Below are 72089 nucleotides of genomic sequence, written 5' to 3'. Positions count from 1 at the left end.
GCCCCAGCGATGCCTGCCTCTTTGTGGGTTATGTGGAACAGTCTATGCTCCAAATCTATACTGGCACCACTCCCCAACTTTTCCTCCACTACATCGACGACTACATTGGTGCTGCTTCCTGCACCCATGCTGAGCTCGTCAATTTCATCAGTTTTGCTTGTAACTTTAACCTAGCCCTTAAATTCACTTGGTCCATCTCAGACACTTCTCTCCCCTTTCTTGATCTCTCGGTCTCCATCTCTGGAGACAGACTATCCACTGACATCTTCTACTAACTCACTGACTCCCATAACTATCTTGACTATACCTCTTCCCACCCTGCCCAATGCAAAAATGCCATTCCCTATTCCCAGTTCCTCCGTCTCTGCCGCATCTGCTCCCAGGCTGAGGCTTTCCGTTCCAGGACTTCTCAAATGTCCTCTTTCTTTCAGGATCGTGGTTTCCCTTCTGGTGTCATCAAAGATGCCCTCACCCGCATCTCCTCCACTTCCCGCACTTCAGCCCTTAACCCACAACAGGGACAGGGTTCCCCTTGTTCTCACCTACCACCCCACCAGCCTCCAGATCCAACACATTATCCTCCGCAACTTCTGCCACCTTCAACAGGACCCCACCATTAAACACATCTTTCCCTCCCTACCCCCTCTCAGCTTTTCACAGGGATCATTCCCTCCATGACTACCTGGTCCACACGTCCCTCCCCACTGAACTCCCACCTGGCACTTATCCCTGCAAGCGCAAATGCTACACCTGTCCCCACACCTCACCCCTTACCATCATTCCGGGGCCCCAGACAGTCTTTCCAGGTGAGGCAACACTTCACCTGCGAGTCTGCTGGAGTCATCTATTGCATCCGGTGCTCCCGGTGCAGCCTCCTCTACATCGGCGAGACCCGACGTAGATTGGGGGACCGCTTCATCGAGCACCTACACTCCATCTGTCACAATAGACAGGACCTCCCGGTTGCCACCCATTTCAACTCTGCCCCTCATTCCCATCTAGATATGTCCATACATGGCTTCCTTCACTACCATGATGAGGCCAAACTCAGGTTGGAGGAGCAACACCTCATCTACCATCTGGGTAGCCTCCAGCCTGGTGGTATGAACATTGAATTCTCCAACTTCCGGTAATTCCCTCCCCCTCCCCCTTCCCCTATCCCAGGTCCTTCTCTGCCTCTCTCGCCTTTCAACTTTCTGCTTCTTTATCTCTACAGTTCTTTCATGCTTATCCCCTTCCCCTCCCCCTTTATCTTTTCTCTGATTGGTTTTCCACCCGGCACCTCTAAGACCTACCCCCTCCCCTATCTCTATTACTAGCCTTCGGTCAGTTCTTCCCCCCCATTCCTGATGAAGGGTCCCGGCCCGAAACGTTGGCTACTCTTTTCTCACGGATGCTGCCTGGCCTGTTGAGTTCCTCCAGCATTGTGTACATATTCTATGGGTTGATTATTAACCCTGCCAAATGCTAGTTTGGGTTGTCAAGCATTGATTTTCGCAGCCATCGCATCTCTGCATAAGGCGCAAAACTCCTTCCTTCAAAGGTAGCCACTATTATGGATTTCCTACCGCTCCAGCCTACCAAAAAACGACAGGAGTTTTTAGGTATGGTGAATTTCTATTACCAGTTCATTCCACAAGCTGCATGGCAACCGACCAAGTTACTGACCCAGAGATCCAGCAGTCACGGGCCTGCAGTTGGCTGACATTAAGTTCGGGGAAGCTGGAGTTCTTCTCCTGTATGATGTCTCAACCGGTCACCCCTTCCTCACCGAGCCTGCAAACTGCAGATAGATTGTTTTTAACTCCACACATGGCCTCTTGTATCTGGGCCGGAAAGCCTCACAGAAACTGGTTGCACTGAAGTTGGTTTTAGCATGGCCTCAGAAAGGATGTGCATGATTTGGACTGCAGCCTGTGAGGTGTGGCAGCGGGCAAAGATTAGCTGTCATATTCAGGTGATATTGGCACCTTTTGAGGTCCCTGAGCAACAGTTTGGCCATATCAATGTAGACCTCGTTCATCCTCTTCTACCCTCCCGTGGTTTCATGCACCTTCTTGCGATTTCCTTAGGCCTGCTTACGATGGTCTGTTTCACATTTTGGAATGGGGAGAAATGACTAAACTAATGAGAAAGGTAAACCTGAACGTATTTCAGTAGATTGCCTTAAACCGGCCCACCAAGATTTGGAGTATTCCCCTGCCTTGTCCCTGGTGTCACAACATGACCACGAGCAGGTCAATGCACCTCTGGATGAGCCAGAGGCACCTGCGGTACCTCCACACATGGAACACAGGATCCGAGCCAGGTGGCTTGTCCGAGCTCCAGACAGGCTCACATTGCTGGTTTCAGTGACCTGTGTAGGGTAACATAATTGGGAGAAATGTACATAATTCACAACCACCAACATTGAGTTGGGATTTCACATTAGGAGGCTGGTCTGATGTGATGACATTGTTACATAAGGATTTTTAGTGTGCTTTTGTATTCAGGTTTTGGAGTACAATACATTCTGATATGGGTTTTATTAAACATAAAATACCTCACATTATTTCACTTGTGAAAACTTACAGTCATACCCAGAGAACAGGCTTCAGATTATAGTTGGGTGATCACTAGGAAAAGTAAGGGGACTAAGCTGTCAGTACAGGGTTCCCCTGTGGCTATTCTCCTCAGCAAAAAATACATTTCTTTGGATACTGTTGGGTGAGGTCTTTCCTACCCTCAACCGTCATACTCTCGAACCAGAGGGAATAACTTCAATAAACCTTACTTGCCCCATCGATGATATGTTCCCAATACTTACGGCTTTACTTTCAAGGACTCTTCATCTCAGGTTCTCAATATTTATGATTTATTTATTTATTATTGTTAATTTTCTTTTGTACTTACATATAGTGTTGGCTTTTGCTTAAAGGTTGTTTGTCCGTCTTGTTGGGTGCGATCTTTCATTCATTCTATCATGTTTCTTAGGTTTGCTGTGTATGCCCACAAGAAAATGAATTTCATGGTTACGTATGGTGACATATATGTACGTTGAGAACCCATTTATTTTGAACTTTGAAAAGCAGGACTTCCAAGGTGGTAATCTCAGGGAAGAAGTAGGATAATAGCACAGATGAAGGAGTGGCTGAGGAACTGGCGCAGGAGGCAGGGTTTCAGATTTCTAGATCATTTGGATTTATTCTGGGGAAGGTATGACCTGTACAAAAAGGATGGGTTATACCTGAACCGGTGCAGGACTAATATCCTTGCGGGCAGGTTTGTACAGCTGTTGGAAAGGGTTTAATGCAATATACCAATGGCATGGGAACCAGGCTAATGGAGCTGAGGATCGGGCAGTTGGTATACAAATCGATGCATTGTGTAGTGAGACTACAATGCATAGGGCAAATTTCAGACAGTGGGATAAGTTGGAGTGTAATACATGGGGAAAAATCAAAAAGGGCAAAGAATACAGGACTGAAGGTGTTATATTTTAATGCACACAATTTATGGAGATAGGTGATCTTCTATCACAGTTAGAGGTTGGCAGGTATGATGTTGTGGTCAACACTGAATTATGGCTAAAAGAACATTGAAGTTGGGAGCTTAACCTCCAAAGATACACATTGTATCAAAAGGACAGGCAGGTAGACAAAGAGGATAAGATGGCTGTGTTGGTAAAAAATGAAATCAAATCCTTAGGAAAAGGTGACATGGGATCGGAGTATGTAGAATCCTGTGGGTAGAGTTAAGAAACTGCAAGTGTAAAGGGACACTGATCAGAGTTATTTACAGGTCTCCAAACAGTAACCATGATGTGAGATGTAAATTAAAATAGGAAATACAGTAGAAAAGACATGTAATAAAGGTAATGTTATGATAGTCATGGGGGAAATTCAATATACAGATAGATTGATGTTGGATCTCAAGAGAGGACATTTTTAGAGTGCCTACAAGATGTCTTTTTAGAGCAGTTTGTGGCTGAGCCCATGAGGGGAAAGGCAATTCGGGATTTGATGTTGTCTAATGATCCAGATTTGATTAGGGAGCTTAAGATAAAGGAAAGTTAGGGGACAGTGATCATGATATGATAGAATTCACCCTGCAGTTTGAGAGAAGGAGATAAAGTCAGATGTACCAGTATTCCAGTGGAATAAAGGTAATTAAAGAGGCATGAGAGGGTGTTGGCCAAAGATGATTGGAAGGGAACACTAGCAGGTTTGACGGCAGAAGAGCTTTGCTTGGAATTTCTGGGGGCAATTCAGTAGGCGCAGGATAAATACATCCCAAAGATGAAAATACATTTTAAAGGGAGGATGATGCAACCATGGCTGACAAGGGAAGTCAAAGAGGGCTTAAAAGAGAGGGCATATAATATACCAAAAATAGTGGGAAGTTAGAGGATTGTAAAGCCTTTAAAAACCAACAGAAGGCAACTAAAAACACCCATAAGGAGAGAAAAGATTAAATATGAAGGCAAGCCAGCCAATAATATAAAACAGAATACCAAACAATTCTCAGATATATAAGTGTAAAAGAGAGACGAGAGTAGATATTGGACCACTGGAAAATGATGTTGCACATCATTTGAGGAACAAAGAAATGTCAAGTAAACTTAACAGTTTTTTGCACCAGTCTTCACTGTGGAAAACATAAGCAGAATGTCAGGAATTCAAGAGTGTCAGGTGGCAGAAAGGAGTGTAATTGCTCATACTAAGGAGAAGGTACTTCGGAAGCTGAAATACAAGCCAGGGTTCTGAACAGGCTGTTGTGAAGGAATTAGTAATGATCTATCAAGAAGCACTTGAATCTGGAATGGTTCCAGAGGACTGGAAAATTACAAATGTCTCTCTACTCTTTAAGAAGGAAGGGAGGCAGAAGAGAGGAATTGTAGGCCAGTCAGCCTGACTTTAGAGGTTGGGAAGCTGTTGGAGTCCATTATTCAGGATGAGTTTTTGTGGTACTTGGAGGCACATGACAAAGTAGGCCAAACTTTACCTTAAGGGGAAATCTTGCCTGGCAAATCTGTTAGAATTCTTTGAGGAAGTAACAGGCAGGATAGTCAAAGAAGAGCCAATAGATGTATTTTCATAAGGCCTTGAACAATGTGCTTCAGATGAGGCTGTTTAATAAAATAAGAGTGCATGGTATTACAGGAAAGTTACTAGCATGGATAGAAGATTGGCTAACTGGCTGAAGGCAAAGCGTTGGAATAAAGAAGGCCTAGTCTGGTTGGCTGCCAGTGATTAGTTCCACAGGGGTCAGTATTCAGATGTCTTCTTTTCATGCTATAGGTCAATGATTCGGATGATGGAATTGATGGCTAAGGCCAAGTTCACAGATGATACAAAGGTAGGTGGAGCAGCAGGTAGTGTTGAGGAAGCAGGGAGTCTGCAGAAGGACTTAGACAGTTTGGGAGAATGGGCAAAAAAGTAGCAGATGGAATATAGTGCAGGGAATTGTTTGGCCATACACCTTGGTAAAAGGAATAAAAGCATGGATTATTTTCTAAATGGGGAGAAAATCAGAGGTGCAAAGGAGTCCTTGGGCAGGATTCCCTGAGTGTTAACTTGCAAATTTGTTTGACGGTAAAGAAGGCAAATGCAATGTTAGCATTCATTTTGAGAGGACTAGTTTATCAGATCAAGGATGTAATCCTGAGGCTTCATAAAGTCAGTCAGCACTTGGAGTATTGTGAGCAGTTTTGGGCCCCCTATCTGAGAAAAACAGAGGTGGCATTGGAGAGGGTCCCAAGCAGTTTCAGGAGCATTATTCCAGGAATGAAAGAGTTAATGTAAGAGAAGTGTTTGATGGTTCTGGGTCTGTACTTGCTGGAATTTAGAAGAGTGAATGGTGGTATCATTGAAAGCTATTGAATATTGAAAGGGCTAGATAAAGTGGATGCGGAGTCTAGGAGGCACAATTTCAGAACCAAAGGATGTCTATTTAAAACTGAGATGAGGATGAGTTTCTTTAGCAGTGGGTGATGAATCTGTGGAATTCTTTGCCACAGGCAGCCATGGAGACCAAGTCAATGAGTATATTTAAAGCAGAGTTTGATAGGTTCTTGATTAGTCAGGCATCAAAGGCAGAGCTTGTCCATTGAATTTACAGGGATAGCACTCAAAAGTAGAATGGAAGTGTACTACAGACCCGCCCAATAGCCTTTGGGACATTGAGGAACAGGTATGTAGGCAAATTAAGGAAAGATGTAAAATCAGAGGGTTGTTGTTATGGAGGACTTCAACATCCCTAATATAAACTGAGACCTTCTTAGTGCAGGAGGTTTAGATGGGTAGAATTTGTTAGGTGATTCCAGCAGGGTTTATAATTCAATATATAGATAGTCCAACAAAGGGAGGGGCTGTACTGGACCTGGTATAGGGTAATATGCCTGGCTAGTTGATCAGCCTTTTATATGTGAGCAGTTAGGGACCGCACCTCCTTAAATTTGAAGATAGTTGTAGAGAAGTTAAGTATGGACCTTGTGGGAGAGTATTAAACTGGAGCAATGCAAATTATAAGAGCATCAGGCAGGAACTAGGGAGAGTTAATTGGGAACAGCTGTTTTGGGCAAGTCCACATCTGACATGTGGAGGGTGTTTAAAGACCAACTGCACAGAGTAGTTGGGTTGTTTTCTCTGGAACGGCAGATGCTGAGGGGAGATCTGATAGATGTTTATAAGATTATAAGAGGGATCTGTAGGGTAGACAGACAGCATCTTTTTCTCAGAGAGGAGGAGTAACTTCAAAGGAGATGTGAGAGGCAAGTTTTCTTTTACACAGAGAGTGGTGGGTGCCTGGAATGTGTTGCCTGGGGTGGCGTTAGAGGCAGACACATCAGGGAGTTTTCAGAGATGTTTAGATAGGTACATGAATGTGAGGAAAATAGAAGCTTATAGACGTTTGATTACTAATTTATCTAGTTCAGCACAACATTGAGGGCCGAAGGGCTTGTTCCTGTGATGTATTATGGTGTATGCTCTATGAATACTAACATGGCATTTGCTTATTCTACTGTTGATTCAACCTGCAAATTAATCTTTAGGGAGTCCCAATTCACTAGGATTCCCAATTCCCTTTGCACTTCTGATTTCTGAATTTGGTTTCCAATTAGAAAACAGTCTATGTCTTTATTCCTTCTACCAATGTGCATGACCCTACACTTCCCTACACTGTATTCCATCTGCCATTTCTTTGCCAATTTTCCTAATCTCTCAAAGTCCACCTGCAGACTCCCTGCTTCCTCAACACTATGTCCCTTCCACCTATCTTTGTATTATCTGCAAACTTAGCCACAAAGCCAGCAATTTGTCATCCAGATCACTAACATATAATGTGTAAAGTTGTGGACCTAACACCGATCCCTGTAGAATACCACTAACAACTGGCAATGAACCAGAAAAGGCCCTTCATTCTCAATCTTTGCCTCTTGCAATCAGACAATCTTCTGTCCATGCTCATATCTTCCCTGTAATACAATGGGCTCTTATCTTGAGCAGCATCAGGTCTGGCATCTTGTCAAAGGCCTTCTGAAAGTCCTGGTAAGCAACATTCACTGACTCTTCTTTGCCTACCTTGCCTGTTAATTCCTCAAAGAATTCCAACAGAATTGTCAGGCAAGATTTCCCCTTAAGGAACTCATGCTGACTTCATCCTATTTTGCTGTGTGCCTCCAAGTACTGCAAAACCTCGTCCTTAATAATCTACTCTAACATAGCACCAACCACTGAAGTCAGGCTAACTGGGTTATAACTTCCAGTCTTTTGCCTCCCACCTTTCTTAAAAAGTGGAGTGACATTTAACATGCTTTTCTGAGCAGGCAGCTCTGAATGAGGTTCTTTTTTAAATATACTGTAAGGGATCTGATGATGTATTTGTGTCAGAGTGCAATTTTAACTCTAGCCTGAATGGGGAAGTCACTTTACCAGTAATGATAGAACAATTAGGAACCAGAAGAGGCTACTTAAAAAAAAGCCTAAAAATTGTCTCTGCTCTCATCCTTCCTCTGAAACTCTCCTCTTGAACTCCTTACATCTTTTGCTGACAACCAGTATCTAGTGACCTCATGTTTGCCCTGAAGATCTGCTCAGAATCTTTTAAGAAGGCGATAGACAAGTTTGAGTGCACAGTATGAGGAATCATTAGTAGAGCAGAGCAGATACTTCGCATACTTTATATTGCAGCACAAATGTGAAAACATTAAATAAAAAAACATTATTGCTATGAATAAGAAATTACAATATTTAGTAAATGAACTGAAAATTCTCTCCAGGGATCTTTAGTCAAGCCTACCTGTGATTTTATTTCCATTAAATATACACCATGGATGTTTAATGAGTGACATAATTTGATTGATTCTCTATTTTGGAAATGTCATGGCTTGTTTAATGTTGACACCAATTTGCTTGTTATGGGCTTATTGTGGTTTTGGCTAATTCCACACTGAATCAGTTGTCACACTAAGTTGTGGCAAATTGTTGCTTCGTTTCATTTTAGCTTTATTATTCCTGAGCTTTATTGGAACATCTGTCCCTCTTGTTCAGCGGTGACTGACTCCCCAAAACTCCAGCCTGTGGTCCATAATGAAGGTGTTTCCATTCTTTGCTATACTTACTGCAGGAGCAGCACTCCTGAGGATGTCAATAACAGCCTATGGTCCCCTTCATCAAGGTATTCATTAGCTCCTGGAGAGAATTAAGGAAGCTTGCAAAAATGATGTGACTTATCCTTTACACTTTTTTAATGTTTACATTCAAAATAGAAAAAATAAAATTAGGAAAAAAATAATAATAAGAGCAGGAAAACTAAAAAGACTGTTGTTTGTATTTACATAAATTCCATTAGCCAATAGGAAAACAGTTTCCCTGGTAAGTTAACATCAGGACAGGGAGTTTTTGGAGCATCTTGAGAAGGGGAAGAAGCCCTGTACAAGGGATCCCTAATGATTCCTCTCACGGCCTACAATGTCAGTTCAACTTTCCATGCATCCCCAAGGACAATTATAGCTTGCTTTTGAATGATCTCTTCTGGTTCATGATCTTTTTCTACCATATTCAAAATGGAGTTAAAGAGGTCTTTATGGAACCAGACCTCAAGAAGCTCAAGGACAAATTATTGTGGTCTGTTCCAGTAATGCTAGCTGAGAAGATAATGATTAGTTCTCAACTTCAAGGACCAAATGTTCTCTTCACCATCTTGAACAGTAATCTGGCAGAATAGTTGCAGTATTTTTAATTGTACCTCTGCTTGTAAAATTGAAATTGGTTCTGCTCTCTGCAGTTGTGCAATACAATCTACGTGGTTGCCACCTAGGTACTAAAAAACTGCTAAGCTCTTGCAGGTAAAAGATAAAACATGTTCATGGATAGCTGGCCATACTTCAAGACAAATTGTAAATCATTTTTTACTGTTCTCATTCTACCATGTTTTGTGAATAAACATAAATGTGTGTACAGCAAATGTCAGAAAAATGTGTACAATATGGACTTATCAATATCCTATTACTGATGGAGAACTGTAACTTTAAGACAACACTTGAGATAACTGGAATTACTTGCTTCTCAGTAGAGAATATTAAAAGCAGATGTAATAAGAGATTTATTTGTAGATTTTATAGAGTCAGTAACAAATGATATATTTTGCGATTCAGTGATAATTAAAGGCTGAAGTGGTGACATACTTTAAACATGGAGATGATGTAAGACTGTAGAGACTTCAAGCCAAAAGAACTGGTTTTGGATAACTCAGAACGTGAAACGAGGCCGAATTTCCTGTTTATGTGTTGTAATCATCCATTTGGTTCTAACAAAAAATATTCAGTAGCATCTCTAACTCTCGTGTCTGTACTGTGTATAAACATGAACACAATCATGAGCAACTCTGATCATAATTTGTAGATAACCACCAGTAAAAGATGAAATCTTTTTGCACAGTAGGTTACAACTCTGGACCATTTTGTGGCTTGTGTAACCAATGTGATTTATTGTAATATTAGGTATCTCTCTGATAGTTGAATTGTGAGACTGACTGTTATTCAAGTATGTATTGAAAAGCTGTTGGCATTGAATGGCTCAGAACAGGTTTCCAGTTTACAGTAGGTGCTTTATTTAACTTACTGGTATCTCCATTATCTGAGAGATAATGCTAGTATATCATGTCAAAAATACTGGTTGATATATCTACAAATTTATTCACTACTCCTGAGTGCAAATATTGCAAGGGTGGTTCTTTTGTGCTCCGATGAATAAAGTTTTGGCTAAACCAGCTCTCAGACACATTTCTGTCTCTGGACCATGACTTCGACAACCACTAGGCCATTGTCCCCCAGACAGTGTCAGGCCTAATTTCTTTGACTGATCTTCCCTGCGCCCTTTAGTGTCTCAGCTCCACACAGCCCATGACCCACGAGCAGGGTTGTCCAAGCTGGCCCATTATATCTTCCTGTTCTTGCCTACTTCTTACCCCTACTCCTTCCTCCTTGGTTTAACCTTTCCCAAATCCAATTCCCTGGTCTCTGCCAGTTCACCTTTACCTTGGATCTCATACTAGGACAGAGCTGTCTCCTCTTTATACCGAGACCCAACCAGTTTCCTTCCATCAGCACACTTGTTTGTCTGACTGAACTTATTCTCAGATTGAATGACTTCATTTTTAATGCTACACAATTTCTCATTACCCAAGATCAACTCACAGAGCCCAAACTATGCCTCTTTTTGTGAGATACAATACTATGCAAAAGTCTTGGGCACATATACTGTATATAGCTGTGGTACTAAAGACTTTTGCATAGTTGCGTATTTGTCAATATAAAGTGGAGAGCAAGTTTGTAAATCTGGCAGGAGCAAAGGATGTTGGGAATGGTGAGGGTAGAGTGCCGCAGATGGGTGCTGGATTGGTGACAGATGAAGTGGTGTAGGGGCAGAAACACCCATCCCTGAAACATCAGGCAAGGCCATTTGATTCAAAACATTAATGAAGGTCTCTTTGGTATTTCCTACTCCCTGCCTTCTTTCCACTCTGAGTCCATGATAGAGACCCATGTCAGAATCAGGCTATCATCACTCATAAAATGTGTTCTTTTTTCAGCAGCAGCCATACAATGCAAAACATAAAATTACTATAATACTGTGCAAAAGGCTTAGGCACCCTAGCTATATACATATGCCTGAAACTTTTGCACAGTACTGTACACAGGAAAATCATTGTTTCAGTCTTTCTCGGCAACTCCCTCAAATCCTTGTCCAAACAGTAATGCTTGTTCTGGTTTTGCCTCCTGTACTCATACAGAACTTGGAAGTTCCAGCATTTCTGTTGCCCTTTTTCATCTCCGACTTTTGTTTTCTCTTCTTGGATCTCTCTATCTTCATCTTAGGGGTAAGGCTAGAAATAACAAGCCAACAGATTCTCACAGCTTGCTCAACCATAATTCCTCCTACCCCTTCCTCATGTAATATGACACAAAACTGTGTACCAAGAAGTAGTAAGCTGTGTAATTCAAGTGAGATGCTGTGCCACAGAAATTTTTAAAAATCCTTTTCTCCAGGAACCTATCAAAAGAACGGAAACAGTAAAGAGAAATCTTTACTCTGTATCCTGCACAATTGGATCAGAGCACCAGTTCAACACAAACACGAGGGATTCTGAAAAGGCTGTCAATCAGTTCTGATCAAAAAGCTGCAAAACCTGGGCCTCTGTACTTCCCTCTGCAACTGGATCCTTGACTTCCTCACCAAAAGATCACAGTCTGTGCAGATCGGAAATAACATCTCCACCTCACTGATAATCAACACTGGTGCACCTCAAGGATGTGTGCTTAGCCCACTGCTCTGCTCTCTCTACACCCATGACTGTGTGGCTAGGCACAGCTCAAATGCCATCTATAAATTTGCTGACGACACAACTATTATTGACAAAATTTCAGATGGTGAGGAGACGGCATACAGGAGTGAGATAGATCAGCTAGTTGAGTGGTGTTGCAGCAACAGACTTGCATTATAGGTCAGCAGGACAAAAGAATTGATCGCAGACTTCAGAAAGCATAAGAGGAGTGCACGCACACCAGTCCTCATTGAGGGATCAGTTGTGGAAAGGGTGGGCAATTTCAAGTTCCCGGATGTCAGTATCTCTGCAGACCTATACTGGGCCCAGCATATTGAAACAGTTAGAAAGAAGGCACAACAGTAGCTATATTTTATCAGGAGTTTGTGGAGACTTGATGTGTCTCCAAAGACTCTCACAAATTTCTGCAGGGATACCGTGCAGAGCATTCTAATTGGTTGCATCACTGTCTGGTATTGGGGGTGTAGGGCATCAGTTGCAGAAAGTTGTGAACTCAGTCAACTCCATCACAGACATTAGCCTCCCCAGCATCCAGGACATCTTCAAGGAGCGAAGCCTTTAAAGGCAACATCCATCATTAAGGACTTTCATCTCCCAGGGCATGCCCTCGTCTCATTGCTACCAACAGGGAGGAGGTACAGGTGCCAGAATGCACACACTCAATAATTCAGGAATAGCTTCTTCCCCTCTGCCATCCAACCTCTGGATGGATATTGAACCCATGAACATCACCTCACTGTTTATTATTCTCTTTTTGCACTATTTAATTTAAATTTTAAAAATATATATATATTTACTGTAATTTACAGATTTTATTAAATATTCCAATGTCCTGCTGCTGCATAATTTCATGACATATACCGATGATATTAAACCCGATTCTGATTCTGAAATCCAGAGCAACACACACAAGATGCTGGAGGAACTCAGCAGGTCAGGCTGCAGCTATGGAAATTAATAAACAGTCAATGTTTTGGGCTGAGACCCTTCTTCAGGATTGGAAAGGAAGGAGGAAGATATCATCTCCCTCAAGTGCCCTTCTTCCTTCCCTTTCTCCCATGGTCCACTCTCCTCTTCTATCAGATTCCTTCATCTCCAACCCTTTATCTTTCCCGTCCATCTGGCTTCAACTATCACCTTCTATCTAGTCCTCCATCCCTTCCCCCCATCTTTTTATTCTGGCATCTACTCCCTTCTTTTCCAGTTCAGCACAGTGAACTTAGTGCCAGCTAAGGACTAAGGACCACTTTCTAGAGATAGTTATTGCAACGTATTGGTGCAAGGGCAGTCAGTAACATTTCAACTTGTCTCTCGAACAAGGATAATGACTTCCAGAAGAAGGATGTTGACCTCAAGCGAGTGCTGTTAAAACCAAGTTCTAAATCACTCATGTACCAAACTAGACTGAAACCAGGGAAGAGCTATTTCCCGAAAGAGATTAAGAAAAAACATTAAGAAAGTTAAGAGGAGGAGCTCCATGTAATAGAATAAAAAGATATAAAATCATTCTTGGAAGTAGGAGAGGCCAGCAGATGAAATTGATAAAGGACGATCACAACATGATCTAGGCAGCCAAAAGAAAATAGGACATACCTGCTACTGCAGAGCTAACACATAGGGAAGGATTAAACCCATATATGATCAATACCTGACATGACAGAAGGAAGTAGTGGCTTGACATAACACCACACCCCAGATCAGATGAGGGCTTGATATTGGCTCAGACTAGGCTCAGGTATTGAAGGTTGGTCTATTGGCCTGAGGATCTTGTGCTAAAGTGCACTAATAATGGACAATTATTCCAGCTCTTTTTCTTCTCTTTCTTTATTAAAGAAGTAATTTCACTGATAATCCGTAAATATAGCAGCAATGTTTAGAGAGAAAATCCCAGGAAGTCTGTTTTTCTGTAAAGAATCTGCCTGCTTGTGCAGTAGGCAGGTGGTTGAGAAATACATCCCTTTAGGAATTGTACCATGGACTATAAGAAGTGGTGACTCTAGAAACAATAGCAATGTTTAGAAGTCACAATAAGTGTCAGGGAATGGAAGGATATTGACCATGTGCAGGCAGATGGGAGTATTAACACAAGAGATTATGCAGATGCTGAAAAGCTAGAGTAACACACACAAAATGCAGAGAGAATGCAGCAGGTCAGGCAATATCAATGGAAATGAAATCAATGTTTCCATAAAAAAAATCAATGTTTTGGGCTGAAACCCTTTATCAGAACCAGGCATCATGGTTGGTACATCCAGCTAGGGTGGAAGGCCCTGGTCCGATGTGGCACTGTTCTATGTTCTATGTGATCAGCTGCTCCCTTTGTAGATATTGAACAGGCGAGACCACTTTTCTGCCTGGTTGTAGACAATAGAAATGTTTTCTTTTTCGAAGTTCTGTTTTAATTAAATATTTTGTTATTTTAACTTACCAGCTATCATGCAGATTCCAGCAAATGATTGTGATACAGCATTTTAACTGCAGTTGCCCACAGGTCAAACTCTTGGTTTTAGTGAGACTGTCAAGGTAATGCAGTGAATGCGAGGTAAATATCTTCCTACGTTGAGATAAAATTACTGCTCAGATATTTCCTTTTGGAGACTTTGATCTAGAACAGCTTTGTCAAAGGGAGGATCAGACAACTTGTTTGTGCCTTGTAGCAAATTAAAAGAAGATAAATGAAATAACTTTAAAATAAGGTTAAAAAAGCATAAAATGAGCAATTAGGAAGTAAATGTAATTGTGGGCCTTTTTATATAAGGCTCTGTAACCATGCCAGCTTGTTGGCTTGAGGTTTAGGCTGACAACACAAAATGTTATTTGCTTTTGATGTGAAACAATTTTCCTTGGCACAGCTCAGCGCTGTTACTATTTTCTGTGGACAAATACAAGTGTTTTGTCGTGATGGTTAAACGAGATGATATCAGAAACTGAAATTGAAGCAATGGCTCGTGACTGCTCACTTACATTCCCAGCCAGAGCATTCGTCAGCTGCCAGGACTGGCTGCTGATGAGGCGGGAGCAAACAAAATACTTTTTAAGAAATCTAAGGATTAAAATAGCTAATTCTCGTTCTTGACCTGCGTGGATAGCCGTGCACTTCCCAAGGAAACCAAATAGAATATGAAATTGGAGTAAAGAGAATCAGAGGTATAGCACAGCAGAATTATGCCTGGTGCCTGGGTCAGAAGCATTGACCCGCACAGACCTGCCAGAGTCAGTCTCATGTGTAAGTGTGACTACGGCCCAGTGCACGGGCTCGCTGGGACAGGAGAAGGCACCTGCAATGACAGGCAGAATATTCAAATGCTTTTGAACCTTTTGGTGAAGGTGAAGAGGGCTTGTTGAAGACATCTCAGTGAGCAGATGGAACCCTGAAACCATCTGCTTGCAAAGCAACTAAATGTTCAATGATGCATTGCAAAATTATTTAGCTCTCAAAGAGCCTGAAAGTATTTTGTAATTATAGCATCAGCGATGAGAACAGACAACAGATATTTAAACATCTTTTAGAAATGATCTATCACCTCAGTTGATGCACTTTTTCAATCCCCCTTTGTCTTAAAGAGGTAATGCCCACCTAATGGGTTTTTAATAATTTTCATCAATTTGCTGCTGCACTTAAATGAATTCAGATGCAATCCGACTGCCTGTGGGTTCCACAATGAAGGCAACTATTAATTTGTGTGAATAAACAAAAAAAAAGTATGCACGCCTGTATAGCAGGAAGAAAATTCTCCTTTGTTTTCCAACTTTTAAACACACAAGTATGCAAGGAACAGAACCTATTCTTTATGAATGGTACAAGAAGCATTACAAACCAGGGATTTTGTAATTACTGATAATTCACGTTCTGATTATAATAAAAGGCATATTTGATAATTTTCAGAAGATACTGTTACAGATCACTGTTCAAAATATATCTGGAGGGCCAAAGAGTTGAAAGCTGTGCCTATAGCTGAAGCTGTATATTAAAATTAATTCATTAGCTTTCTTCCACAACGGACGGGAGTCAATTTTATTCATCACCTGTACATTGAAACATCGAAACATACAGCAAAATGTGTTATTTGTGTCAATGGCCTGCATGGTCCAGAGATGCACTGGGGCAGCCCGCAAGTGTCACCGTGCACCTGACGGCAAGGCAGCATGTCCACAACTTACTCACTTGTACAGAGGGTGGGAGGAATCCGGAGCACCTGAAGAAAACACACATGGTCATAGGGAGAACCTACTAACTCGTAATGGGCAATGGCAGGAATTGACACGCAATCGTACAACTGGCACTGGAAAATATTACAGGAGCTGCTATACTACCATGACATCCCCTTCAACTATGTGACAGTTAATGCACACAATGTGTTCAATAAGCAAGGCAATGTATGATTCTTTTTTTACTTAAACAAAAACCTCCAGAACAAAATACAAACTCACAAGGTTTGAAAAAAAAGTTTCCTTCAAATTTTTTTCCATCTTGGCTTTAGTTAGACATCTAATCACTGATGTCATAAAGGGCATGAAGAAAGAACTGCCTTAATAGCATTTCTGTATATGCGGGATATTGTCCATTCTGCACCTTTTATGGTTAATGTTGAGACAAATCCCAAGAACAAAATCTTGCATGTGTGACTTTTTAAAATTTGTTCCTTTATTTTAACCAACCATTTGTTTAGGGTGCAGAAATTGGCTGTGTCCTTGTGCTCAGTATCTCAATATTAAACATGAAGAATTGAACCAATCTCGTACTGCTGTAGGATGTAGGGCAAGAAACAGGGTTAGATTCAAGGGCACATTTGTATAAAATTAATGATGGAATATAAATGGACAAATTCATATTTTAAGAATACAAAACAGTTATGTTGACCGAGCGAGGAATCTCATTAAGAATCTAATACAATAACTGGCATGGCATTCCTAAGGGTACGCAAATAAGATTATCCATATTACTTTATTATGCAGTGCACACTGCTACAAAAGATGGACAATTGCATTAGACCTGTGATGAGATCAAGCCTTGGAAGCTCCTCTAGAATAATTTCATTGATTCTTTGTAAAACTGCACCAAAAAACAATGTTAGAAACACTTTAGATAATATAGGAAAAAGAAGACTAATTTCAGCTGTGGTGCTAATGACCTGCGGAGGAACAGCACAGCAGTAATTTCGCAGATACTATGGCAGGTCACCGCGACAGATGTTCCCAACATATGTGAGGAATTAATTACCCACTAGTAAACAAAATCTGTGATGCAGAGAGTCATTTTGTCCAAATTTCTTTGTATTTTGCCTTTATTAGCATCGCAATTTTTCTTGATCAGCCACAGCTTCAAATTAAAGTGCCTTATAATAGGCATCAGTGAATGTTCTTTGAAGTGCAGGAGGCTTCTTAATTGTGAGAGCTGTTTATGATGCACTACAGTAGGGATGCGATGATTATTCAATTATTCAATTAAAGAATAATCTTCAACCGTACTCAATTAAAAAATGTTATATTCGATTTTTATGAATCTTATTTAGCATCAATCACCTTCCCCTCCTCGTTAAATTAGTTCCAAAGACAATCGTTAGTTAGCGTGCTGACTCCAACTTTGTTTTTCTCTTTCCTTGTCTTCATGAAGGAATACATCATTCATAAAATTGCTACAATGCACTTCCAGCTATGCACAATGTTGAAGTGGATAGGCAGAGATTCATAAAGATTAAATTATCCCATTTTGTTTAATCTTCTTGAGAGTCACTTCTGATGTTTAACATGAAAGCTATATATTGAAGTGAGGACATCAAGAAAACAATACCAAACATTGTGTTAATTACAATGATGTCAAATTGATTCTAATAATTATTTAAACCTGGAAAAACTGACTGTTTACTTTTTAACTGCAATTGGCATAAATCTAATGCCTACTAATAACTTTAAATGGTCTAAAAATATATGTTTCTAAATACATGAGGAAATTTAAAGGTTGACATCTGTGTAGGATTGAGTGTACAAAATGTTCTCTAATTAAAGATTGCTTAAGGGGTTTCTGGAGTCTACACTGACTTGAACTAAATATATTTTTTTGAATAGTCATTAAAAATGACTGCAAAATTGACCATAAAATCAATGTACTAGTTACAGTAAGCAAGTTACAAGTTATTTATATAACATGGTTTATATAACATGGTTTCTATTGAAAATTAACATTGCATCAATCAATATTTAGAAAGCTATTGGGAAAAGACTCATGCACACATCCTTAAAAGGCTTCTAATAACTTCAATGCAAGTTCATTTCAGTAGAAAAATTGTGGGAGTTAAATTTACGGCAATTACATTAATTCTATACTTCATATGTATTATTCTGTTCTGGTGTTCTGTGAAGAAGGAGTTTTCAACCTCTTAGCGCAAGTATTTGCTAACTATAGTTAGCAGATCATGGAAACGTGATGCTGAAAATTGTCACTAGAAATTCTTCCCAATGTTTGTGAAAAAGTCCATAAATCTTATTGTAGTTTGCAGTTTTCTACATTGTAATGGTAATTTCACTATTAGCTAAAGAATATCTTGGCACATTTTGCGAAGACTTCGAACGAGGTTGAAGATGACATCGGATGCATGGCAACTCTGGTAGTGTTTACAAGACATTACTTCCTACAAAGCAAAACCCAATAGCATGAATATCAGTGATGCTTCACTACCAGATGAACTCAATGCCTTCTATGCCTGCTTTGAAAGGGAGAATACAATCACAGCTGTGAAGATCCCTGCTGCACCTGATGACCCTGTGATCTCTGTCTCAGAGGCCGATGTTAGGCTCTCTTTTAAGAGAGTGAACCCTTGCAAGGCAGAAGGTCCCAATGGAGTACCTGGTAAGGCTCTGAAAACCTGTGCCAACCAACTAGCGGGAGTATTCAAGGACATTTTCAACCTCTCCTGCTATGGGCGTAAGTTCCCACTTGCTTCAAAAAGGCAACATTTATACCAGTGCCTAATAAGAATAATGTGAGCTGCCTTAATCACTATCATCCAATAGCACACACATCGACAGTGATGAAATGCTTTGAGTGCTTGGTCATGACTAGACTAAACTCCTGCCTCAGCAAGGACCTAGGCCCATTGCAATTTGCCTATTGCCACAATAGGTCAATGGCAGATGAAATCTCAATTGCTCTCCACATGGCTTTAGACCACCTGGACAACACAAACACCTGTGTTAGGATGCTGTTCATCGATTATAGTTCAGCATTTAATACCATCATTCCCACAATCCTGATTGAGAAGTTGCAGAACCTGGGCCTCTGTACCTCCCTCTGTAATTGGATCCTCGACTTCCTAACCGGAAGACCACAATTTGTGCAGATTGGTAATAACATATCCTCCTCGCTGATGATCAACATTGGTACATTCTTAGCCCACTGCTCTACTCTCTATATACACATGACTGTGTGGCTAGGCAAAGCACAAATACCATCTATAAATATGCTGACGATACAACCATTGTTGGTAGAATCTCAGGTGGTGACAAGAGGGCGTACAGGAGTGAGATATGCCAACTAGTGGAGGGGCGCCACAGCAACAACCTGGCACTCAATGTCAGTAAGTTGAAAGAGCTGACTGTGGACTTCAGGAAGGGTAAGACGAAAGAACACATACCAATCCTCATAGAGGGATCAGAAGTGGAGAGAGTGAGCAGTTCCAAGTTCCTCGGTGTCAAGATCTCTGAGGATCTAACCTGGTCCCAACATATCAATGCAGTTATAAAGAAGGCAAGACAGCAGATATACTACAGTCAGAGTTTGAAGAGATTTGGCATGTCAACAAATGCACTCAAAAACTTCTACAGATGTACCGTGGAGAGCATTCTGACAGACTGCATCACTGCACAGGACCAAAAGAAGCTGCAAAGGGTTGTAAATCTAGTCAGCTCCATCTTGGGCACTAGCCTACAAAGTACCCAGGACATCTTCAGGAAGAGGTGTCTCAGAAAGGCAGCATCCATTATTAAGGATCTCCAGCACCTAGGGTATGCCTTTTTCTCACTGTTACAATCAGGCAAGAGGTACAGAAGCCTGAAGACCACTCAGACATCAGGCTCTTGAAGGGGATAATTTCATTCAACTTCACATGCCCAATCATTCAGATGTTTCCACAACCAACAAATTCACTCTCAAGGACTCTTCATCTCATGTTCTTCTATATTTATCATTATTATTATTTCTTTCTTTTTATATTTGCATATCTTGTTGTCCTCTGCATTCTGGCTGCACACCATGTTGGGTAATCTTTAATTGATTCTGTTATGGTTATTATTCTACAGATTTATTATGTTCACAAGAAAATGAGTCTTAGTGTTGTATATGGTAATATATAAGTATTTTGATAATAAATTTAATTTGAAATTTGAATTTTCATTCTTTTCTTACATTTTTCCATGCCTACTCATAGCCCTTGACTGAAATGAATACTTGTCCTTATGGGTAGTTCTGAACAGGGTACTGGAGAAGTAGAAGAACAGAGAAAAAATAAAAGCAAAAGGAAGACTGCAAAATGGTGGGAATCTGGAGCGATACATGGAAAAAAATGCCATAGGAAAATCAGCAGGTAAGGTAGCATCTGTGGTGGGAAATGGATGTTTTGAGCCAAGACCCTTCATTAGGACTTGAAAGAAAGAGGACAAAAGCCAAATCTGGGGGTGAGGGGTGAGGGGGTCATGAGCTAGCAGGTGATAGATGAATCCAGGTTTGAAGCCCAATATCAAGGCTTCTTGGAACTCATTGTTCTTGCCCAGGATTACAGCATGCTTCCTTCATACAGATAACTTTTTGCTCAGATAATTTTCCAGACGGAACAAAGCTGAGAACAGACACTTCAGGAAGAAAATATGTAGGGCAGTTACCATAGACTATCTTTCTATCCTTTTGCCAGGTAAAGGGCTATGCTGAAAGCTGAGTGTGGGCTTTTAACATCCTCACAACTGAGAAAAATAGATGATCAACATGTAAGTAAAAGGGGAAGATAATAAGTAAGATATAAGTAATAAGTAACAGAAACCTACAGTTTATCAGTGCCTCAATTAGCAGCAGAGGATTTTACAAAGGATTTGAATACACTTCTAGAAACCTTTCAAAAATGAATGAAATTATAAAATGGAGGAAATATTTATCCTGTCTATGTTATTTCAGACTTACAGCATCTGTAGTAATTTCCATTTCATTGCTTATTATAGTATCTGTTTTATCACATTGTCTTTAATGGAATTTTTAAATCTTAAACCACAACAGTATCAACTTCTCAAAGTAAAGCAGTGACTTTAAAGTGCTTCAGAATATAATAAAAATATGATATAAAATGAGAGCCTTACTTTTGTGATCAAGACAAATATAATTTTGTATACAATTTATGGTTTTAGACACCTCAATTTCTAGTTGAGGGAATAACATATGTTTCAGCAGTACCCACAACCATTTATTTTCCTTTAATGTGTATTTACATATTTAATTCAGAAAACTTAATTGTTTCCCTTGCCAAAGTCTTCTTAAAATCAAATTGCAATTCTATTTATCAGCTCTCGGCAGTTCTCTGTTGCTTTGAGTATAGTATTATCACATTTTTTGCATTCTAATTTTAAAAGCAGCATGAAATTAAACGGAACCAAAATTCAAATCAAAAGGCAGTCTGACTATAAAGTAATATATTCTGACAAAAGTTGTTTTTGATTTAAATAAAAATTGTAAAAAGATCTGTCTTCAATAAATGCTAAAGTTTGGCTCTGGAATAAGTTTCTTCTGGTGTACTTCATTAATCAAAAAATGTTCTACATTGTATATAAATTATGTGATGTCATTATATACAGTAAATTTGCATCGATTTTTTTTCTTTTCATTTCTACCCTTTATAGATTTTAAGCCAGCAATTGAACCCAGTGAGGAAAACCAAAGGTACCTACTAACCTTTAACCCCCATTTGTTTGTATCACATTGGCCATATTTACATGAAATCAATAAGGTTGGCTTCTTTGTTACCAGAACAACTGTAGTCAATAAATTTGAAGAATCAATCTTATAAAGCATTTTCATGGAGTCAATGTTTTCTGGACTAGTTCAGTGACATCAAAAGATTTGTTTCAGAGCATATAGGATATTTAGAAAGTCTGGAATTCCTTGACATCTGGGGCATCTATAATATTCTGCAACGTGGTGACAAATCTCAGTGCAAAACTGTTGATTAGTTGAGAGGCAAGTTTTTGTGATTTGTTGAGGACGTGCAAAAGGCAAATGACATGTTTAATAACTAGTTTATTGACCGATCTTTTGAACCTGTCAACAAACTGGCCAGTCTTGTTGATTAAGTAGTGATAAATCCATTTTCAACCTTTGCATCTCACCTCCAGTATTAAACTTCTTTCTATGTTTCAACCTTTCTTGTCTTTCTCTGTTTTATCAACTCTGACATGACTCTTTTCTGTGCCGAGCTTTCCGTTCTCATTCCTGCCCATTTCTTTTTCATCGCGCAATCTCGCTTTGTTTGAACCCAGACACATTGAAATATCTCTGAATCTATCTCCATCTTCCCCAGATCTCAATTCTCCTCCCCTAGACCTTAAAGCATCAGCATTTTATAAAAAAACAAGCTATTCAAATTTGAATGAGTGATGCAAAAAAAGAAAAGCTCCAACACCAATACTGTTGCTATTAAAAAAAACGCTGGTTCTGGAGTTTCTTTGCTTTCCCTCTTGTTCCTTTCCCCTGAGGTGGTTTCTCAATTTACAAATCAGGGACATTCACAAAAAAATCACAAAAGGGAGAAAACTAGTTAACAGGAAACAACTGAATGAATATAAAGTCATTGAAGTTGTCTGTGGCTCAGCACGCAAGGACTCGGGAATAGAAAAAGTGATGGATTCAATCAGATAAACAGAATGCCATCAGATTTGAACTGTGTCCTTGAAATAAAGACTGTCAGTTGACAGGGGATGCAGGTCGAGCCCACACAAAAACATACTGACACTACAATTCCCTAGATATTGAATCAAGCAATTCCATCCACTCTTGTCTCCAACACCAACTTGAGGGCTCACTAGAAGTGCATGGGAGCAGGTGGTCACAAATATTTTATTGCACCTATCTGCAGCATATGAATAGAGGTTTAGCTATCTCCTTATTTTAAAATAGAGTGGTTTGCCCATAGCCCACACAATATTAGATGTTTTTCAAGAAAGTAATTTAATCTAGGACATACATAAAATGATTTTCTTCCATGGGGTTGGGCTAGCTTGCCATACTTTCTCTGTTGCAATGGCTGTCCCTGCAAATGCTCTAAGTCCTCTGTAGAATCCAGGCCTTGGCATAATGAAAGTTGCAGCCTTTAGGAAGCTGCCAGGAAATAGAAAGAGGAAAAGCTAAACATAATCAACTTCACTCGGTTTCTAAAGAAGTTTTGCTAGTCTCTTTCTGGTTAGTTCTGAGGTCCTTCAAGGCCACAATGTGGTGAAACTCAATTATGAAAAAATACCACTGTTGATATCAGGCTTGACACTTTTAACTCAAGTTGTGTTTCTCTGAACAGTCTACACATGTAACTGTTCCCAGATGATTTATTATATTTATATCATTTGGCATGCCTGGATCGATACAGCTGAATGTATGATCTACACGTGCTGTGTCAATTTGACATTCGCATTCCTCTTCCTTTATTTCCATTTTTGCTACTCGTTATTGGCAGGTCTCATTGTACCATACTTCATTGCGGAGTTCAGGTAAATGAGGTCTAGCCATTCCTGCAACCCCTGTATCTAAGCTCCTTTAGGCTCAGTTTGTCAGAAGGGCTTGCCTATGTGTTATTGTAAAACCATTCTTTCTCTCTCTCCCCAAGGTGAGACTTGAAGCTTCTTCTGACCTGTGGCTTCCATCTGGTAATGCTTTTGGATTAGCTGTCATAAAGTGAAGTTATATTTTTCCGGGAGCCAACTTTTGTTTCATTTTAATTTATAAAACCTTGTATCTGAGCCTGTCAGGGAGACTGATGCTATCAGTCAATCAGCCATCCAAAAGTGACAGAAGAATAAAAAGGCATATAGTCTGCTTCTGTGACAGGACCACCTTGATTCATTCTCTAATCAATTTGTTTTTACTCTATTTTCACAATGGAGCCTTTTAAGAATCATTTCAGTTGATAGGTTAGGGTTTTATTTATTTATTTTCCTGGCATGATGTAATCAGTTACTAGTAACAAAATTTCATTTTTGAAAAGAAAGCTTGGGAAAAAAAGATGCTCATGGTATTATTTCTTATGGTTTATATTTAGTTAAACGTCCATGAACATTATTTAAAATGGTAATGGATCAAGAAATGAAAGGACTTCTGAAGAAATTCTGAAGAAGTTGCCACAAGGTGCATCTCCTCCACCAGAGGATCACAGTGCTAAAAATCTTACGTTTATCATTGGCCTGTTACCCTAGATTTGGAATTGATTTATGTGAACATTTTGCAAAATAAACAGATTTAGACTTAAGGCACTGAATGCTGGAAGTGATTTACTTCACAAGGAAAGGAACTACTTGTAGGCTTGCGATGTGTGGCAGACTTAATGTAGATTTGGAAACGAATGGCTCATTAGTGAAGAATCACCCGTTTTGTAATCTTTTCACTTCAGTACTGCTTGCATTGTGTACAGGATCACAGCACCAGACATTCTGCACATATAATCTGGAAGTCACAGACAACCTATTCATCAACAGACAACACACCTAGCAATAGGTGCAGTACTCTTAAAATCTGTGTCTAACAACCGCCTTTGGGACCTGCCGCAGTTGGTCTCATCATGCAGCTTCAACTGTGAGGCATTAGTTTGCTGTTGAGATTGATGTGAGTTGGATGCCATAGACAGGTGGTCTCCTTGGAGGAGGTCTTCAAGTGTACATTTCTTGTTGTGATATTTCTGTCTCCAGATTCACTTGCTTTGCATTTAACTCTTCATTGCCAGTTGGTCCAATACTGAAGAGAAACAATAACAGTGTTAAAATAGCAAGAACATGGTCAATAAATCAATGAGATCTACTAGTCACATCACAGACTGAGGACTCTTCAGAGGATTTCACCGCTTTTAAGTGATACACTATTTAATCAGAGGACCTCAGACAAAGTTCAGCTGAATGGGCTATAAAATTGTCTCATTTCCAATTCCTGGTCTTGTTTAATGATGCTTAAGAAATCTGACTTCCAAAAAAAAAAATCATTACAGTTAAACAGAAATGGTGATTGCTTAGAAATTTGGGTAGAGCTGAGCTCTGTGTCTGGGACCCTTTGGCTTCCAGACTCAGCATGTTGATCCTTCTTGACAGCTCTTAGGACTCTTTAATTGTAATCATTTCATGAATAGTAGTATTAGTTTCCTTCCATTTGAATCTACAGAGTCACATGGAAAAGAGCAAGTGTCAAATATATCAATTCACAGTTTATATCAATGTTGACATCTGTCAATATCAAATACCTAACTGTCTAACCCACTAAAGTACTAAGAGAGTAACATGGAAATAAACAAATCTCTTCTGTGATTGGTAAGCTGTAACTCCACAGAATAATAAACTGCTGTATTGCTGGACTTCAGATATCTTCCACATATAAATTAAATATTTCTGAGTCAGGTTTTGAGTTAAAATGTTGTCATAAAGTGTGCTGCATTTCCAAAATAGCCCGTGTTTTGTGACCAGCTGCCATCGGCTGTTCCTACTGGATTTGTTAGACAAGGCACTTAACCCACTTTTGATATTTATGCTGCAAGTTGGAAATTAAAAATGAGCCCAGAAGCAAAACATCTAATTTTTACACAGTGATCAAATGTCAACCAATTGATTGTGGAAAATTTTCACTGATTATAACGGAGAAAGAACACTTAACCATCTCTTGTTTTCATTGATCTTTCTGAATTCCTCTCTTCTTCATCCTAAATTACAAATATTCCACCCACTTCTTCCTTGTTCCTGATTGTCACTGAATAATTACTAATCAGACAGTGACTGAATGCAATAGTGGCATCTAAGAGGTGGTTAGATAGACACGTAAATATGTAGGAAATGGAGGGATGTGGTTCATGTATAGGCAGAAGTAAAACTACGATTGCAAACCTCCACTGCTTTGTGGCTATACCATAGGGAAGTCTTAGGGAACCAGGAAGTTAAAATCCGAGCTGGTTCTTAAGGCAGTCCTGCTTTGAGTTTAATTCCGAAAGTGGTTAGTTAGACACCTAGGACACAACATCCATGGTTGACAATGACCGACAGAGGGCTCAGAATAGCTGAAAAAATGTAATTTAACTTGGCATGGTGGTCAGCTAGACATTGTGGGCTGAAGGGCCAATTCCTGTTGTACTACTTATTCATTGTAGGAACCATGAAATACAGAGCTGTTGAATTTAACTTTGATGATGCCATTCCATGTCTTTCACTCTCACTGCCTTGGCAGCTCAAAACCTTGGAATCTTCTGTGGTCCTTTCTTGCTTCAAGTCACAAGTAACTAAACCCAAACTTCTGTGCTGGCTAAATAATAACAATTAGAAAATACAGTACCTTGCTTTAAGAGTGTGTGTACCACTGCTGACATGCTCTGTCATTTGTTTTAAGTATATTTTGCCATTATTTTTTTAATCAGACTGACTCAGGGTGGCAATGCAATGCAGCAGAAGAACTCCAATGATTTGGCAGCTGACTGTTCAGATATCCTGGTAGTCCAGATTTGATCTGGAGTCCAAAGCACAAGTGCTGTGAGCAACTAGAGCCAAGGTCCAGACTGTGGGCTAGGCACGCTGCTGGGTTTATGGTTGTGGTCCAGAACACTTGGTCTCAACAGCAGGGTAAGCCTGCAGCTGGAGTCTGGATCTGCTCATATGTTTTCTGCTTCCCTGACCCCACCGCGTTTAGCCGGAGAATTTACTACACTACCATGTCATAAGACCTTTTTTCCAAACAGGGTAAAGTAAGAGCCTGGCAGTGGTTACTTAGAAGGAAGCTTAATAGAATCAAAGCAAAGCAAAAGAAATTTAAGAATTCTGATGATTATTTCAAATTCATGTATACCTGCCTTGCCACTGACTAAACTACACACTGAAAACTAAAGTGGCCAATAGCAAACAGCAGGTGCTAGAAAATGTTACCAGGGGATATTTAGAAAGCCAAAAATGGAGAAGTTCAGGTTTACTGGAGGGTAATATGGCTTGATGAAATCAGAAGAGCCATAACTGGACATGAAAGCAAGATGGAAAATTTAAGTTGATGTTTTGCCAAATCAGATGGCAACATGGGTTTCTGAGTTCAAAGATAGTGGATGAAGAGAGGTTGATGATAGATTAGGACACAGTTAGTAGCATTTTGGATTATCTCACATTTACAGGGAACTGAATGTGAGAGAGTGGACAGAGGTACTTGGAATAGTGAACATTGGAGAAAAGTGGACTTCTGCTGTAGATGTGATGAGGCCAAGAAGGCTATCTTATGGAGGTAGTCATAATAATGGTGTTGACATGTGTTTGGAAAATTGACCCAAGATCAAATACAACATCAAAAATTGCAAATAATTTGGTCCTGGCATTGTCAGTTGCCAGAGAGATCAAAGAAATTGGTGGCTGGGGAACAAACCTGTGGTGAAAACTGTTGGCAATAATAGTGTTATTTTCACATAGTGTAAATAGTGATGTATGCTGGGCATCTCTGTTGATTGTATTGAGTTCACTATGTCCTTGCAACTAGTATAATTTCATAATTTATAATTAAGTATAAATTAAGCTACTAATGAGATTATCTAAAAGGAATCTAAACATAATGATTGTCTAGAATAATAATGTTAGTTTAAGATATCTATTTTTCTAGATTTGATAGAGACAAGCAAAAAAATCATCAGTATAAATTAGCACTCATACAGTATTTTCAGAATCACTTCTATTATATTGCTGAAGCCTTTTAAGGACAACACTGCCCCCACATAGAGCTATTGCATTCCTTATTCAGTTGTAGCATCGAATAAGTGGTAAGTATTTATGTGGAATAAACTTTTCAATCGAAGTTCCCATTAACACGATGCTCATTAATTGACATTTACCATGCTATTAAATGTAGTTTTATGAGTAGCAATTACATTGGCAACAGGCATTAGAAAGAATCTCCATGCTGCTCTTTTATTTTGGAATCTTTCATCATATTTATCAGCAAAAACCTCCTCAGTCCAATTGCATAAAGCCAAAGAAATTGAAGGTTCTTAGGGTTTTTTTGTTAAATAAGATCGTGTGCAATTACATTTAGGATGTACTGCATGCAATATGCATTCTAGAAAGGCACACGTTTAATCACCTTGAATGCTGTCTTTGCTGTATTTCAAAAAACAATCTGAAACAAGTCTCGATAGGGAGGCAAAAGGTGAAGAAATTCAAAGATGCATTTAGAGTATCTTTAAGAATTTCTCAACTTCAGATAGGTATGAAAATTGATTTTAAACTTTAAAAAGCAGTTGTACCACATCTTGCTGGTGTTCAAACATGCAAACCTGATTCTTCATAATAAACAGAAATAGAGCGAAGAACATTTAAATCCCTATTTGTTTTTTTAAAAAAAATTAAATACAGGCATCAAAGGGTTAAATGCCACTTGAATCAAATCATTTCTGTACTCCCTCAATTTTCAATGTGTTTTATCACAAAACATTTTTATGGCTAACAGTCATCTGGCACCAGAACATTAAAGTGAACAGGACCACTTCAGCATTTCACTCTATAAATCAGCACCACCCTCCACATCCTGATTTTGGATCACCAAATGTAAATTTGTGACAAGGGTATCTATATATAATATTAATGGTGCTGAGGAGAGTTCTTCTGAACTGGGAGAGCTTGCCAAATAAAGAGTGATCTGGGTAAAGCATCCTCTACAACACACTCTACATCATTCTGAGGACAAATGTAACATCATTAGGGAAGAAACTTCACTATTCTGTAAAGAAACATCTAAGTTGGAGGTACTAATCAATCTCGTGATTTCAGGTTCATGTGGATACTGTCAGCTTCCCCAAACAAAATGAATTGCTGTTCAGAGTACAAACTAGTCTGCAAATAGTGTTCTTTACACTCGGAAAAAGATAAAAATCTACAAGACAATCCATTATCACTCTATTTGTGCTAGGTTGGTTTGTTCTGTTTTGGGTTTTATTTTGTTGTTCTTGCCTTAAGCCATCTGTTTACAAAGTTGTAAATCTATATTGTTTAAAAATCGGGAAGCATATTAGGAAATGTAGACAGAATAGTTCACCCTCTCATCTAAAAATCAAAACTATCTTTCCCAAATAAATGTTTGGCTTTTTTGTTTAGGACAGGTTTTAATTCAAAGCCAAAAATGAACACAGGTATTCAGAAGGTAGATTTCTACAATGATAGAAGTGAGAGAGTAAATTAGAATCTTAAGAATACAGATTCATATCAATAGGAAAGAATATTATTTTTTCAGTCTCTTCAGAATTGCCTTCATCAAGCTTGAGCCATTGAACAGCATAATAAATTCATTTTATTAATTTTGTAAGTGCTTAAATGTGATTCACAACATTGGAAAAAGTTGTCATTGTTATATTTATTTTCATATGTTGTGCGTTAACTAAATATTCTTCTGAAGTAGATGTGTTCTGAAGGTTAATTAATTATGTCACACTTCATAGTAATATTCATAGTGCGAAAACTACTTTAGTCCTTGAGAAACTAACGTTATATTTGTATTTGGGAATACTCGATTTGTTCTGTGTCAGACAGATTTCATGGTATCTCCCAAAGTCACCATTCACAGAGAAAAATGGAAGAATTGATTGGCCTGTTTGTTATGTTAATATCAAGGAGACAAAACCTACAACAATATTTAAATTAAAAATACTGTGTGTCAACTAGATATAGAAGAAAAGAATAGAGCAATATTACTAATTCTACAGGAGCTTATTGATAATCAATGGAAATGCAAGAGAAATTGAAAAGCTGTCTGCTTCTCAATTCCCATACAGTTTGTGAAACAATTTTAAAATAATGACTAATACAAAGAGATTCTGAAGCAGTCAATATGAACTATGTCTGAAGGACAAATAGTCGTTCGGTAAACAGAGCTTGCTTAGCTTCTGCTGTTCCGACCTTATCAGTGAAGCACAAAAACTACAGATCACTGTATGAAATCAAAGAGCAAAGACAGCAAAAAAAAATGATTTTGTGAAAGATGAAAGTTAATTAGATAAATGGATCTTAGGGCAGTAGAGCTATTTTAAAAGGGCAAGTCATTAGTGAGAAAAATAGCTTTCACTGAAACTACTTAAGGAGTTGCTAGATTATGAACAAGGTTCAAAGACAAGTTCTGTAGCATTTAAAATATTTATCCAGTGCTGTTTGTAAATCAAAAGCTTCTCCTCCAGAAGAATATCAATAATAAATTATGTTAAAAGTGATACATGGAAAGATTTGATTTAACAAAATGTAGTTACCTCAGAAAAGATTTAAATAATTAAAGCCTACGCTTAAATAATGTTACATTAAAATTACTTATGGGAATTTATTTACAGAAACAAGCTGTTAAATTGTTTTCTGACTAATTTAGCACGGGGACTAGATTTTTAAAATATACTTAAGTGTTTTATGATGGTTTGTGTGACTTTGTTGAGAACTGAGTTTGTACAAATGGAATCTCATAAAATAAAATGAAATGAAAGTAATTTTAAATAAATACAAAGCAAACAACAAAATACAGGTCAAAAATAGAAATAGGTAAAACATTTTAATAATTTAATATTTTATGCCAGCAATAAAGATATAACTTTCGGACATTTTCAACTATGTAAGTTTATTGGCTAAAATGCAAAGCTGATAACTAATAGTTCTGTCGCTGCCACTCTTGACCTCAGATTTAGAGTTTTCCTAAGACACCCCTGCTAGCGTTTTGTTTATCACAAGAGGACGTGTGGACAGAGGACTAGGACTTGTTAGCCTGCCGTTTGCCAATCTGCTGAGACGGTTGTGATTAAAGTGGGACTCCCTCCTGTACTTCACAGATCACATAAATCACATTGATCATCCCAGAGAAAGGTAACATATTGCCTGGGAATCAACCGAGGAGGAATATCAATTTCACCATAGCAATGCTGTCTTCCTAAGCTCTCTCTCTTTTTTCATTGTAGAAACTGGAGTGAGGAGGGTATAGTTATCTGATATGTGTAAAGCTTTCCCATTTTGCCTAAAGGAATTATATGAGGGTTTCCAAACTCTTTTGCTACATTCCAGTGCCCTGATAGTTAATCAAAATGATAGTGCTGCTATCAAAAACATTTAATTTAATGTATCTTAAAAATTTCCAATGATAATAATTTTAATCAAATGTCCTGTACATGCAAAACAGAATTTTCATGCCTTGTTAAATGTTTACACTTTGATTTTATTTATTGGTTAAAACTTGCTTGATGCAGTCCTAGGAAAATAATATAAATAATGTAACTGCATTGTGACTGAGTTAGGAATGGTTTCTACAGTTTGATTTACAGACTCCTCACTATCTCAGATTTGTGTGAGCAATTCAAACTCACTAGTGTTATTCCCAAAATCTGCATTGGCAGGTAATGAATTAATGGAGGTGGAAAGAAACGGCTGGGAAAGTTGCAGATCAAACATTTTGAATATGAATGGCTTCAGTGCTTTAGCACCTAATTCCATTGAATGTGTAATGTTGCTTTGATACTCCGTGGGCTTAATTCAATTTATTATTTTTGAATTCACTGGATTTTATTAAAGCTTCTGGTTTTATCTGACAAAACACTGAAATATTAAAACAAGAATTATCTTTATATTTGCAAATGAATATCTTGCAATTTGTTTCCTGAATATTTTGAAAGAAATAAAGGATTTTTTATTCTCTTTGAACTTTTTCTAAGTTACACATATTTTATTCTACCATTCTGTTCACAAGCACATACATATTCTCTTGATTCATCTTATCTTTTTTCTGTCTCTTTCCCACTGACCAATTTTGTCTCTGACAGTGCAATGTGTCACGTATTATATTGAGCAATGTGCTTTTTGACAATATAGCATTTAACCATCTATAATCTAATGAAAGTCTTTAACCACCTCAGCACTTTCTGCCCATTTCACACATTTCAATTTTATATGAACATATCATGCTCCCAGTGTCCTTTTCTGTACCTTTATCAATGTTAATGTTACAAATTATGGTTCGTATTAATAGCTGAGACCAAGCAGAAACTGCATCGTTTTCTAACTGCTAACTTGGGATTTCCTGAGCCATTGTCATGTCACCTGAACCCAAACCAATTCCATTGTGATGATAATGGATTCAGTGTTGTTGCCTCAGAGGTCAGGGGGTCACAGTAAGCTCCTTAATGGACTGTGAAATAACTATAACTGCATTAACCTCCCAGAATCACATGGGTGGTAAACTTGTGCCCAAGCATTTTCACTCTCAAAAACTCTTCATTCATTTCAACAGGGAATACAATTGGTTTAAAATAATTTTCTGAATGAAATTTAGTCAAAAAATCCCTGTTGGCATTGAGGAACATTTCATTATAGTAGCATTTAAGTTTAATTTACTCTGTAAAAATGCAAATCAATGCAATAAATTAATTTATTACATTGATTTAAGGGTTAAACTAAGTGGGCAGGGGAATGGGAACTGGAGTGATAGGACTGAAGATGGGGCAGTTGGTACACATGCCAATGGAAGTTGTGGTGAGAAGGTGAGGAAGGACAGGCAGATGATAGAGCAATACTGCAGTCAGCTGAAGTGTAATATGAGGGCAAAATTGAAAAGGGTGATGAACACAGGACTGAAGGTTTTTATATCTGCATGCATACAGTCTATGGAATAAGGTAGAAGATCTTATAGCGTGTTTAGAGGTTAGTGTGTATGATGTTGTGGGCATCACTGAGTTGTGACTGAAAGAAGATCATAGTTGGGAACAACATCCAAGGATACACATTGTTTTGAAAGGGCAGGCAGGTGGGCAGACAGAGTACGGAGGCACTGTTGGTAAAAAATGAAATCAAATCCTTAAAAAGAGACGATACGAGATTGAAATATGAAGAATCCTTGTGTGTAAAGTTAAGAAACTGCAAGAATAAAAAGGCCCTGGTGGAAATTACTTACAGCCCGCAAACAGTAGCCAAGACGTGAAATATGAATTTCAACAGGAAATAGAAAAGGCATGAAATAAGGGCAATGTTACAATAGTTATGGGGGGGTGGTTTCAATATGCATGTAGATTGGGAAAACCAGGTTGGTGCTGGATTGCAAGAGACAAAATTTATAGAATGCCTATGAGATGGCTTTTTAGAGCAGCTCGTGGATGGGGCCACTGGGGGATTCTGGATTGGGCGTTATGTATTGAATCAGATTTGATTAGGGTGTTTATGGTAAACTATTCAAGAGGAGGTAATATGGTAGAATTATTCTGCAGTTTAAGCGGGAGAAGATAAAGTCAGATATATCAGTATTTCAGTGAAGTGAGAGAATTACAGAGGTATTAGAGAGGAGCTGGCCAAAGTTGATTGGAAAGGATGATGGCAGAACAGCAATGGCTTAAGTTTTGGGGGGTAATTCAGAAGGCACAGGATAGGTACATCCCAAAGATGAAGCATTCTAAGTGGAGTAAGGGCAACCGTGGCTTACAAGGGAAGTCAAAGGCAGCATAAAAACAAAAGAGAGGGCATATAATATACCAAACATTTGGGAAGCTTTGAAAAACCAACAGAAGGCAACTAAGAAAGCATAAGGACTGAAAAGATGGAATATGAACTAAGTTAGCTTATAATATAAAAGAGAACACCAAAAATATTTTTCAGATATATAAGAAGTAAAAGATAGGCAAGAGTTGACATTGGACCACTGGGGACAAGAAAATGGCGGATAAACTTAATAAATATGTTGTGTCAATCTACACTGTAGAATTCATTAGTAGTGTGTCAGAAATTTGAGAGTGTCATGGGGCAGAAGTCAGTGTAGTTGCTATTACTAAGGAGCAGGTGTTTGGGAAGCTGAAAGGTCTGAAGGTAGGTGGACTACACGCCAGTGTTCGGAAAGATGTAGCTGAAGCAATTGTGGAGGCATTAGTAATGATCTCTCAAAAATGACATGATTCTGGAATGGTTCTAGATGATCTGAAAACTGCAAATGTCATTCCACTCTTTAAGAAGGGACGGAGGCAGAAGAAAGGAAATTATAAGCCAGTTAGCCTAACTTCAAAAGTTGGGAAGAAGTTGGAGTCTATTTTTCAGGATTCTTTGAGGCCCATGATAAAGTAGGCCAAAGTCAGCATGGTTTCCTTAAGGGGAAATCTTGCCTAACAAATATATTGGAATTCATTAAGGAAATAACAAGCAGGATAGACAAAGGAGATTCAGTGGTTGTCGTTTACTTGCATTTTCATATCATGATGTTGTTAACCAAGATAAGAGCCCATAGTACTACTGGAGAGATACTAGCATGGATAAAAGGAGGCAAAGAGTGGATTAAAGAAGGCCTTTTCTGGTTGGCTGTTGGTGAGATGTGGTATTCTGCAGGAGTGCATGTTGGGAGAACTTCTTTTTATGTTATATGTCACCAATTTGGATGATAGAATTGATGACTTTGTGGCCAAGTTTGCAGATTATAGAAATATAGGTGGATGGCCAGGTAGTTTTGATGAAGCAAGGCATCTGCAGAACAACTTAGACAGACTGGGAGAATGGGAAAAGAAGTGGCAGATGGAAATAGTGTAGGGAAGTATATGGTCTTGCATTTTAGTAGAAGGTATAAAGATGTAAATTATTTTCTAAACAGGGATAAACTTTAAAAAAAAACTGAAGTGCAAAGGGATTTGGGATTCCTTGTGCAGGATTCCTTAAAGGTTCACTTGTAGGTTGAATCTGGAGTATGGAAGCCAAATGCAATGTTGGTGTTCAGTTTGAAAGAACTTGAATATAAGAGCAAGGATTTGATGCTGTAGCTTTATAAAGAATTGCTCAAACTGCACTTGGAGTATTGTGAGCAGTTTTGCGCCCCTTATCTAAGAAAAGATGTGCTGGCTTTGAAGAGGGTCCAGAGGCAGTTACAAAAATTATTCCAGGAATTAAAGGGTGAGCATACGAGGAACATTTGATGGCTCTGGGCTTGTACTCGCTGGGGTTCAAAAGAATGAGGGGAATTTAATTGAAACCTAACAAACATTGGAAGGTCTAGACAGAGTGGGATGTAGAGAGGATGCTTCTCATAGTGGGGGAGACTAGGACCAGAGGACACAACCTCAGAATAGAGAGATGTCTATTTAGTACAGAGATGAGAAGGAATTTCTTCAGCCAGACGATAGTGGATCTGTGGAATTCATTGCCATGAACGACTGTGGAGCATATCATTGATTATATTTAACAGGCAGTTTGATAGGTCTTTGTTAGTTATGGTGTCAAAGGTTACAGGGAGAATGCAGGAGAATGTGGATGAGAGGGATAATAAGTCAGCCATGATGGAATGGTGGAGCATATTTGATGGGCTGAATGGCCTAATTCTACTCCTATGTCCTGTGGTGTATATTATGAAATGTAAAAGAAAATGAAGTGAAGCTAATGGACACAAAAACTTTAATTATACGCAATTATGTATTTTCAGGATATGGTAACACTTTGAAACAAATGTCAATGTCTTACTTTTACAATGAATTTTATTTTAATACTTTGATTTGAGATGGGCTATATTGCATAGATCCTAAAACATGTATGGTTTAAATGCACAGTGACTAACCGATGACTTGCAAACTGGTGCGGCCTACTTGCTGCCATGGTTTCAGTAAGCCCTCAACCCTACCATTGTTGGTGGCTTAGTGACTTTGTGTGGGCAAAGTTTTGTAAAACGTCACTTCCAGTTCAACATAGCAAGTGCTTCATATAGCTGAATTGCAACTATTAAAGGGAATGGCATTCCGATGTAACAGGTGGTGGAGGTCACTGTGAATATGATAATGACTGTCAAAAGACTCATAGTTCTCTATAGAAGGTATGTGCTGCACACTTTACTAAATCTGCTTTGCACACGTTATTGAAGACGTGCTGTTACTGCAGGAACATGGTCTAGTGGGCTTGATGCATTGCCGATAGAAATTCAATGACCTCACATGAGCAGTCAAGGTCAATGAATACATCTTCAAATGCCACATCCCACCAATTACACCATTAGCCTTAGACTTACTTCAACAAAACACAATCCCTTCATTTAAAGGCTTAACAATCTTAAACAATCAGGACTCAGATTTACCATTCATTTGTCTGTACACTTGCTGGCACACCACACTTAAAATTACTCACAGCCACATCCCATAGCTTGCAAACAGTGCTAACATGCAGCCATGAAAGGATCATTACCCACATTCATGTACATAACATGATTCCCTCTCCGCTGTATACAAATGGAGGTCAAGCAGCAAAATAACAGGCATCAGGTACACAAGCAATGAAGTGACAAATGATGGCCAGCAGTGATATATTGTTGACAGTATTACCATATAAAATTTATCCTTTCATCTCCCACATTCCCCTTACACCCATCTCTTCTGGCTCATAATATTGAATGGTATAACCATATACTTCAGTTCCCCGCTCCCACCCTTCACTATGTGGACACACAATCATGCAAATTATCTCTTTCAACTCACAATATCACGATATTAAGGGAACTACTATTTTGATTCCTGCAAGACTATACTAGAAGCAACACTCAGGATTGCTTCTTCTAAGAACCATTGAAATGGTCATGTGACCTTTAATCTATTCCATTCAATTCTATAAATTCTCTCTATGGCAATAAAATCAGAATAACAGTTTCAAATTATTTGTTTTTGAGAACCACATCTTAAGCTTAGAATTTAAAATATTAAAGTGTTATTTACATTGGCATTAAAACATGGAAGCTGTTGGATCAAATGATCTTTTTATTTACAGCGTGGAATAGGCTCTTCCAGCCCTTCGATCCACACTCCCCAGCAATCGCCCGATTTAATCTGAGCCTGTTCATGGGACAACTTACAATGGTCAATTAACCTACTAACAGGTATGTCTTTGGACTGTGGGAGGAAACTGGAGCACCTGGAGAAAACACATGCGATCACAGGGATAATGTACAAACTTCTCACAGGCAGTGGCGGGAATTGAACCTGGGTCACCTGTACCATAAAATGTTGCATTAACTACTGCGCTACCATGGTATCCTGCACTTAAATATTACATTTCACTACTTATTCACAACTCTATTCTGAGAATATTCTGCCAGGATAAAATATTAGCAGATTTTTTCCCTCATGAGACAAAATTTGTATTGTGTTTCAGAACACCTGCATGTAAATGATCTTACCATGATTAAGATTAGATTGGAATCTCCACTTGATTTCTCTTTCCTACTTAATTTCACGTAACAAAGAGAGGGATGCCAATATTGGGAAAATTCTCCCAATATTTTATAGCCCAAGATCAGGAAATCCATTTTTCAAACGCAGTCCAAAATTCATATTACTCTGTTTTAACAATGCAGCAAAGCCCAGCCTCAGAAAACTGTTGTAACACTCTGGAGAGGGGGGAAGATGTGGCCGACAACCTGCCCCTGCATTTCTAATGACCAGGACTGTTTATTGTTCTTGTGTTAAGATGCTTTTGTGGGATTATGATGGGAAGTTCCAGTTCACTTATTGTTATATTTTAGCTTGGATTATACAGTTATTCTTTTTGTGTATTTGTGGTTCACCCTCACTGTAACCACAGCGTGTGATGGCCTCCTCCCTTGTCTGTATGAGACTGGTTGGGTTCACTCTCTGAGTCATGGTGTTTTGTTTTTAGTTTGTCTGTTTTGTGTTTATCATAATAAAACAGTTGTTGAGTTTAACGAGCTTCGTTGTCTGTCATTATGGGACCAAATGCTCACCCCAATATGTATCTTCAGTACCAATGAATTTCTCGATTTCTCACATTTACCATCCTGGTGATGTCTGAAATGCAAATTGATGACGTCATGCCAATTTGCTGAGCAATTTTATTCTGGTTTTTACCAATGCGAACCAGTTTGAATGCATAACCGTTATTGGCAGAAGAGAAAGAGAGCCTGTGCTTTAACTTACTGACCCAAGAGAAGTGGCAGGAGGAGAGAGGTGAGGTTATAGTAGAGCCTTGGAATTCTCTTTTCTTCATTTGCTAGGGCCTTTTTAATCAATATGGACAGAAAGGACCGAATCAATCTGGCAATGGACAATGATTCTAAGTGGAGACTCTTTCCATAAAATAGTGCTAAACTGGAATACAGCGGCTTCTACGGGGATTATAGTGTTATTAACTTTTTCCAAACTATTTTTTATGATCGTAAGATCTTGCAGGACGTTAAGAACTGCAGACCTACACCAGCAGCAAATTACTGATTGGTGGAGAAACTGAAGGGGCTGGACTTGGTGCGAATCATGTTCCTGCCACACCAGAGAGGCACTGGGTGAACCTATACATGAGAGCAATGTGCTGACTAGCAGCAAATGATCATCTTAGTCACTTTTCTTGTGATCACAAGAAAATTTTCCTGGAGTTCACCTGGCGGAGAATCTCACCTTGTCCCTCAACACCCGCTCCATAGCCAAGAAAGCCCAGCAGCATCTCCACTTTCTGTGAAGGCTGAAATAAGTCCATCTCCCACCACCCATCCTCATCACATTCTACAGGGGTTGTATTGAGAGCATCCTGAGCAGCTGCATCACTGCCTGGTTCAGAAACTGCACCATCTCAGATCGCAAGAATCTGCAGAGGATAGTGAGGTCAGCTGAGAAGATCATCGGGGTCTCTCTTCCCGCCATTACAGACATTTACACCACACACTGCACCTGCAAAGCTAACAGCATTATGAAGGACCCCATGCACCCCTCACACAAACTCTTCTCCCTCCTGCCATCTGAGAAAAGGCACCAAAACATTTGGGCTCTCACGACTAGACTATGTAACAGTTTATTCCCCCAAGCTATCAGATTCCTCAATACCCAGAGTCTACACACACACACACACACACACTTGAAAACCACTCCACTCCCTTTCCAATTTTTGCTCATTTTTTTCTCAATTCCTACTGAAACATTGTTTACATTTACATTTACATCATTTATTATTATATTGTAATTTGCACTTTACTGTGTCTATTGTCTTGTTTATTAATTACTGTACCATCTTGCACTGTTTTGTGCACTTTATGTAGTTCCATGTAGGTCTGAAGTCTAATGTTGTTTTGCGTTGTTTCACATAGTCTGGTGTAGCTTTGTGTTGTTTCATGTAGCATCATGGTCCTGGAGGAACGTTGTTTCATTTTCACTGTGTACTGTACCAGCAGTTATGGTTGAAATGACAATAAAAGTGACTTGACTTGACAAGACTTTGTTTGACATTGTTAATCTAGAATGCTGCAAGTTGATTCACTGATTTATTGGTGGATGGCAGGAGCGAATGGCAAAGGAGCTGAGTGGCCTCAGTTGAAGCGAGGTCTGGGTCTCAGCCTGCTGTGTCGCTAGGTTAAAGCCGCCCAGGAGAGAGGTGTTGGAGTCAGTGCGCTCCACCAGAGTCCCGAGGATGGTGTGGCATGCCATCCAAGCTGGAGTTAATCTAGCCCCCCTAGTGTTTGCTCTGCAGAAGATAAACTGTATTGCATTTGACTGTTGACTGCTGCAACACTGCAGGACTCAGGGCCTTAGACTATTTGTGCTTTTTATGTGGCTAAATTTTACCAATATCTTATGTGCTTGCTATCTTATCTGTTTCTTGTGCGTGTATGACTGTTGGTTCTGTGTTTTGCAACTTGAATTTGAACCCCTGTAGTCACTCAAACTGCTACAGTTCCTGGGCTTCCACATTTATCGTGAAGCACGGAAACAGGTTTTATTGATGGATTTGACTCTGAATCCATCACATTTAGCCCCCAATTAGGCCCAATCCTGGTGGAATTCCTCAACATCACACTGGACAATTGTTGTGTCAACAAAGACTTCTACCACAAGTTCCCCACCAAGAATTTTTGGTGTCCCATCCATCAACTTCCTCTCATCGAGGAATACTCTTCCTCTAAATTTCATAGTTGCCAACAGCAAATCAAGGGAGGTGTCATTGAAAGGAGACCCAGGCATTGTTCCTTGTGATTTCATCCTCTTACTTTGACTTCCAAATCCAAATTCCTTCATATTGTACTCATTGAGTGTTCTTTCCTACAACATTCTGGAAACTGCATCGTGCCAAGCTCATTAAAACCATCAACATCAATTGGTTTTGCATCCAGAAAAGGGATTGTAAAGTATTAGCTTTATTAAAGATCCATTTACAGATATAACACACTCCCAACATTACTTCTCTAAACTCCAGCCCATGGTCCCGGCTGTAAACCAATGAAATAGAGCCACCAATGCAAAACAAGATCCCACAGGGAAAAGTGAGATTGTGACCAAATATTTGATTTAATTGTGAATGTGACTGAAGGGTAAAAAACAGTTACATTGCAAGGGGAATCTTTACCTCTTCCATCTATCACCTCCTACCTTCTTACATCATTCCTTTAAACAGCTACCTTCCCCCTTCACCTGCCAGCTGGTGCTCCTCACTCTCTCCTACCTTTTTATTCTGGCTTTCAGGTAGAATAAGGACAGATGCCAGAGGGTAGCCCTGGTGAAGGGTCTAAACCCGTAACATCACCTGTTCAATTCCTTTCATTATCTGCTGAGGTCCTGACCTGCTGAGTTCCTCCAGCATCTTGTTTGTGTTTCTGTCCATTGCTCACATCCAGTGTCCAGTGTAACTGATGGCATGGAGAAGGGAAAATGGGTAAGGACCCAGTAATCCAATGATGTTTCTGTTCAGAATCATTAGCTAACTATAATGTACAACTCAGCTCCTTCCTAATTTCCTCTTTGGGAGTCCACAGTTAGCATGGATCATAATAACATCTGTTCCTCACTATCAACACAGGTGCACCCCAGGAGTGTGTGCTTAGCCCATTACTCTGCTCTCTGCACTTAGTGCTGTGTGGCCAGGCACACCCAAGTGCCATCTGTAAATTTGCTGATGACAGAACTATTGGTGGAATCTCAGGAGGCAATGAGGAGGCTCACAGGTGTGAGGTAGGCCAGCTGGCAGAGTGGCGCCACAGCACCAACCTCGCACTCAACATCAGCACAACCAAGGAAATGGTTGTAGACTTCAAAAAGGAGAAGTCAGGAGAATGCACATCAGTCCTCATTGAGGGGTCAATGGAGGAAAGAGTGAGAAGCTTCAATTCCTGGAGGTCACCATCTCAGAGGATCTATTCTGAGCCCAACAGAGTGATGCAATCATGATGAATATATATGCCAGTGGCTCTACATTGTATGTCACCAAAGACTTAAGAATTTCTATAGGTGTATGGTAGTGAACTTACTGACTGGTTACATCACTGGAACCTGTTATAAAGCCTCCGATGTACAGAATTGCAAAAGGCAACAAAAGGATATAGACTCAGCTAAATCCATCATGAGCACTACCCTCACCACTATCAATAATGTGTTCTAGGGCAGTGCCTCAAGAAAATGCCATTGATCATTAAGGACCCTCACCATCGAAGGTATGCCCTCTGTAACTCTTTAGACAAGCGGAGCTAGGACTGGAGCAAACTCAGCACTCGATAGTAGAAATTAATGATGAAGATTTTTTTCAGAGAATAGTTCAAGTACAACCCTCTCACCGGGCTCATATACAAACTTTTCTTGTTAGCTAACTCTGCCCGCAGCCACGTGACTCAGCGGTGACAAGGCCACCTTTCATAAGTGTAATGCTCTAGTTAAGATTTCTACTGCTAAAAGCTGCATGTCTTGCTGGTAAGAGTGCTTTGGCTTCAGCTAAAGATAAGGAGTCATGTTGTCCAACTTTGGAATGTTGTGTCAGCCAGTTGGGTTTGTCTTGGTATGTGTTGTAACTTCTTGTCCAGTGAATATTCAAGAGGGCTGGGCGGGATCAGATTTCTGAAGGACAGTGGTCTGGTTTGGGGTCTTTTGGTGGGAGCTGTGGAGTGTGGAACAAGGAAAATGTCCGGTGAATGCTGTTTGAAGGAGAGACACCAATGTAAGAAATGCTTTGTGCAGATGCATGGCTAAAGGAGGAAATTGCCAATACTCCTGAGTTAGCCAGTTCGTTCAAGAGGGTTTTCAAGGGGGGTTTGAACTATGATTGTGTCTTTCATGCAAAACACGGGTTCAGCGTGTGAGTAAAGTGATACACTCAACTACTCCAGAAATGAGCTCCAACATTTATATATACATTAGATTGGTTTAACAGTAATGGGCCCTATTATTTATTTATTTATTTATTTATTTATTTTCCTGTTAATTGTTTGATAAAGTTGAAGAATAGGTAAATATACTCTCTTGATAATTTTATGCTGGGGTACAATCTGTCATTTCTTGGTGACTGATAATTGTGAATGGGCAATATTTACACAACATTCACCACAATCAGTGTTCCTTAATCACATCTTAACTTTCCTGTTTAGTTGAACTCCAAATCATAGTGATCCTAGACATATATTGTTTATGAAATGTGGCCTTCTCACTGCTGAGAACTCTAACGTGGCTGTTAGAGTTAGCTAACGAGCCTATTTTGTATATGAATCCCAGTGAGAGGGTTGCATAAGCGATATACATCGAGGGGCGGTATTATTTGGAGTTCAACCAAACAGGAAAGGCGGGATGTTCTAGGGAGGAACATGAATTGTAGTGAATGCTGTGTAAATACTACCCCGTACAAAGTTATTGCTTGCCAGAAAATTAACAGACCATACACCAGCATAAAATTACAAAAGAAATATATTTACCAATTTTCAAATTTAGCAAACAGTTACAGAAAAAGAAAAGAAAATTAGAAGGGTCTATTAATGTTAAACTAGTCTAAGTGTGGTCATAAATGTTGGCACTCATTTCTGAGGTAGTCGAGTGTATCACTTCACTCATGCACTGAAACCATGTTCTGCGTGAAAGCACCCGCCACATTCTGAATTTCGCTCGAAGACCAGCTCAAACAAACTGGCTCTCCAGTATTAGGAGGATTGGCCCTTCCTCCTTTGAACTACTCATCTGCACAGAACACTTCTTACAACACGGACTCTCCTTGGAATGGTATTCTTCTCTTGTGCCGTTTCACAACTCCCACCAAAAAGAAACCAAAACCAGACTACCCTTCGGAAATCTGCATCCACCTAGCCCGCTCAGACATTCCACTGGGTAAAAAGTTATGACATGTACCAAGACAACCCCGACTGGCTGACACCACATTTTCATTTGGACAACATGGCTCCATATCTTTAGCCGAAGCCAAAACACTCATTCTAGCAGGGCACACAGCTCTTACAGAAAACTACTAAAATAAAAATACCTCACAGCATAGCAGTAGAAATCCTAACCAGGGCATTAAGTTCATCCCACACCAAAAATAGTCATGTTCTCATGATTATGGAATTTATTAAACCATTATTAATAACACAGTATTCAAGTGAATTTCATGTTTTCAAGACCCCCAATGGATTTCTAAATGGAAGTAACAAATCTTACTACAAGATGAACACAACACTCTGTTTCTTTGGAGCATCATATGCTGTGTTATCTGGGGGTCTCCTGACTCTCTGAGACCTCTTTATCTCACCTTCAGCTTCAGCCACTCCTTGTGACCATTCCTGTCTACTGAGGGATGCCTCCTCCTGTCTCGTACCTTTCGGCGACTTGGGTCCCTCTGCCACCTGTCTAAACTCAACTTCATCCCCAATTATATTGGAGCCTGGTTTCTCCTTACTGTCTATTATCACATGGGGCTGTCCACTGGTAGTCTTCCCTGCTAAATCTGAGTCAGGGCTGGGAGATCCAAACATCTATCCATCAATTCTTGGGGAGTTCGCATAAAGTAAAGCATACCACGCTCCCGTTTCCTCATCCTCTGGGTCTGTACAGGATTCAATGGTTGGTTTCTCTGCAGGTCTTTCCATTGAAATAACACTATTGTCAATTTGTTGCCTTTTTGACCTTCTCCTTCCGAGCAGAGTTTTGTAAGTTCCATGTCATGTAAGCAATGTAAGTTCCATGTCAGGCAATGGGTCAACATTTAATTCCTTCCTTGGGATAGATGGTGATTTTGCTGGAGAATTTTGACAGAGCCATTTCCATCCTTCAGCTTCACCCAGAAAAATGGCAAAGTTGGCATCTGGCTCTCCACAACATACGGTGTAGAAACCCAGCAGTCAGCCAACTTATGCTTCCCTTGTAGCATCAAATTTCTTATTAAAACTCTGTCTCCAAGCATCAGTTAAGAGAACCTAATCTTTTGATCGTATCTCCTCTTGTTTCCTTGGTGTTGTTTGGTATAGAAACTACTGCTAGCTTATAATCTTTTTGCAGTTCTTTTCTCATGACAGGCACATACTTGAGATATATCTTCTGCAGCAAGTCTTCACCGCTGGTTCCAAAACAGCGAACCTCAGGTACTCCCACTTCGCGTCCAAACATCAAATAGTATGGTGAGTAGCCAGGTGCTTCATTCTGTGTACAGTTTTAGCAGTGTACCAAATGCCCAATATGCTGGTTCCACTTGTTCATTTTGTTGGCATCCAGAGTTCCAAACATGTCTAGCAATAAGCTCTTCTCAGGCTTCAAGCTGGGTACGGGTATTGATTATAACTAATGTTTCAATGACAAACTCTTGTCATCTTCAGGGATGATGCCTGGGTATGTCTAGTCTGGTGGTGTTTATACCCCTGTATTTTGCCCCTCCTGATTGTTTAGAACTCATCAAATCAGGTTGCCGCCCTCCCATTTCATTTGCAATCAAATTCCAGTTCATGCTGAGTTCTTACTTAGTTCTTGAGTGAGACCTTCAACTTCATTAAAATTATTTCCCTCTAGTTTTACTTCAATGACTTCCTTTACCAGGTGGTCCCAAAAGCTATTGGCACGGCACAATAGATTTTTGCGGTCGAAGTCAATCCTATGGCTAATGCAAATGCAGTGTTCTGCTACCGCCATTTTCTTTAGGTAACCCAAATGTATACACTTCCTGTGCTCTTTGATGTGAATTTCCACTGTGCATCCCATCTGGCTGATATATGCTGGAGGCTTACTCTGGAGTAAAGTTTCACAAATCTCTGGTAGTACGCATAGAATTGAAGGAATGAACACAGGGCATTCACATTAGTGGGCCAACATAATTGACAGATGTCTTACAGAACTGGCACTAATCCAGTGACTGTTTTAAACCTTCAGCTTTCAGGCAGTCTAACACTTCCAGTAGTCTCATCTCATGTCGATCCATTATTGACCCGAATACTATGAGATCATCCGAGTACACCAGTACCAGTTCATGTCCCCAACAGTTTCCTCCATGACAGATTGGAAATTAGTCAGTGCTCCTGATATACCCTGAGGCATTCTTTCAAACTGAAAGGATCCAAGTGGACATATGAATGCTGTCTTCTCTTTACAGCTTCATTCATGGTATCTGATCCAACACATTGAACCATTTTGCTCCGCTCAGGCAAGCCAGAGCATTCTCAATCCGTGGAACAGTACATTGGCCTGGGACTGTACATCTGTTCAGTGTTCGATAATAAACACACATTTGTACCTTCCCATTCTCCTTCCTCACCACTACTATGGGTGATGCATAGGGACTCAGTGATAAATCAAACTCATCAGTAGAAAAGACATCTTGGAACTTCAACATCTTCTCACTTAGTCTTCTTTTCCATTCCTCAGGTACCAGGGAGTCACTGAAATTGAACGACATGAAAGGTGGATGGATACGCAAGGTTCTGGGTAATAATAAGTGATATTTCACTGGACTGATCTTTTGGAGAACCTTAAAAGGGCTGATGTATTTGGGAGCCAACTTCCAAGATTCCACCTGCATCAGGTCTCAGGTGGAAAGCTAAACCCTCTGGACCTGCTTGCCTTCCACAGTTAGCTTGTTGCTGTTGCTACTGGGAGTTGGTCATTAAAGTCCACCTTGCCTTAGACCATATTTGCCTGCATCTCTTAAACAACTTATCGGCAGCCGGGACGCCCAACTCAGAGTCCAGCTCTGGGAATAGCAGTAGACTGTAGCCAAACTGGCATTCAAAAGGAGACATCGAATGGAAGAGTGAAACAGGCTATCATGCACAAATTCTGTACAAATAAGATGGTCACTCCACATAATCATAATCCCCAAGACCAGACACCTTAGGGACCTCTCCAAATCCTGTTACGCACTTTTTGTCTGCCCATTAGCTTGTGGGTGCAATCCTAAGGATAAACTAACAGTTGTCCTGATGAGGAGACAAAAGGTCCCCCAGAACTTGGAAGTGAATTGCGGCCCATGGTCTGAGATGATATCCTGGGGAAAGTCATGTATCCGGAATATATTTAGCATCATCTGCTTGGCTCCCTCCACTGCCGTGGGTAGTTTGGGGTGTTACAAACCCCGTAACTGGGTCACTTACCAGCAAAGATAGAGAGGTCCGTTGAAGTCTGATGGTACTATTTTTAACAGTATTTATTGATAAAGGGGCACAAAACTAAGATCAATGCAAACATACAGATAATATACGTCATCAATACTAAATCTAAAAGCGCGGGTATAATAATAATCAATAAGAAATAGCTCTATCATTGTCTAGGGGATAATGTATTGTCCGATGAAAATATAAAAGTCACTGTTAGTTCGTTCAAGCTGCAGTGTTTTGGGTTTTGAGAGATAGACGGGTTAAACTTGCCCATTTCTTTGATGATGCCAATCCTTCGAGTCTTTTGGGAGTTGGTTTCCCTGTTGTTAGCTAAAAGCCGTTTTTCCATGGTAGGGGCACCGGTTTCTGGGGCAAAATGGAACCGAACGCACGTGGCCTCTCCACCGGCTTCCGCTATTACGGGATCACTAGCGTTTATTCTGGTGCGTCTGAGGGGCTGTTCCCACAGACTCTTTTATCCTGACTCACAGGGTCGCAGATGCAAAACCTCCCTCAACTAGCCCACTTTGCCTGAGGGCTTCCACGTAGCACAGTATTGCAATACACAAGTTCGTCTTCAAGAGACAATGGCCATGTCCCGTAGCTTTATATCGCCGGGGGAACGAGATATTCCGCACGTCTCTCTCTTTCATTTCCTGGGTCTCCTGACCCAAGTCAATAGTGATCTTGCGATTCTCACAAAGGAGGGGGCTGCAGGCGTAATAGGGGAGACAAACAAAGTGACAAGCCTTCGAGAACCAGTATAATAACACTATGCCCTTGGGACAGAGGAAGAACTGTGATAAAATACATTGACATATGTAACCAGGGATGTGGGAATAAGTAGAGGCTGTAAAAGCCCTAGGGGCAATGCTCTGGGTTCTATGTTCCAGGCACACACTTTGCATGCTGAAATGTAGTCTTTGACACCTTTGGTCATGCCTGGCCACCAGAACCACCTCTTTATAAACTCCAGAGTATGTGGAACCCCTGTGTGACTGACCATGTTGAAGGCAAGCCACCAATTCAATACCTTAGTAAGGACCACGTCAGGGACGAAGATACGACCAGGTGGTCCACTGCCAGGATTGGCCTCGTGCTGCACCATGGAATCAATCCCCCAACTAGTGGCGGCCACCAGCCTTGAGTTGGGGAGAATGCTCTCTGGGACTTCCTCAAACTGCCTACAAAGAGTGTCTGGTTTCTGATTCTTGGAACTAGATCAGCATGTAATGATAAAATTGAACCTATCAAAAAACACTAGAAAGCACTAGATCCTTTTTCAATAACCAGCCTGCCTGCTGAAAGTTCTGTCTTTTTGGCAGCCTTTTTATCTTATGATCGTTCCAAAATAAAAAGGGGTGATTGGCTTCCTGCAGACAAAGCCTCCATTCTTCAAGTGCCGACTTGGACGGCAAGCAACTCCCAGTTCATCTCGGAGAGAGATGCCTGGAGAGGAAGGCACATGGGCTTAGCTTCTCATCTGAGGTGGTCTGTTGAGATAGCACAGCCCCACCTGCGATGTTTGAGGCATCAATCTCCACTACGAGAGGTAGGTCCAGATCAGGGAAAGCAAGGACAGATGCCATGGTAAATCTGTCCTTGGGATCGCAGAAAGTGGCTTCTGCCTCTGGAGTCCAATGGAAAGGCCCATTCGATCTTTTATTGAGGTTGGTAAGTGGAGCTATGATAGCACTGAAATTGTGAATGAAGCGATGATAGAAACTGAAAAGTAAAAAGTAGTGGAGTTGTTTGACTGACATAGGTTCTGGCCAATTTCGTATTGCTTGGGTCTTCTCAGGGTCCATCAGTAAATTCCCATTGGAAGTGACAAAACCCAGAAAAGAAACTTCGGAGGCGTGAAATTCACTATTTTCAAGTTCAACAAAAAGTTGGTTCTCTAGTAGGCATTGAAGAACACTCTGTGCCTGGTAGACATGTTTCTGAGGTGACTGAAAAAAATAAGAATACCATCAAAATAAACAAAGACAAAGTGGTTAAACGTCTCCTGGGGTGTGTCATTGATGAAGTTCTGAAAGACTGCTGGAGCATTAACTAAACCGAATTGCATCAGCAGGCATTCAAAAAGTCTGGTGGAAACGCTAAAGGCTGTCTCCATTCGTCTCTCACTCAGATCTAGATCAGGTTGCAGGCATTCTGGAGGTCTAGTTCAGTGGTTCTTCATAATAACTCAAATGCCGAGTTCATTAGAGGAAGTGGGTACCAGTTCTTAATGTAATTCTATATAAACCTCTGTAGTCATTACATGGTCTCAGTCCGCTGTCCTTCTTGGATACAAAGAAGAAGTAGGTGAAGTAGGCGATTGGATAAACCTAAATGTCAAGGCCTCCTTAATGTAATCGTCCATACCTTGCCTCTCAGGAGTGGACAAGGCATAAAGCCTTCCCTGGGGAGGACACGTACCAGGCAGTAAGTTGACGGCACTATCATAGTCCCTTGTGGGGGAAGCATAATGGCTCTCCACTTGCTGAGCACTTCCAACAAATGGAAAACTCTGAAGGCACTCTAGACAACTCCACTGAGTTTAAGTCTGGTCTTGAGTATTCAGGGAGCAACTCGACTGACGTCTCGATTTGGTTCACAGCAGGTCGCTCAGAAAGTGTGGCAGGCAACAAGGAAACTTGGGCAGGCCTCTTAGAACCTTTAGGAAGGTACTTCAACCAACCCTGAATGGTGCCAGAAAATCAGTTAATCAGAGGATTATGAAGATGTAAGTACAGAGAACCAAGGATTACGGGAATGTCAGGAGAATGGATAAGATGGAAATGATTTGTATCCTCATCCCTTCCAATAGTCAACTTGAGAGCAACAGAAAGATAAAAGATTTGTCTGGGTTCTACCATCCAAGGCTATGGCAGAGATAGGCTGGTTGAAGTGTATCGGGATTTCCTCTGCCAGTTCGACATCCACAAAGTTGCCCGCTGAACCAGAGTCTACCAGGTCTCTCACAAAATTCTGATGTCTCCCCCAAGATAATAGGGATGGTAAAACCACTCCAGAACTCGATGAAATAAAAGAGAAACTTGAGATCAATATAGTTTCTCCACAGTGGATGGTCTTGGCAGGATTCCCAACAACTCAAGGTAGATGATTGGAAATGGCTAGCCTTACCACTGTATAAGCAACACCTCTACATCATATGTCCCTCTCACTCCACTGGGGAGACCCAGGTTCATCCATGCTACATGGGTTCCTCCAGGGATGATTGCTGGGATCTGTGTTATTTATTGAATTGAGGAACTGGGGTAGGGGTTGGATGGTTCTGAGAACTCAGCCTGCAAGAGAACTCGCCACATCTTTCCCTCCTTCTTTCAACAATTCCTTGTCAATTCTTATGGCCATGGCCATAAATTTCTCCAAATCTTCCACCTGGTCCCTGGTCACAAGAACATCTCTAAGCTTGTCATTTAATCCCTGTTTAAAGAGAGCAATCCAAGCTTTATTCTTTCACTCACTTTCTGCCACCAGGACATGGAAATTGACAGAATAGTTGGCTATGGATTGTGCTCCTAGATGCACTGGAGGAGTCTGCTGGTTGCCTCTGAGTTCCCAGCAGGATGAAAGAATATTCTCCTCATCATTCTTAGAAATAAATTTATATCAGGACACACAGAGGAGTCTTTCTCCCACAAAGCCTTTGCCCATGAAAGGCTTTAAGAAAGGGTTTAAGAACCCGTGGCATGACTCTAGGCTTCCATTGTTCTGCTCTAGGGCTGGCAGGGTAATTGGCTCTCCACAGAAGTTCTGGGAACACGTGGCAGGTTACGCAGGCGAATGCTTAAAACCAGAGTCTATTCCTGAGGAATGTGAATCGCACTTACCAGTCTCAGAGTTCTTCTGCAATGATGCAAGTATTTCCTGGAGTCAATGTCCAAGCCATTCACCTGCTTCTCCTTGGTAGGCCAACATTGTACGTAATGGATCAAACTCCACTGTGTCCACTGAGTTCTGCTGTAATGTCTGCATACATGGAGTCTTTACATACGATCAGGCTAAAGTCTCAGATATTACTGTTCGATTCTGAAACAGAGATAGAAATTTCAGGAACTTTCAACACGTCAATTAGCATTTATAGAGAGCAAAAACAGAAATAATGTCACAGGCTAATCCTGATTGTAGAACTCATTCGGGGTTTTGACCCAAAATGTCAGCAATTCCTTTCTTTCCATAGGTTCTACTTGACCCGTTGAGTTCCTCCATCAAATAATTTTTTTTGTTTTGGATTCCAGTATTTGCAGCCCTTTTTTGCCTTTATTGTTTTAGTTTAATGATCTTTCATCAGAATAAGGAACAGATTGAAATCAAACATCTTAATTTGCACATAATGTTGATAATACTTAATTTATGGATTACCTATCCAATTTGTGTGATCCAAGCGGAGATCAGTAACTAGAAGTAAAAGTTAATGGGTGGCAGGACAACTTTATGCAAGTCAAGAATATGTTTGACATGAGGTTTTACTTTAAACAATTCAAAGCAGAAAAACAAATGGCTGGATGATCGATCAGTAGTCCATGGGCTACATGGGCTACATGTAGCGGCTTGGCACTGTGAAAACTTAAAGATATGACTAACAAAACAGGAAGAAGTTTAATCAGCAAGAAAGGAGAAACAACAGTCAGCATATCAAGCCTATTCCTTCAACCCTTACATGCAGCCCTTTCAAGAAGAGATCCCACCCATTTAATTTCTTGTGAATTGGATAATGCTTTACTTCTAATAACAACTGGAATTAAAAGTTGTTTAATTATTTCAATACTCCATTTTTCAGTCCTGACTCATAGCTTGCCCCATATCCCTCTGTTTCTGAATCCTGCTGCTCACTACTATACATTTCTGCAAAAGTATAAACAACCATGGAACCTGACAGAACGTTCTCTTTTATAGGTAAACAAGGCACTGAAAATTATCATAATTTTACTCCCCACATTGGACTATATATTGGCTTGACAAACATTCCTATTCAAGTGCAAATAGTTTGGAGGTGAAAGTCAGCTGACAGGAACCAGTATGCCCCACAGATAAGAAGGGAGCAAACAGACAGAGAATTCAACAAAGGTAGTGAAACAACTGCACTGATAACTGTACTGATCTGTCCCTTTTACCCTTCACTACACATGGTGACAGTAGAACACAAGTAAAGCGCATCTTGATCGCGCCCTTTGCTCCTGACAAATTATATGTAAAATCCTGATGAACAGTAATCATTGGACTCCCCATTGACTAATAAGTTAATTGTTTAATCATCACCTGTTAGTTCCATTGCACTGATGCTGTATGAAACCTTGTCATAATCACCAAAAAGCTCAGGCACAATTTGGTTATAAAATGGCCAATAGAAAATGGCAGGCAAGACAACTGACTCTTGTTAAAAAATGAGTTGTAATAATCTTTGTCTGCAATCATTTTCCAGTTAAATGATCCTGCTAAAGGGGTATAGTCATCTTGTATGACAAGAGGTCTGTAATTTGAGTGGTGTGCAATGATGTGATCAATGACATGTTGATGTCATCACCTCACCAATCTAATTTGCTGCTACCACTTAAAAAGTACAGATACTTGTAAATTAATAATAAAATTCAAAAAAATTCAAAAACAACCTCTCACTCAATGTCAGCAAAACCAAAGGCACTTTCAAGGACTCTACAACTCATATGCTGAATATTATTTATTTACTTATCTATTTATAATTATTTGTGTTTGCACAGTTTTTCTTCTTCTGCACTTGGCTGTTAGTCAGATTTTGTGTGTCATTTTTCATTGATTCTATAATATTTCTTTGTTCTAACATGAATGTCCTCAAGAAAATGAATTTCAGTATCTCAGTACAAATCTCTGCATATGGTGACATACAGTAAATGTAGTTTGATAATAAATTTATTTTGAACTTGAAAGAATGGCAAATTGGACATTTGTGACAGTGGTAAGTTACTCTAAGTGTCAACGTAATTTAATTTAGGTGAAACTCTTTGATATGATGATACCACTCCATTTACCAGGTTAGAATAGAAGCAGGTATTGTTTGAGTGGCTGGATTTGAAAATACTTCATACTGTTGTTGAAACTAATATAAAATTTATTTTGGAGGTATATTGCCATTGCATTAAGAAATATTGAACCTATTGCCGCTTTGTTAGGCTTGATACTGAGTGAATTTGCTCTGAAGGTGCTTTTGCTGCAGCAGCACAAACTTGTCTAACTTGCTTTAATATTAGTTTTACAATATGCCATCAGTCATGCGGAAAGGATTTTTTTTTACACTACCAATGTTTCGTCAAGGATTTGGTTAAAGGAGTTTGGGCAGGCCTGTGAGGTGAGATGTTCCCCTCAAGAAATCACTTGAATCCTTAGGGAAAGGGTGGATCTAAAGCAGATGGAGCAGACGTGAAGGGCTCAAGACATTTCATTGTATTAAAGATAATTGCACAAATTATTCCTGAATCTTCCACCTCTCTGAACAGCCATTAGATTTTTCAAAGCTGCCATGAAATTGATGGGCCACGATTATAAATTCAGCAGGAATACAGACTGCTTCATTACCTGGCAAACGATTTTTTGGAATGGAAATCTACATTGCAGTGGCATTAATGTCATGAGAATCCTGTCTCGGCTTCACATCCTTCCAAACAGTAAATGGAATTGTAGGCCTTGCTGCAGCTGTGCCTAATTTGGAGGTGATATGATTTTGATGTTGCAAGCAGAGTTGAAGTCTGACGTGAGGGTCAGACTCATCAACTCATCAATAGCTTAAATGAGATATTAGACTGATTGCTGACAGGAGTCGGGTGTGAATTGCGTCCTAGTTGTGTCTAGTTTGACAGCAGAACACAAATCAGAATGTCACACCTAAATCAGCAGTTTCAGCATTAAGATGCTGAGGAATACAGCCCTTGAGTCTGCTTGTTATCAATTTTTCATCATCCATGATCATCCAGTAAGTAATGTTGCTGCACTTAGTTGGTATATCATGTAATACCAGAAGAATGGTTCAAGTCTCAATGCCCCGCTAATGTTGAAAAACAAACCTTTTTTTGATGTGCAGGAATTGTAATGGACAACTTCCATTCTTCCATTTTGATCACTTCCCATTGTCATGGCTACAAAGTACGATGTTTGAAAGAGTCACATTCCAATGGCAGCTACATGAAGTGGAGAGGCACAGGTTCACTCCTCCACTCCACTGAACTCATAACTGTTGCTGATGTTTTAGGAGGAGGGGATGCAGAATGGTTGTGGAGAACTGGTGTAAATCAAACTTGTGATTTGGCCTTGAAACAGTTGAAACTGGCAGGCAAAGTTAATTTTCTCAGTATCCGAATCAGAATCAGGTTTATCACTGATGTACATTGTGAATTTTGTCATTTTACACCAGTAGTGTACTGCAAGACATAAAAATAACTTTAAGTTACAAAATAAAATAAATAAATAGTGCAGAAGGCGAGCAGCGAAGTAGTGTTTGTGGGTTCACAAACCTTTCAGAGGTCGAATGGCGGAGGGAAAGACACATTAGTAAAACATTTAATGTCTCTTCAAGCTCCTCTAACTCCTCTCTAAATGGTAACAATGTGAAGATGGCATGTCCCAGATGACGGATGCCATCTTCTTGAGCCATTGTTTCTTGAAGATGTAAAAAATATTGTGCCTGTGAAGGAACTGACTGAGTCAATAATTCTTTGCAGCCTCTTGCATTTACTAAGTAGCCTACAAGAAAATGAATCTTGGGGTTGTATATGGCGACATAACACCATAAAAACATAAGATCTAGGAACTGAATTAGGCCATTTGCCCCTTTGGGTTTGCTCTGGCATTTCATCATGGCTGATTCAATTTAACTCTCAGCCCTGATCTCCTATATTCTCCCTGTATCACTTCATGTCCAGACTACTCAAGAACCTATCAACCTCTGCCTTAAACATGCATAAAGAGAAGGTCCCCATAGCTGCCAGCGGCAAAGAATTCCACAGATTCTGCACTTTCTGGCTAAAGAAATTCTTCCTCATCTCCATTCTAAAAGGACCCCCCCCCTATTCTGAGGCTGTGTTCTCTGGTCTTAGACTCTCCCACCATAGAAAACATCCTCTCCACATCCACTCTATCAAGACCATTCACCATTCGACCAGTCACTCCTCATTCTTCAGAATTCTAGTCAATACAGGCCCAGAACCATTGAACACTCTTCATATGACAAGCCTATCAATCCTGGAATCATTTTTGTGAACCTCTTTCAATAGGTTTCAATAGGTACATTTAAAGTCAGAGAAATGTATACTATCTATCTCCCGAGATTCTTTTCCTTCACAAATATTCACGAAAACAGAGGAATGTCCCAGAGAATGAATGACAGTTAAATGTTAGAACCCCCAAAGCCCCCAGCTCTCCCCATGCATAAGCAGCAAAGCAATGACCCCCCCACCAGCAAAAAAGCATCTGCACCCTCCACCGAACACTCAAACATACAGCAAAGCTTTAATAAAGGCACAGACTTGCAATACCCCAAAGACTACTCATTCACCAGGTAATTCAACATACCACACACTCCCTCTCTCTCTCTCTCTCTCTCATAAGGGAAAAAGAGGAGACCCTGTTTCACAGCGAGAGGGGAGACATAACAACTTGTTGATTTATGGTGTAAAAAGTCTGTTGCATCACTTTTTCTGAGCTCTGTACCCAAAGAGTTCGGGACTCTGGGCACACAGCCAGAAAACAGCTCGCTGCTTTCAATCTTCTGTGTAGTCCCACCACACATCCGGCAGCGGCACCGACCTCAAATCCGCCCACCTCCAGAGCCATGAAAATCCAGAGCCCTGATGGTGTGCTAATCTTCCAGGCCGTGTCCTTGGCATATCGAAAAGCGACCGGTCATGAGGCCTTGAGAGCAGGTCTCATCTCCACAAGGAACTGAAGCCAGCATGTAACTCCAGGTCAGGGTCTTCAAAAGAACCCTGAAAGGAAATAAAAGAGATTTAAAGACAGAAATAGAACTGTTTCCGAAGATGCACGCAAAGGAGTCGCCATTAGGCACCACCATCATAAGCTCCGCCCTCTGCCCTTTGAACCCTCTCCAGTTTCAGTGCATGGGGCCCAAATCTGCTCACAATATTCCAACTGAGGCCTCACCAGTGCTTTAAAAAGTTTCAACATTACATCCTTGCTTTTATGTTCCAGTCCTCTTGAAATGAATGCTAACAACACATTTGCTTTCCTAACCACTAACCTTTAGGAAATCCTACACAAGGACTCCCAAGTCCCCTTGCACCTCAGTTTTTATATTTTCTCTCTATTTAGAAAATTAGTCAACCCTTTCAATTCTTCTACCAAGTGCATGACCATACAGTTCCCAACACTCTGACACTGTATTTCATCTACCATATCTTTGCCTCTTCTCCTAATCTGTCTGTCCTAATATAGCCCTTCTACTTCTTCAAAACTACCAAGCCCTCTACCTACCTTCATATCATCTGCAAACTTTACAACAAAGGCATTATCCAATTTATTTACATATAACGTAAAAAGAATCGGTCCCAACACAGACAGCTGTAGAACTCCAGTAGTCACCGACTGCAATTTTGCCCTGTCAACAGGCTCTCCTCACTATATATTGCCTCTGTTTGTAAACCAGCTACCTCATCATCCACCTTTACTACGATGCTTCTTGCATTGAAGTATTTGCAGCTCAGGACACTAGTCACACCGAGCTCAACTTTCCAATTCCTAACCTTGTCTGAGGTCTTACCAGCATCTGCCTCCGCAACCTCTCCATTAACTATCCTGACACTCTGGGTCCCATTCCCCTGCAACTCTAGTTTATACCCCACCGTGCAGCATTAACAGCCTTCCTGCTGGGATATTAGTCCCCTTCCAGTTCAGGAGCAAGCCATCCCTTCTGTACAGGTCCCAGCTTCTCTGGAAGAGAGCCCAATGATCCAAAAACCTTAAGCCCTCCCTCCTACACCAACTCCTTAGCCATGTATTAAATTGTATAATCTTCCTCGTTCTAGCCTCACTAGCACGTGACATGGGTAGTAATCCTGAGATCACAACCCTGGAGGTCCTGCTCTTTAACTTAGCACCTAACTCCCTGAACTCACTTTGCAGAACCTCGTCATCCATCCTACCCATGTCATTGGTACTGTTACGAACCCCGTAACTGGGTTACTTACCAGCAAAGATAGAGACATCCGTTGAAGTCTGATGATACTATTTTTAACAGTATTTATTAGTAAAAATACACAAAAATAATATCAATGCAAATATACAGATAATATACGTCGTTAATACTAAATCTAAAAGTGCGGGTATAATAATAAGAAATAAGCTCTATCGTTGTCTAGCGGTTAATGTATTGTCCGATGGAAATATATAGTTCGTTCAGTTCATACAGGCTGCAGCTGTTGGGGACCGCTGTGTTTCAATTGTTGGAGAGAGAGAGAGATTTGGAGAAAAACTTGCCGGCTTTCCTTTATGATTTCGATCCGTCAGGTGTCTCGTTGTCGTGGCCGTTCAAGTGTGACCTCTCCTTTAGCTAAACCATTCTTCTGTGGTGAGCTCACCACCCAGGCAAGGGAGGACACACACGAGCCCCCCACCGGCTGTCGCTATCAAACGCTGTCACGGGATTTCTAGCGTTTCTCCTGGTGCGTCTAAAGGGGTTGTTCCCCAAACTCCTCTTTTATCCTCACTCACGGGGTCTCAGATGTCAGTCAGGTTGGGATGATGCAATCCCTCAACCAGCCCACTCTGGTTGTCCCCTGAGGGGTTTCAATGAATAGTACAGTACTCAATACACAGTTCCGTCTCCACGAGACAATAGCGGTTATCAGTGGTTCCGTTCCGCTGATGTCAGGACACATTCCAAACCTTGTGTATTCTGGATGTCTCTCTCTCACTTCCTGGGTCCCAGACCCAAAATAATAGCGATCTTGCGATTCTCAAAAAGGAGGATGTACCCTTCGGCCCCTCAGAGTTGCTTCACATTCGCAACAGTACCTACATGCACCATGACTTCTGTCTGCTCACCCTCCCACTTAAGAATGCTGAGGACTCAATCTGAGATGTCCCAGGTCCTGACACCCAGGAGGCAGCATGGCATCCTGGAACTCCTTCCTCACCCACAGAACCTCTTGTCCTTTCACCTAACTAATGAACCCCTCTTGTGCCGTCTTGTCCTAGACTTCCCTACCATGGGAAATAACTTTGCCATCTCTAATCTGTTCAGGCCTTTAAACATTCGTAATGTTTCTATGAGATTCCTCCCCCCCCCCCACCCAATTCTCCTGAACTCCAGGGAATACAGCCCAAGAGCTGCCAAACGTTCCTCATATGATAACCCCTTTCATTCCTGGAATCTTTCTCATGAATCTTCTCTGAGCCCTCTCCAACCTCAGTATATCCTTTCTAAAATAAACTGCACACAATACTCCAAGTGTGGTCTCACGAGTGCCTTATAGAGCCTCAACATCACATCCTATCTATCTATGTATATCCTATCTATCACACCTTCAGCCTCCCGAATGACCTGGAGTCCATCCAATTCCAGCTCCACCTCCTTAACGCAGATTGTTAGAAGTTGCATTTCTCGCAGTTGTAGTCTTCAGGGACACTGGAGGTCTCCCTGCCTTCCCACATCCCACAAGAGGAGCATTCAACTACCCTGTCTGACATTTCTATTGTCCTTGCTGAGCAGTTATAAAGAAGGACAGGAAATCTGAAAAAGCTTAACCTAGAGCATTTCTTTTCTTTGCTTTCTCTGATTGAAGCCTCTCTCCACTGAAGCTTTGAAGAGCTAAAGCCTCAAGATCACCGCTCTGACTCTATCCGCTCAGACGATGGCCTCTGCGCTTATCCCTGCCTTCCTTTGTTAGTCAATCCCAAATGCCGATTGGCTGCTGGTCAAAGTCAATTACACTGCTGCGACCTGCTTGCTGCTGCCTTTTTCTGCTTGGGCAGTGGTCCTGAGAGAAATCCCCTCCTCTCAATCTTCTGATGTCCAGATTGGTTGCTGGTCAAAGCTTAATTACGCAATTACATATATGCACTTTGGTAATAAATTTACTTTGAATTTTGCACTTTGAACTTTGATCCTAGATTGATTTAACATCCATTCCTGCCTGCTTTTAAACATAACCAAGAGCCACTTTTCCCCTCTGTCTGCCTACAGTCAGGAAACCACTTGAAAAAAAGTAGCTGAGAAATGTTCTGCCATTATTTACTTGAAAGCAGTATTTTTAGGCTTTGCCTTCAAGCTGATTTCTTCCATCTGCTCTCTTGCCAGGTTGAGATAACTATTTGGGCTATTTTCTCCTAACCCCCATACAATAGTCCCTATCTTCGGTTTTGATCACACTCAGCCCACAATGGCTTGAGTGGCATCTCCACCGGATAAGCTGCTGCAAAATGCTCACAATCTTATAACCCTTATATTCTCTTGCAGGAGTTAAGTGACCTGCATGTGCACTTCTACTTCTGCCTCCCAATTTTCTTAAGATAACTCTTTGTTCTGGATGCTTCAGCTATCATTCCAGCGTCCCAGTTCTAACTGTCTGATACTTTACACGGGGTTATCAAACAAAGTTTATCAAGATGATAAAAGTGTCACTCCCCATCATAGTTTCTTTTACACCTGAATAAATCAAACTTCCAAAATTAGGTTTATTATAACCATCTTACGTGATGTGAAATTTGATGCATAGCAGCTGCAGTGTAGTACAAAGGCATAAAAAATAGTCTAAACCAAAATTATCAAATAAATAAGAATCTGAAAAAAAAAAGAATAATGACATAGTAATCATGGGCCATTCAGAAATTTGATGGCAGAGCAGAAGAAGTTTCTTCTGAATCATTGAATGTTGGACTTCCGGTTCCTCTGCCTCCTTCCTGATGGAAGAGGGCATGGTCTCAGTTCCTTCATTTCCACTATGCCCTCAGGATTTGTCTGAACAAACCTCAATCTTCTATATTTATTCGTAACTCATTTGGATAACATACTGCTCTGCATGGTGCCACCGTTCTGATGTTTAGCAGAAAGTTATTTAAACTGAAGTTCAGACTTAAACACAGTTCCCCGTTTTAGAAGAATCTGTGGTTCCCACTTTGGCCTCTTTAGCCACCTCAGAATCCACAATACTAGGATGAAGTAAGTCATCCTTAATCTCGACAGGCTGTCTTAGAAGCAGTAAAAAGGGAGCACACCTCTTCTTCGCTGACAATCAACACAGGCTCATGTATAGGATGTGTGCTTTGCCTATTGCTGTACTCTCTCTACACCCATGACTGTGTGCCTAGGCACAGCTCAAATGCCACCTATAAATTTGCTTAAGACTGAACCGTTGCTGGCAGAATCTCAGATGGTGGCAAGGAGGTGTACAGGAGTGAGATAGATCGGCTGGTTGAGTCGTGTTGCAACAGCAACATTGTACTCAATGTCAATAAGCTCAAGGAATTGATTGTGGGCTTCCAGAAGGGGCAGTCAGAAGAACACACACTAGTCCTCTTTGAGGGTCAGCAGTAGAAAGGTTGAGCAACTTCAAGTTCGTATGTGTCAACAACTCAATTTGAGGAGCTTTGCTATGTCACCAAACGCTCTTGCAAATTTCTACAGATGTACAATGGGGGACATTCTGACTGGTTGCCTTACCTTCAGGTATGGAAGTGCCAATCACAGGATTATACAAAGCTGCAGAGGTCTGCAAACTCAATCAGCTTCATCATGTGCAATAGCCTTCCAATCATCAAGATCATAATCAAAAGGTGATGCCTAAAGAAGGTTGCATTCATTATTAATCACTCTCACCATCCAAGATTTTCCCCCTTCTCATTACTACCATCAGGGAGATGATACAGGAGCTTGAAGACGTACACTCAATTTGTCAGTAACAGCTTCTTCCCCTCTGCCATCAGATTTCTGAATGGACTTGTTTATTTTTTACATATTTATTGTTGTAATTTATAGTCATTTTTTATGTATTGCACTGTACTGCTGCCACAGAACAACAAATTTCACAACATATGTCAGTGATTCTGATTCAGCTTCATATTCTGATTCTGAGTCTGTGTGTGCTGATCAGGTGCAGCGCAAATTCTCACTCCCGAGCAGATCCTCTGCAAAATAAAAAGTGTAAGATTGGCCAAATATTCATCTGAAAGAGCACTGGTAAAATGGACGTGCATATTCCCAGATGGGACCTTATGCAATTTGGTGTAGCTGAAAACAATTTGTTGCACAGATAGAGAAAGTACTAACTCATTGACAGCACAGTCTTCATTGCAGTCAGACAGCGGCAACATACTGATTGCTGAGGAGAGAGGGAGGCTGTATTTCAATCACTACATGCATTCAGTAGAGATAAGTGATCTTACAGCCAACATAAAGTTATGTTGCCCTGCTATTTCCAGTAATGAATGAAGACAGGTGATTAAACAGCTAATGGAAGGAGGATGGTTCACAAGCTTCCTGTGCTCAGTGATGGCAGGGTCCACCAAGTGACTGCTTAATATAAGGCTAAGCTTTTAAAGGCTGCTGCAACCAGATACAGTAATACTGGTGGGTGACTTATTGTTGCTATTTTTTGGAGATCCCCATATTCACGAAATCTCTCTTCAGTCAATTCATTTCACTCCTTGAGGTATATAGAAATAACTGAGACCATTTGATACAACAAAGACAATCAGGCCATATGTTGGCCATGGAGCTGAAGCCTTACACTCCTAAATGAGTGGTACCACCAGCCGTACTGCTCAAGTGTAGATACAACTCTGCAATTTGGAAAATTATTCAATTCTGCATTCCCTGCAAGAAAGTAGGGCAAGTACAATCCATCTGATTTTAATCAGTCTGCAATCAGTCCACTAATCATTGGCAAATTGACAGAAGTTGACATCAACAGTGCTATGAAACAACACTCACTCACCAATAAACTACTCTCTGATTCCCAACCTGGCTCCACACCTCAACACAGACTTGATAAAAGCACGGGTCAAGGCACTAAATTCAAGATATAATTCAGGATCACGATGCAACACACACAAAATACTGCATATACTCAATAGGTCAGGCACCATCTATGGAGGGAATAAACAGTCAATGCTTTAGGCTAACAGCCTTTATCAGGACTGGAAAAGAAGGGGGCAGAAGACGGAATAAGAAGGTAAGAGAAGGGGGAGGTTAAAAGCCAGAGAGCAGCTGAGTTTATGAGGGAGGGGACATGATGAGAGAGGGTCTCACTGAACTATTGCAGAGAGGAGTTAAAAATCTTCAGGATATACATACCTTGAAGAGATTTGACAGGGGGGCAAATCGATGCTCACCACTTTGCAGCTCCAATATCCTTTATGAATCTCAATACCATACATGATAAGATGCTTGATTGGTGCCCTACACACTGCCTTAAATTTCATTCCCTATTACACTGTGGCTGCAGTATCTGCCATTTACACAATACAGTGCAGTCACTCCCTGAGGCTTCTCCTACAGCACCAAGCTAGCCTATGATGCCTACCACCAAGAAGAACAAGAACTCCAGTTTCCTTTTCACACTGTCCAGTCTTGGAGAATAGTATCGTTCAATCATTATTACTTGGTCTAATTCCTGGAATACCCTACCTAAAAGCTTCACAAGCCATGTTAGATGCTTTGGTTTCTTATCATATTCTAACGATATTGTATGTTGACTGGTGGTTTAATTGGCACCAATAAGTTACCATTAGAGTGGGGGGATGGCAGGAGAATCAGTATGGAGTTGATGGTTGCAGGTAAACATTGGGTGACAAGGAAATAAATGACTGATGAGAATAGTCTGAGAATGAACTGAATGATGCCCTAATTGATTAGAAAATATGCAAAATAGGAGTGTGTCTTAGCGTCCCTCAACCCAATTTGGCCATTTAATTATCTCCCAGAATTTTGCCCCCTGATACCAAACTGGCAAATGTCAATTCTTGGCTTGTCTTGATTTGAAGGCAAGAGTAATCAGGTGCTTCTGAGAGTGGTGGGACAGTTGATGGGGGTTATTGGGCAGATGATAGAAAAAATTCTGTGCTGAAGAGGAGGAGCATTAGGGAGATGATTTGACAGGAGGGGTTTGGGGGTTCAGTCATTGAGAGGTAGAGGTAGACGAGCTGGGGGACAAAAGCACACACCTGAAGGAAGATGGATGTTCTGTACTTTCAGACAGCAATGCCATCAGGTGAGTTCTCTAACTAACACCAGAATAAGGGTCATCAAATGAATATGGTATCTGACTTCACTGTTCAAGCCCAGAGGGCTCAGAGTACCAGAGTGCCACATTCAGTGAAGGTTTAGATAAGTTGTAGCCACAACTCCTCCCCACCCACAGTTTGGTGCCCTGACTTGTGTCCTCTCAAACATGAAAGATTGAATCAACTCATAGTTAATTTAATCTTGACTCTCTGCTCAGTCTGTTCTGTGGTCATTAAAAGAATATGTTGTTCCTTTTACATTTTTAAATAGCCGAAACTGCTTTTTAAGCAAAGGAGTACATAATTTCCATTCCCCATTTCATGGAACCTCCAAAGTTCCAGGGCCTGATTCAATAAAGGAATCTACTCGGTGTGCAACCTACTGCACAACAAAGTCTGGAGAGAAGGTGACCCAAAATAACACTGCTCAGCTGAGCCAGAACGTTGACAGGGCTTTAATCGTGGTGATATTTATATCTTTCTATAAATTTTCCTCCAAAGTATTATCAAAAGAAACCTGTGAATTTGTCATTCTCCTTCTTCAATAGTTAAATGTTTGTTTTCTGTCTAATTATTTTCCTAAAGTTATTAATCATTTGTAACATTAAGCAAAATCATTTCATTTTTCCTCCAACCACTTTCAGCTAAAGTAAATTCTCTGAAATTGGCTGTCACCACAGTTCCTTACCCACTCCATTATATATCACTAAAAATAAACTTTCTCATATAAAGCATGATGAATTTGTTAAAAAGAAGTCACAAACTGACCTAGAAACTTAAGTCCAACAATTGCTGTCCTCCCCTCACCACTTCCACATTCACCATACAAGCTATGATGAAGGTGTAAATAATCTCAGAGCCATCATATCCGTTGTTGAAACAAGCAAATGGAGACTTGCTTGTGTATGTGTGTGTGTGTGCTACGTGTTTGCTTCCATGTCCAGGATTACAAATTCCAAGAGTAACCATGAATTTCTTCATTAGAGGAACTCAAGGTATTGTCTCTTCATTATCACAATCTTCATTACTACCACCCTACACAGCAATAGACAAAGATATGAGATTCTCAGACCTAGCGTTGACCTCATACTCCATGGGTTGAGTATCACCAACTCCATTTGGTTGATGTTATATCAATGAACTGATGCAATCTTGTACCTCACTCAAAAGTGCTTTCTGACATGACAATGTAAACTTAAATGAAATTTGAATAAATGAGTCTTATTAAAGTTCATAAGAGTAAGAAATAATATGCCTGATTAAGAAATGTGAGAAATGAGAAAAAGTTGTTGTGATTAAAAGCATAAAAACAGGGTAAGAGATGAAGAGTAAGATGGTGAATAATGAGATATGGAAGGGAAAATTGATAAGGTCAATTAGATTGAAAAGATGACAGGGAATAGAAGGACAAGGGAGAACTTAAGAATGTATACTTACTGTATATAAAAAAAAGTGTGAATAAATTTCCAGCTCCTTTTTTTTTGCACTTCACAAATACTGGAGTATTTATAGAAACAGATGTGGTATTAGAGGGCAATGAAGGAAATCTTTGAATTAATTTAGAGGAAAGCAGAGACACTAAAATAAGGAAGAGAGAATCTGCTGAAATGATGAGCAGGCAAGATAAAAAGAAAGGGAGATTATCCTAACTAGGGGTAGAGATGAGAAATATGTTTCCACTATTAGAAGAGATGCAGAAAAAAAGCATATCTTTAGAACCTGCTTTCTTGGGGGTGGGAGGGATGAAGTGAGAAAGATAAGGAGAAAAGTGGGAGTTATCCTATCTAGTTATATCCATGCAGAATGTAGAAAAGGGTGAACAGTCACATTGTAGATAGCAATCCTGAAAGACAGTAATATTTCTATAATTTTAATAACAAGGAAATAATGACTGCAACAACATGAAACTTTCCTGAAATTGTTAAGGATGTAGTAATTATGTGCATACTATAAGCAAATTTTAATCATTAAAATATTGTCCCAAACCTGGGCCTCTGTACCTCCCTCTGCAACTGGATCCTTGACTTCATCACCAGGAGAACTCGCTCTGTGCAGATCGGAAATAACGTCTCCTCAGTGACAATCAACATTGGTGATCCTCAAGGATGCTCGTTTGGCCCACTGCTCTACAGTCTCTACAAATACGACCATGTGGCTAGGCACAGCTCAGATGGCGGTTATAGTATAAATCTGCCAAAAATGCAGATGGTGACAGGGAGACGTTTGATAGATCAGCTGGTTGAGTTCTATCACAGCAACAACCTTGCACTCAATGTCAGTAAGACCAAGGAATTGATTGTTGTCTTCGGAAAAGAGAAGTCAAGGAAACACACACACGAGTCCTCTTTGAGGGATCAGAAGTGAAAGGGGTGAGCTGTTTCAAGTTCCTGGGTGTTAACATCTCTGAGGGTCTATCCTGGTCCAAACATATTGATGCATCTACAAAGAAACAGCAACTATAACTCTTTAGGAGCTTAAGGAGACTTATTATTGTCTCCAAAGACTCGCACAAATTTCTATAGATGTATGGTGGTGAGCATTCTAACTGATTTGCATCACATTTCTGGTATGGAGAGATCACTGCAGAGGATAAGGACAAGCTGCAGGAAGTTGTAAACTTAGCTGGCTCCATCATCTACAGTAGCTTCCCCTACATCAAGGAAGCGTTCAAAAAGCAATTCTGTTTCAAAAATACAGCACCCATCGTTATGGGTACACGCCCTCTTCTCATTGCTACCATCAAAGAGGAGGTACAGGAGCCTGAAGGCACACACTCCACGTTTCAGGAACAGCTGCTTCCCCCACCACCATCAGATGGACAATGAACCCATGAACACTTCCCCAGAGTTTTTCCCCTTTCTTTTTGCACTATTACTTAATTTATTTTATTATTTATGCTTCTTATTTTAAGTTGTAATTTTTATTGCTGTGTATTGCAATGTACTGCTGCTGCAAAACAACGGAATTCATCACACGTCAGTGATATTAAACCTGATTCTGATTCTGTAAATAATATCATAACTCTAATGCTAAAACTATAAAGCCAATATTTGAAATAAAATTTTGGAACACTAAAAATATTGCCTATTCTGTGGGGATCAATGCAGCCCTGAACTACTCCACGCTGAAACAGACCTGATAACTCAAAATGACAGGCTCACGAGTGAGTTATTAAGGATTTTCTCAAACAAATTTAACACTCAAATGTCCCCATTGAGTCCAATGTTTATACACAGCAAGTTTTCTGCAATAAAACATTACAAATGAATTGTTGAATTAATTATGTAAATATGGAATATGTGTTCAGTATTTTTTTCTATGACACATATGTGTGAAAACAACAATTTATCAGGAAGCCAGTACACCAGTGTGTTGTGTAATTGTTGGTAATGACTAAATGAGCAATTATAAGTTAAAAAATGATTGCAGATGCTTTTTAGAACATAATCCCAAAACTGGGTGACATATGAGAGGTTTTCTAACACAGCCTATTCAGAAGCATCTGGTTCTGTGGTGTCATAGCTTTGTGCTGGCAAATTACTTGAGCAGAAATGTCAAATTAAACATCAATTATGAATCTGAACTTTATTAGCATGAAAGATGCATCAGTATCTAATGCATTTTTATTTGGATCTCTTTATTTTCTCTCCTTTGTGGTTTCCTCAATTGTTGTTGAAAGTTTATAACAATGTGGTTATAGTCTATACGTGCCATCACTGGCACAGCACAGCCAGAAGCTGTTACTGTAATTTGAGATGAAATGAAGTTTTTTTGTTTTATATAGTAAACATATCAGGCAACAGAATAATAAAATGCATCTGGAAGTAAGCAAAATTAGATAATGCATACCATTGGCTTTGATAGGATCACAGAAAGATGAAGAGAGATAGAAGTATTGCTCAAGTATTTTTGGAGACAAGCCATAATGGCCTTTGAAATTCAGTTTTTCCTAATATAACAGAATGTAAGTTTATCCTCTTAATAAACATATATAACTTACTCAGCATTTACAAAGATGCCTTCAATATACCATCTTTTCAAACACAAACTGCATAACACATTGTCCTCAGTTCCCCTTTCAATCTTTCCCCTCTCACTTTAAATCCGTAACTTCTAGACATAGACTCCCCTACTCTGGGAAAAAGACTTGGTCTATTCACTTTATCTTTGCTACCCATGATTTTATATCTCTTTCACATTACCGCTCAGCCTCCTGCACTCCAGGGAAGCAAGCCCCAGTCTATCCAGTCTGTCCTTATCACTCAAACACTCCTGTCTTGTTAACCACTGTTAAAAGACTACAGGATGGTTCCCTTGTATGATAGAATGGACTTTTGACCTCAGTCTGTCTCATTGTAGATTATTGGCTACCTGCAGTGCGTTTTCTCCTGTTAACTGTAAAACTTTACTCTACGCTCCATTATTGTTTGTACTACTTTAATACCCCATTTCGATCTGTACGAATATGCAAAACAAGTTTATTTACTGCACCTTGCTACCTGTTACAATATTGAACTAATTCACCAATTTATCAGTTTTCCTTATTTCCTGTCTGTTAAATATAATACAGAAAGCTACGCCAAAGTATTTAAGTATCATTTGAACAATACGATAAATATTATTGACTGCCAATCAAAACCTTTGGCTTATAAAGTGAACAATTCAAAATGTAGATTCTTATTCCTTTAAGTAGTCAATTATTAGATTTTGAAATGTCAAATTTTCATTTGTTATTTTTATGTGATTTTTCCCTTCTGATTATTTTTACTCTCCCTTAAAATAATACTCCTTTTACATCACCATCTGATCCTAATTTTGCTTTAATTTGACCAGGCTAATTATTTTCTTTCTCCACAGGCCCCTTTCTCACTCCTCAAATAGCATTGGATAATCTCACTTTTCGCTGAAGTCCTACTCCTGTCACAAAACAAAGCTTACACTTCAAACAAATTAATGATACTGGAAAATTTCTTTCAGCTGAAGACTTGGGTTAATGACTTGGTCTTACTCCAGTGAGAAAAGGTCCAATAAACTCACATTGAAAATACATGCAAAGTTATCTAGGCAATTCATATTAGCAGATGTGATACTGAAAAAGTTACCCCAATAGGATCTTCTATGACTGGAGATTCCAGCATTCGGATGGCTTAAATCTCACATTGCTAGAAACTTAACCTGAAGAAACCTATGGTGGTGAAGTGCATCACTGGGTTTAACAGGCTTGACATCATCGCCACACTTCTATGTTCCTTGCTTTCTGTAAATATTAGGTCCATGATTTTACCGAATCACTAGAAAGCAGTGGTACACATTGAGGTGTCAGAGTGTAGATGCTACTGAATTCATTGTAATTACTTTTATGAAGTGATGAAGTGTACTGAAGTACCAAGTGATAAGACCATGTAAGTCGGCAGTCTTCATGAGGCCTGACTGATTTTACATTTCAGGTCTTAAATTGCACAAAATAACTTCCTGCAAGGCAAGATCAGGCAGTATAACAACCCACAACTCCCTGATGAGTGCAATGCCTTTTATGCACACTTTGAAAGAGTGAACTATGACACTTCTACACAAGTCCACACATCACTGGATAACCCTGTAATTTTCTGTCTCTGAGGCCAACGTTCAAATATCCTTGAAGAGGGTGAATCCACAGAAGACTTCTGGTACAAGATCTGGCCAAGTACCAAGTATTTACAGACATTTAACCTCTCGCTACTGTGGGCTGAGGTTCTCACTTGCTTCAAAAAGTCACCTATTGTATCGGTGGCCAAGAAGTGCGTGGTGACCTGCTGCAATGACTGTCGTAGAGTAGAATTTACATAACTCTGAAGAAGTGCTTCAAGAGATTTGTTATGGTGCAATTCAGCTCCTGCCTCAGAGATAAACTGGATCCGTTCCATAATCAGGAGATTCTGCAGATACTGGAAATCCAGAGCAACAAACAAAAAAAGCTGACAAACTTAATAGGTCAGGCAGTATTTATGCAGAGGAACTTAGACAACATTTTGGGCCAACACCCTTCATCAGGACTTGAAAGGAAAGGGGAAGAAGCCAGAATAAGAAGGTGGGGGTGGGGGGAGGGGAACGTGTATGAACTGGCAAGTGATGGGTGAAATCAGGTGAGGAAAAAGACAGGTATGTGGGGGAGAAGAATGAGGTTAGAAGCTGGAATGTGATAGGTGGAAGAGGTAAAGGGCTGAAGAAGAAGGAATCTGATAAGTGAGGGTAGTGGATCATGGAAGAAAGGCAAGTTTGAGGCAATCAGGGGAGGTGATGCAAGGGTGAGAAGAGAAGTGTTATTAGGAGAGCCAGAATGGGGAATGGAAAAGAGAGAAAGTGAGGGGGAGAAATACACGTTAGAGAAATTGATGTTAATGTCATCAGGTTGGAGGCTACCCAGATGGAATATGAAGTGTGGCTCCTCCAGTCTGAGAGTGGCTTTATTGTGGCATTAGAGAAGGCTATGGACCAACATATCAGAATGGGAATGGGTAGTGAAATTAAAATGGATGGCCTCTGGAAAAACCTGCCTCTTTGTAGCAGACGGAGGACAGGTGCTTGACAAAGCAGTCCCCCAATCTATGTTGGGACTCACTGATAACAGAGGAGGCAGAATCTAGAATACCAGATGGACCCCAAACAGCCCTTCAAGGTGAAGTGACATTTCACCTGTTGAGGTCATTTATTGTATTTGATGCTCTCATGCAGTCTCCTCTGCATTGGTGAGACCCAAAGTAGATGGAGTAACTGCTTTGTTGAACACCTTCACTCCATTTGCCACAAAAGGTAGGATTTCCTAATGGCCACCCATTTCAATTCTGGCCCTCTGATCCACTTTATCTATTACAGGCTTTGTCTCTGGCAGAATCGATAACTTGGGGGTGTGATGCACCATCAATAACTCTGAGACATGAGGCGAGATATCGGCTTTTATTGACTGGAAGAAAGAACAAGCAGTAGTTGACCACCATACTACATCCTGGAGACTGAGGGCAGGGCTCAGGCCTCAATCGCCTTTATACTGGGGGGCTGTGGGAGGAGCCATGGTCAGTGGGAGGAGCCACAGGAGCAGTCAGCAGGTACATGTCCAGACAGGTATATGTAGTTCACCACAGGGTGGAGATTGGAAGCACTCTTGTTCATGCTCATAAAAGTGACAAACTGGGTGGATGGATGATGTTAGAAGGATATAGGATTATTAGGTAAGGAAGAGGATTTCAGGTTGTTCAATGCAGGAGAGGGTAGAATATAGAACATGTAACTAGCACTTTGCCCCACCACACCTGTGCCTACAATGATGCCAATTTAAACTACACATAAGCTTCACATGGTCTACATTCCACATTTCCTGATAATTCATGTGTCGCTTAAATGTTGCTAACCTATCTGCTCACAACACATTCCCTGGCAGTGTATTCCAGACACCCAGCTACACTCTGTGCAAAATGAACTTGGATCATACACCCCTTTAACCTTTCCCCTTTCATCGTGAACGTATGCCATCTAGTATTTAACATTTTCACCCTGAGGAAAAAAAATCTGACCATCTACCCTATTGATTCCTCTCACAATTTTATATACTTCTATTAGGTCACTCCTCAGCCTTCAGGGAAAACAATCTAAGTTTATACAACCTCTTACTATAGTTAACACCTTCTAATCCAAGAAACAACTCCAGAATCTGTCAGAACTGCAGCAAGAGCACCGTCTAGCTCTGTCATTTTTTTTTATCCTTGCTTCCCACAAATCTCATGGTCTTGAGGGTAAGATTATTCAAAATTCCTGCTATGGAGAGTGAAAATAGATAGAAGGAAAGTGAGTGGACAGGAAAATCTTAATGACTTTCCAGTTGCGGGCTTTATGGTGACATTAACTGCGGTCTTGCAAAGGAAAATGGAGCCTGAGATGATTTTTTTTTAAAATTACAAGCAAATGAAGTTAAGGAAATGATGGAAACTATCCAATTAGAGTGTGCTAGAACCTTCCATTACACAAGATACTGAATTCTCATTTAACTGGTGTAATCAACTGATACATGCTACAAACGGGTGCTTTCTCACCAATCATTCAGATTCAGGCAACGTGTGATCTGAAGCAGGGAATAAAATAAACATAATTATGTAAAGAGACCAAAATCAGAAGTCTCTGTAGTAACAATTCCACTTCTACTTTAGTCAACCTATCAGCGAAGAATAAAATCACATTTTATTCCACAATGCCTGATTATTTCCAGATTATTTTCAATGCAGGAAAATCTTAAAAGGCATTTACAGTCATGACATATTTTAATTAATCTTTTCAACATTTAATGACATTAATTTGTCAAATGGATTGGAAGTTGAATGGTAACATATTCACTACTCAGAGCAAACCAGCCACCTAGTGGGTGGCTTCCCAAGCACATTATGCATCAGAAGGCGAACGCAATTTTGCTATAACTAGCATGTTAGTGATTTGTTTGCCAGTTATTATCTTTCTATATTGTATCTGCTCCTGTGGAAAGAGTGGAATTGTTTTAAAATATATCCTCACCTGTAACTGGGAAATATAGAGACATACTGCATGGAAACAGGCAACTTAGGTCCACTAAGCACCTATTCACACTAATTCCATTCTATTCCCCCTATATTCCCTACAATTTTTAAAACCCTACTCCCATCCCCAACCAATCCTACGGCTCATCCACATACCATTGGCAAGTTACAGTGACCCAATTAACCTTCAGTCTTTTGAATCTGGGAGGAAACGAGAGTAGGCCAAGGAAATCTATGTGGTCACAGAAAGAATGTGCAACCTCCAACAGGCAAGAGTGGAGGTAAGACTTGAACCCAGGTTGCTGGAGTTTGAGGCAGCAGCTTTACAGTTAATGTGACTCTGCTGTCCTAGTGATGGGTTAGTATGAAGAAAGAGAGGCTTTTAATCCCCCTTTTTCACCTTTCTCCTTGCATGATTTATCTCAGGATGGGATTAGAGGACAGACCACACCTTTCTTATCTGTTTTGGGTAATGATAAAATGCTGGTGTTGGATATTATATGAATTATTTGTATTTATTTATTGACTAAGATATTTGAATCAATTGTAACACCTTGCTTACACCAGGAATTTAGGCAAGTCTTTGGATGGGCTTTCCACAAATTAGATACAGACTTCTAATTCTTAAGAAGGGCGGCACAGTCGCGTAGTGGATAGCTCAATGCTGTACAGGTGACCTGGATTCAATTCCTGCTGCTGCCTCAAAGGTTTCCTCTGAGTTCTCCAGTTTCCCCCTGCAGTCCAAAGACAAACTGGTTGGTAGATTAATAGGTCATTGTAAATTGCCCCGTGATTAAGCTAGGATTAAATTGGGGATTACTGGGCAGTGCAGCTTGACGGTCTATTCCACACTGTATTTCAATAAATAAGTAATTGATTAGAAGCACAGCAACTTGTATTTTAAAACACAGATAAATCTCCCAACAAATTGCATACGGAATGTAAAAGAACGGGCATCAAGGCAAAGTCAAAAATGGAGCCATGGGGAGGCCTGATCAAAG

General features: G+C 40.1%; 1 long non-coding RNA gene across 1 annotated transcript; it reads right to left on the bottom strand.

Moving 5' to 3' along the window:
* Nucleotides 1-24139: 24139 nt before the first annotated feature.
* LOC132402475 (uncharacterized) lies at nt 24140-55178 on the bottom strand. Its single transcript, XR_009514915.1, has 4 exons — nt 55121-55178; nt 53383-53736; nt 50179-50377; nt 24140-24796 (listed from the first exon to the last, which is right to left on the bottom strand). It is a non-coding gene; the product is annotated as an uncharacterized LOC132402475 (long non-coding RNA).
* Between the last annotated feature and the right edge of the window lie 16911 nt (nt 55179-72089).

Source organism: Hypanus sabinus, chromosome 12, assembly GCF_030144855.1.
Source record: "Hypanus sabinus isolate sHypSab1 chromosome 12, sHypSab1.hap1, whole genome shotgun sequence".
In the NCBI taxonomy this organism is placed as follows: Eukaryota; Metazoa; Chordata; class Chondrichthyes; order Myliobatiformes; family Dasyatidae; genus Hypanus; species Hypanus sabinus.
This window is presented reverse-complemented; position numbering and strand designations above follow the sequence as displayed.